Raw genomic sequence first — 71,835 nt, forward strand, 5'->3', positions numbered from 1 at the left:
TGCTGGTCCTGCATTCTCTCCCTGTGGACAAACCTCTCTCTGACACTCATTAAAAGCCGCTTTCAGAGGGAAAGAGACCCTGGCTCCTTTACAACAATCTGATTGATACCTGAGTCGTGGGTCAAGGGTCCCAAATTCCTTGCCTCACCATCATCCAGCTGGACGCTTGTACTCATAAGATCTCAGATGCGAAGTAGCCAAGTTGTATAAGCCTCACGTCCCTGTCATACAATGTCTTTGCGCAGATTACAGAGACTTTTGTACGTCAGGGACTCGGTGATGATCGCAACCTCTGGCTCCCCTGTGGGTTGTGAGGGCCTTCTTTTATCTGGGTGCTCTGCTTTTGTCTTAGATCTCTTTGTTTCTAGGGGGCAACTGCTGCTGGCTGTGTCTGCCTTTGCAATTCAGCTGGAACCTGGACAGTTGTAACATCTGTGGGTGCTGCTGCCGCACTATTAGACTTTCCCTCTTCAAGGCAGAGGGAGGGCTTCTCACCAGCTGGGGAAGTGTATTCCTTCAGCATCCGGCCCATCTCACGTATCTCCTTCACCAGACCCCCCAGCCAATCTGGGTAGTTCACATCTGGGGTGGGATGCGGGGCAGGGTCAGGCTCTGGGGCAGCAGCATCCCTAGACTCTGGTGGCGTATTAGATTCTGGGGTTGGTGTCAGGGTGGTTATCCAGGTTAGTCACCCCTTCTCTCTAAATGCTAAATAGAGCAGGCCTATCAGCAACACCAGCCACTGTATGATATCATTAATATTTAGAGTGGATCTGAACCCTTCAAAAACTGGTGGGGCGGACCCAAAAAGATGGCTAAAGGGTTGGGAGAAGATTTCACCTGGTGTCATTTCCTTATAGCAGGTGTCATTATTAAAGTAACCTCAAAAACATACTGTTAGTGTTTGATAGCTGTGAATCTGTGTGCCTGCTTTCCAGAGGAAGTTAAAAATCCATTAATTCCTCACCTTTTTCACCCATAAAACAAACCGGATAACAGACACAGTAGCCTTGGTTATAGGACCAATGTTTAGATAAGGGCCTATAAATGGGAGAAATACAGCCATGATCACGTGCCACCCAAACCAGGGCCAGCTGGACCACATGGCGTCGCATAATGAGGTTTCTATAGCTACACACAAAAATTAGATTACTCAAGAACTGTTATTCCTTTTTTGTTTCTGTGCCCTAAAGCCGCACGTTAGGCGCCAAAATCTGTCTTGGTTTGGAAAGACAGGAGCCTGCTAAGGAAGGAAAGAGCTTCCCCTGAAATGGAGAATGTAAACCCTCCCCACTACTCCGAATTGCTATCAATTTTAAATTAAGGGGCTCTCAGGCAAAAATATGGGAGCAGGAAATAACAGTTCTTTAATAGGAAAAAAAAAAAAATAAAATTAACAATGCAGTACACTAGAACAACACTGACAGAGTCAGAACCCAACCTGACGCCCTGTGGGTCAGGGTGTTGGTGGCAGTCCAATTGGAAATGTGGCTGATGCCCTCCTGAAGCGTCAGATGTGCTTCTGCTGGAGCGGGGGGGGATCTGTAGAGAAGGATGTATTCTTCCTCTGAAAACCCAGTGGGAGAAGAGACAGCTGCTGTTCCTCTGGGGAATCCCGTGGAGAAAGCCGTGCCGGTGTCTCAAAAACCTCTGGATTATATCTGGGTAGCAATGCTTGGCTCCTCCCTCTGGGCGGAACATCTCACAATGGGATGTTATAGTTCTTATCAGTCATGCAGTGACATTCAATAGTCTGTTATCAGCAGATGTCCCCTCTCCAGGGAGGTGTGAATGTGGTCACTCAAAGAGAGAGATAAAGCAAAGTGCCCACTTGACAAAGGTAATCTGCCATACAGATGGTAATGGAAAACATCTTGCATTGCAATCTTCAACACCAGTGCACACCAGATCTTGGAAGGGAATGTGCTGACACTGAGAAATTGTCAAATGTTTCTGTGCCAGCAAACTGCTGGAATTATGCTGTGCAGGCATCTGAAAAAATCCAGATCTGGGCACTGGTGGTGTCAGCAAACACAAGATTGGGCTGGTGTAGGCACCAGGTATTTGCCTGGTTTGGCTTTCATTGCCAGCAAATTGCTGCACTTGGGCTGTGGTGGCACAGGGAAATGTCCAGATCTGGGCATGGGCGGTGCCATCAAATACAAGGTCTGGGTGGTGACAGACTTGGAAATTGCTGTGTTTTGTCTTCTTTTTCCAAAAAATTGCTGCTCCCCTATTGGTGCATCCTGTGTCACCCCACCTTATCTCCAGCCCTGGCTCCCTTCTCCATTGGATCATTTGTACCCTGACCCCTCCTGCCTTCCTCCAGTTATATACCCTGGCCCCAGTCCTGCTCCTGGCTCTTCGCCTCTGGTTCCCTTCAGCAGATGTTGTGCTCCTGCTTGCTCCTGTTTCCCTCTGCACCCTCACTTCCCCTGGACCCTTGGATTTTCCCTTAATAAACCCAGCTGGATCTGCTCTGCGAGGAGTCCTCTCGTCCCTCTGCTGAGGCTTTGATTGCACCATCCGGGCTCAGGGTCTGCTGGGCTGGGGGAGTTGTCAAGGCAGCCCCAAGTGGAGACGCTTTCGGTGCTGCAGGCACCTGACAGCACCTGCCTGGGGAAGCTGCTCTGGCCACCCGCAGCAACCAATTCCTTTTTCCAAGCAGCAGCTCCCAGTGTCCTCCTCCGAAGCCCAGAGAGAGAGGGAGCAGCTGCCCTCAGCCCTGTCCTTTACTGCATCCCAATTCTCATGGAATGTCCCCCCTCGGAGAGAAACTCCCAGACAAGAGAAGTGCGACCAGATCCCCTCCTCCCCTGAGCTTGATCACTTCTTTTGTTTCTTAAGGATCCAGTCCATCAGAGCGGTGGTATTGCACTGAGAGCTGGGACACCAGCAGGGGATCACCCCACACTGCCCAGTGTGCACCAGGCTCAACAAGGTCTGCTTCCCCCTGATTCCACCAGGCCTCTTCCCTTGGATGTGGTTTGCTGGATAGTGGGTCAGGACAGTGAGAATCTCCTTCATCCATTCATTCACTATTTAGGGCCCTGCAGACACTTCCTCAATTTCTCTCCAAGGTGACCCCACCCACCAATGATGTCACAGCTCTTGTCCATCTGGTCAAGAATCCCCCATGAGGACACTCTGGTGTCTTCTCCAAGGGCACAAAGCAGCAAAACCCCCATGGAAAATCTTCCCCCTTGGGCCCTGCGCCTCCTTGGGTGAGTTCCAGAGCAAACAGTCAGGGCAGTGGCCTGAAATGTTTTCCCAGCTGAGTCATAAGACTTCTCTGATGGATCCACATTGTCCCTGGGGAAAGAGATGTGCAGAACCCTTCACTAATGCCCTGGAATGTCAAACAGGAATCACAGCCATAGACAGCTCTTCAGAACCACTTCACCCTGGCTTTTCCTTCCTGGAAGCCCAAGATGTCTGAATGTCCTCCTGGTGCCTCAGGCCCTGGGTAAACAGGGCTTGTCAGAGATGCTGGCAGGGCACCAACACCCCTCCTCCTCACAGGGCACCTCTGTTACCCCAATTAGCTCCGAGTGGCTGCCTGGGGACAGGCGCCCACTTCCCCATGTGCCTGGGATGGGCACATCCTGCTCGGGGCCAGTGCTGGCCTGGGCCCAGAGCCAGGGCCATGACCCAGGTGCTCTGAAGGGCTCCGTGGCTGCGGGTGTGACAGGATGAGGGGCAGGGCAGGGCATATTCTCCTCTGGACAGTGCTCTGGGCATGGAGCTTGGTCGGGTTTGGCATCTGCGGGGAAAGGGGTATCGGGTTGTGTGGATGTGGGAATTGTCACTGCTGAGGCATTCCCCAGCCCTCAGCCTTGTCTGCAGGTGATCAGCATTGCCCAGTGCTCCCCAGTGTCTGCAGTGCCTGAGATGCCAATCAGCCATCTGATCACATGTCCCTTGTTCCCCTTGTTCTCCCACGTGTTGGGTTTGTGGCCGGGCTCAGCTCTGGGGTGTCCCCCAGGGAAAGCTCTGGGAGGGGAGGGGCAGCAGGAGATGGGGGATCTGGCACTGGGGGCTGCTGGAGGATGGATTGTGTTGGACTGGGGGTTGTCCCCACAGGGTCCCCAGGTGCCTTTGGCTCCCTGCCTGCCCCCCTTGGCCCCCCAGGTGCCTGGGCCCTTCCAGGGGCACCTGCCCCGTGCAGGAAGCTGGAGGGATGCCGAGCAAGGGGGCTGGATCTGTGCCACAGGTGGGGTGGGATGGACTCTGTGCCAGGGCTGGGCTTGTGGCCAGGGCTGGGGGCTGTGCCAAGCCGGGCTTTGGCCTGGGGGCTGGCAGGGAGGGTGCGGGGAGGAGTCCTGGCAGGGATAAAGGTGCTCCTCACCTGCTGCAGCCTCAGGCAGCGCTGCCCAGAGCGAGAGGAAGATGAAGGTGGCTGTACTCAGCTTGGCCCTGCTCTTCTCCATCCTCCTCCATCCACAGGCCAAGGTAAGGCACCAGCCAAACGCTGTCCCCACATCCCGCCCTTTCTGGCCTCCCATCCCACCCTTTTGGTCCCTCCTCTGTGTCCCATTCAGGGTCCCCAGCTGCCCTCCCACTGACCATTCCTGAGGCCTTTCCTTTCATGTCCCCCCTCAATCCTTCGCCTTTCTTCCTGGCCACTGCAGAGGGGTCCCCTTGTACAATTCCCTGACTCACCCCCCAATCCCACACCATCTCCCAGTCCTGTTGGTTTTGTCCCCACCTGTCCTCATTCTCCTGTCCCCACCAACCCCTCCCTTGCACTCCCATGTCCCTACACCTCAATTCCTTTCTCCTCCCCTGTACCTCACACGCTGCTCCTTCCACACCCCCAGCCCTGTCTCTTGGACTCTCAATGTTTTTGGGTCTCCCCCCACCTCAAACAGATCTTTTTGGAGGCCCTGAATTCCCATCCCTCTGCCTGCACCCTGCTCCCTGCACCCGTGTGTCACCCCAGCCCCACAAGGTCCAGTCCGGACCCAGCCTTTGTTCTCCTTTCCAGGCACTCCTGGAAGGAACCCAAGATGATCTGCGGGAGGTGAGTGGGCTGCTGGCATTGGAGGACATCCCCTCAGGGAATTGGGGGGCAGTGCTGTCCCCCCATCCCTTGCTGGCACCGGGGACATCCCAGTGACCAGCGAGGTCTACTGGTCTCTCTGCAGTTGGATTTAGACAATGTCGCAGTCCTGGAGACACCTCTGGTGGGTACCACGAGTTCTGCCGGTGCCAGACCCTCCCATTGCATGGCCACCACAGCCCAGGCCATCCCAGTGTGTCCCAGCACAGCCCAGTGCACCCCTCCTGACAGCCCAGACAATGCCCTGCCCCAGGGCTCCTCCCCAGTGAAGCCTTTGCCCAGGGCCCTGCTGCATTCCACCCCTGTCACCCCAGGACCCCCTGGATGAGCCAGGACGCAGCCCCTGCCCCAGCTGTGGCTCTTGGCCAGGAGGCCAGTGCTTCTGGGCAGCAGCACAGCAGCTCCTGCACCCCATTGCTGCCACAGCCCCTTCCCCAAGGCCCCCCTGCTCTCCCCTGCCTCCCAGTGCAGCCCGGTGCCCCCATTGTGTCTCTAACGCTGCCTTTTCCCCAGCCCCCTGTGGCTGAAGAGCTGCGGGCTCTCCTGCAGCAGAAGCGCCTGGCTGCCTCTCTTGATGCCTAGGTGAGCCGTGCCTGCAGGGACAGGGCTGGAGACAAAGCCCATCCATGTCCCAGTGGGCTCCAGAGGTCACGTTCTGGGGTTTGTCTTTTAGGGTGTGAAGGACCAGTGTACTTTTTCCTCCAGTGGCATGAGGAAATGATCATCGCTGGAGGAAACCCCTGAACTCTTTGAGCCCTGGGCCATTTTCCCTGAAGAATCAATCATCAAGAATTAATAAATCCTTTGAGCAAAGCTTTGCTCTGTGTCCATGTGTGTCCATGGATCTGGATTTCCTCCTTTCCAGTGGTCCAGGGAAGTCAGGCCAGGTCTGGGCTTTGCTGCCTTTACACAGTCTGTGCCTTCCCCCAGACAAATGGTGTGTTGGGAGTTGTGCAGAGTCCAGGGGGAGTGGGTTGACGGGGGGGTGGATGTCCAAGTGGTGAGAAAGGCAGTGGTTCACTGTCAGCATGGTAGGAATGACCTGGGTTTAAAAGAAAAAGAAGTAATTTCAAAGAAACTTTCTTTTACAACTTTTTCTCCCCGTGAGAAATCACCATTTACTTCTCAATATTTTGAAAGGTCTATTAAAAACTTAATAAAACTTACAACAAAAGGACTAAATAAGGAAAAAGTTACAGCGCTGGGAGCCTCCCCCACTTGGTGGCTGGTAACCACGTGGCTGGCTCATCCACACAATGGCTGCTCTCCCTTTTATATCCTTGCTGCTGCAACAGGCAGCCCTAGCTCCTTCCAAAGGCTGTCTGTTGACTCTTGGTCACTATCCATTGGTGTAGACTGCTTTCGTGGAACTGCATTGGAGGGCAGGTGTTGCTAAGCCGTGCCTCTTAGGAACAATCTGCCCCTCCCCAAATGCCCGGACTACCAATATCAGCCCGGGATAACAATGCTGGGTGGGGAGGACACATTGCAGTAACATAACTATACATCTGTACAACTTCTCTTAACATACTTATCATGTTCACCCTTTAACTGGGAGAGCCAACCATCTCATTACTCATCTCAAACATTGTGGCATTCACATTCTCTGAAAAAATCCCTTTGCCCAGGATTTTTCTCCTGGGAAGCTGAGAAGCCTCAGAGAAAAAGGAAAACAATTCTTATCTCATTTGCTTTTCCTGTGTTGTGCTCATGTGCAGAATGTGTTTGGAGATTGTTTACCCACAGGTGATTGTTTAACTGGATTCTGGTGTGAGTTATTTTGACTCATTGGCCAATTATGGCCAAGCTGTGTCGAGACTCTGGAAAGAGTCACGAGTTTTCATCATTATCTTTTGAACATTCACTAAGAATCCTTTCTCTGTTCTTCAGTATAGTATAGTATAGTATAGTATAGTATAGTATAGTATAGTATACTTTATTATAAGATAGTATTATAAAGTAATAAATTAGCCTTCTGAGAACATGGAGTTAAATGCATCATTCCTGCCTTTGTTGGGCAACCCTGCAAATAGAATATTACACCCCCAAAATTCTTGATTTACTCAAAAGAATTTAAATGCCAAAAAAATCTTTCTATGTCAAAAGTATGTTGAAATTATTTATTGGTCTTGAAATTTGGTTTCCTGGCGGGATGGGGCTGCTGGGTCTACCTGTCTATGGGGCACTGTGGGGCTCTGGGGTTTCCTGGGTGAGGGGCCCTACACGGTCACCTGTAATGCCTGGCCACGGTGGGGTAGAGCCACCGCAGTGTCCTGGAAAAGGGTGAGTGGTTCTACCTGGCTCTTGGGTCGTTCTTGGCCGCTGGGTCCATCGGCTCCAGCAGGACTTGGGTGAATTTTAGGGTGGGCCAGGTGGATCAGTTGTCCCCGGCCATCCTGAGAGCTCACCAGTCATGTTCGCTGACTCCAGTTCCAATACTGAAGGAACCACTGGTGCCAGCATCGCCCCAAGGAAGCCTCACAGCAGAACTGGCACAGGGCATTCCCCTGGCAGAGGGGCAGGGAAAATGTCTTGGCCACGAGCAGCAGAATGACCGGAAAGCCGCTGGTGCAGGAGTTGCCCACCCCAGCAGATTGAAGGCAGGTTTGGGTTGCATTCCTGCTGTCCTGGCAGTGAAATTCTGAGCAGAGGGCACAAAGGTGTCTTCTCCTCGGGGCTCACAGGTGACACCGAGATGCTGTGGGGGAGCTGAGCCCTGCCTGAGGGCAGACTCAGCCCAGCAGGAGCCCCGGACTGACACCGCGATGGACTACAGAGCTGGCTCAGGGGTGCCGTGTGCCATGAGTGGGGAACAGCTTCCCCTGAAACAGGGAGAGCTGAACCTTGGAGCCACCTGCTCCACAGCTGGAATGGTGTCAGCGTCAGGGAGCAGACTAAAGAGGAGAGGGAGGCCTTTGGTGTGAGATTCTGAGGAAGCTTTACTCATCAGGGGGAACAGGCACCAAAGAGCTTCAAGCACCAGTGTGCTCAGGATTTTATAGAGCACTAGAACTGTGGGTGGGCATGATCGCTGAGCCAATAGGGAATCAGGGAGGGAGGAGCAAAAGGAGGGGAATACATCTCAGGGACCAATGGGATAAGGGGGTGGAGAGGGCAGGTCACATGGGCCAATGGGGCATCATCCATGAGGGGAATTCCCGAGGGGCGGAACCTGCAGGGGAGGGGTTTACAGGAGACTGACAGGGAAGGGTCCAGAACAGGGGCAGAGTTTACAGGGATGGATAGGGAAGGCACTGGAATACAAGGTGGGGATTATAATGATTGAAGGGTAAAAGGGGAGGGATATAACCTGGGAATATCCCAGCTTGGGGAAAGACAACACACAGGGGGTGAACTGGAACAGACCATCCAAAAAGCTATGAAATAAAAGGGCACTGCAACAGCGCCCGATATAGAGGGATGCAGGACACGTTTTATGGTGCAAAAAGAAAGGATCGATCCTGTGCTATTTTTATACGGTCTTTTTATAGGCCTTTTCGTAGGGTTTTTTAAGAACATCCCCTGTCTATCCCCAGTTGGTCAGCAACAAGTTGTTACCCAGTATTGATTGGTCACTCAAACCCCTGGTGTGTATGTGCAAGAAAAGTTGTTTGTGAGAGATAGTTTTCATTTTTCTGTCTAAGAGGGAAAATACAGTTTATACGGGTGGCTGGTGTTTATCACAGTCTTACAGCTCTTTTTCAGGGAAAGTAGGTTGTTTTCCACAGTCCTAGAGCTCTTTCTCAGGAAAAACAAGTTGTTTTTCACTGCTCCACAACTCGGTTCTCACAAAGAGTTGTCAGCTTTCTCATGGCTTCTTCCTCTTGCTGGGATTTATTAAAAGGCCTTCAAAGGATTCACCTTGAGCAGGACAAGAGCCCAGTTGAGGCTACACTCAAAATGGATGACTGGTCAGGAGTTTTCACACTTTTGTAAGGTTTGGTCCATTTAAATATTGGAGTTAGTTGTCCAGTTACAGCCTCAGATTATGCAGTCCCATCCTCCCAGTTTGCTTTCCTCAATTCGCTGTTATTTGCACTTTTTGTGCCTGAAGCTGCAACAGTGTCCGGTTCTGGGGCTGGAAAAGGATTGTTTTGTCTGACTACACTGTGAAGAGAACTTGCTAACACTGTGTATGAAGTCCAGAGTTACAGACTAATGCAGTAGAGAATCTGGAAATATGACAGCTAAAACTGAAGGCATCAGCCTGTTCCATGTTCCCTTGGTTCCATGGGGATCCACAGCATCACAATGGCCACTTGTTCCCACGAGATTCCCTGATGTCACCATGGTGTCCTTGGACACACCTGGTCACAACTGACCCATGGTTCCATGAGGTTCCCCTGTGTCACCATAGTCACTATCAGAGGATGGATGAGATCAATGTCCTGAGACACCCTGGGATGAGCTGTCAATCAGTCACACAGTGGGTACAGTGCTAACCCAGCCCTGATTGCCTGTGTGATCAGAAATCCCACCTGGGGGGAGGCCCACAAAGGCCTGGAGGCTTAAAAACATGGAGTGCAAGGTCAGCCCCTGGCATGGACTCTGCCTTCTCCTGGGGTTTGTGTCTCACCCACACTGGAACCCTAGGAGCTGTTAGTCATATGTGTGTCTTTCTATAGAGCTTCTGTCTTTCTGTCTCTCTCTTTCTTCTCCTTCTAATGCTCTTTCTATGGAACATTTTTGGATACCCTAACAGCTTGCGTGTTTTAATGTTTCCAGGATAAATGGGCTAAGTTAATGAAGTTACTGCTATGATAAGTGTTTTATGTGTAATTTGATGTTGCGTTAAATCCTCTTCCAAAGTTCTTGATTTTTTGCACTTTGCCAGTAGAATTTTGTGTCATTTTGACCTCTTACGAATATCTGCTTGGTGTTTTTCCTGTGCACCAAACTCGAGTAAAGGTGGCAGATGAATTGGTGAATTGGCACGCAAACCCCAAACGGAGCCTAGGGTGCGTGGAGGATCGGGGCAGTGTGAGTCGCACACAATCCCTAGAGTGCAGGGACACGGGTCCCTAGCGGGATTTAGGGTGCCCTGAGTACAGCAGCAGCACTGAGTAGAGCCAAGAGGGCCCCAGTGCCCAGGGTGGAACGGCGGTGCTGGGGATTCAGTGTGCCGCAGGTCAGGTAGAAACCATAAACCCACTGGAGGTCCCTGGGGGGATTGGGGTCGCAGGGCAGGGCAGGGCAGGGCTGGGCTTACAGGGCAGGGCAAGGCTGGACCTGCCCCTCCCCCCCCCCCCCACACAAAATGTTTAGAGCCAACAATCTCCTCCAGTCTATCACAACAGGCAATGCTGGAGGTGAAATCCCAATTGTGCCCACAGGCACCTGGCTGAGAAGGACAGTTCTTTCCATGGGAAGGAAAGCACAGAGCCCCAAGATTTGGAAGGCAGGTGAGAGCCGCAGTCGGCCAAGGCCAGCTAGACTTGTCAGTAATTGCAGAGTTTGGATTTAGGGAATTTGCAGGTGGAAACCCAATCTCGGCCATGGGCACCTGGAGAAGCAGGACAGTTCTTTCCTTAGGAAGGAGAGCATGGAGCCTTTCCCAATGTTTTGGGGACGGATGAGAGGTGACCCTTGTGAAACTACTGCCAGCCAGACTTATCCTGGCAATATGCCTATGGGAACAATCTCTGGATATAAGGAACTTTAGAGGTGAAATCCCAATTCTGGCCATGGGTGTCTGGAGCAGAAGGATAGTTCTTTTCCATTGGGAAGGAAAGCACAGAGCCCCAGTGTTTCAGCAGCAGATGAGAAGTGACCCTCAACATGCAAAGGTCACTTGGACCAGTCAGGCAGTCCATTGGAAGCCAAAGCAGCCAGACCTGTTCTGTTTTCCCTTGGTTTTATGGGGCTCCATATTGTCACAATGGTTCCTTGGATCCATGGGGCCCCGCAGTGTCATAATGGTGACCTGATTCCATGGGTTCCAGCAGTGTCACAATGGCCCCTTGATTGCAAGAAGACCTGCAGTGTCACTGGCCCCCAGGTGTCATAAGACCCCGCAGTGTCACAATGGTCCCAAGGATTCCATGAGCCCTTGCAGTGTCACAATGGTTCCAAGGATTCCATGAGCCCTTGCAGTGTCACAATGGTCTCTGTGGCTCCCCAGGCCCCACAATGTCATGTGACTCCTCTGTTCCATGAAGTCTGCAATGTCTCAATGAACTTTTGGACCCTGGGGCTTTGCTGTGTCACAATGGTCTCCTCTGGCTCCACAGTGTCACAATGGACCATTGATGACAGGAGGCCACTCTGTGTCGCCCTGGAGCTTTGGTTCCATTCAGCTCTGCAGTGTCACAATGGTCTCCTTTGGTTGCCCAGTGTCACAAAGGACCACTGATGACATGAGACCATGCAGTGTCACAATGGACCTTTGGTTTCATGCAGCCCTGCAGTGTCACAAAGGCGTCTTGGTTTCACGCGGCCCCACAATATCACAATGCTCCTCCCAGGGTCACAATGGTCTCACTGGTTCCATGAGGCTTCACAGTCTCACAATGCTTTGCTTATTCCATGGGGCCTCATAGTGTCACAATGGTCTCCATGAGTCCCCTGAGTGTCACAATGATCTCTGTGATTCCATGGGCCCCTCAGTGTCACAATAGCCCTTTGGTTCCATGAGGCTGTAAAGTGTCTTAATTGTCTTTTCATGGTTCCACGAGGCCTTGCAATGTCAAAGTGAACCTTTGGTTCCATGGAGTCCCACAGTGTCACAATGGCTGCCTGGTTCCATGACACCACAAAGTGTCATAATGGTCTCCATGGTTCCATGAGGCCCGGTGGTGTCTCAACGAACCCTTGGTCCGATGGGGCCTCTCAATGTCACGATGATCCCTACATTCCATGGAGTCACACAGCGTCAGTACAGTCCCCTTGGTTCCATGAGGCCCAGCAATGTCAAAGTGGTCTCCTTGACACCATGAGGCCTCACATTGCCAAAATGGTCCCTTGGTCTCACAGGGCCCCACAGTGTCACAATGGTCCCTTGGTCTCACAAGGCTCCACAGTGTCACAATGGTCCCTTGGTTCCATGGCCCTGTGCTGCTGCATTCCCCCCTCCCCTTCTCAGGCCGCCCTGCCAGCTGAGAAATGCTCCTTGGGGCTCAGCCTTGGCCAGCAGCCCCTGGGCTCAGCTCCTCTGCAGCTCATCACAAACACTGCTCCAGCCACTGCTGCTGCCCAACCAGCTCCTGGTTCCTTTAGCAGCAGCCCTGGGAACTGTTTTTGTTCCCTCCGTGGCACAACATCCCTGTTCTCACACTGCCAAAGAAAGCTGTTGGTGCCAAGTGCGGCCAGGATGAACCATTGCTGGGACTGAAGCCTCTCTCTTGGGGCCCTGCAAACAGCGCTCCAAAAGGAGCCCTTGGAGCTCTCCTGGGCCAGCGACTCCCTCTGAGTGGGGCCTCTCCCAGCCGGGAACTCTCCTGTTTGCTGCACTTGGGGATCCTGAACAACGACAGAGCCTGGGCCGATCCCCCAACTCCTCCAGGCTCAACCCTTTGCCCACTGGGGAGATGCCAAAGGATCCACAGGGAGCATTTCCTGCCCTCAGGGGAATTTCTCACAGGTGCCTTGCACTGACTCTTGGTGTCTGTGTGCACACACGAGTGCCTGTGCTGGGGAAATGTGGCAGAAATGCTGCTGTCTGAGGGGTTGTTGTGCCTTGGATAGCTGAGTCAGTCAGGCCTGTAGGGAAGGTTAAATCACAAGGCCAAAGTTAAATTAAATGCTGTTGAGAGTTTTTCTTTTGCTAAGTGGTTACCTTTAATATAAGTTTTATGTTAAGTTCAATATTGTTAAATGTTATTCCTCTGTTAAATTGTGAAGTCATAGGTTTAAGTTAGGTTACATGCTGTTACGCTCTGCTCTTTTGCTAAATTGTGAAGTTGAAACTATCAGTTAAGGTTAATGTATAAGTAATGTCCGGTTAAGTTTGAGCTCTGTTAAGGTTTCAGGCCGTGTTCCTTTTATCCTTGCCCTTGCTGTCCTTGTGTCACACACACACACACAGAGGGACAGTTCTGAGTTAATTTCTGGTTTGATTTCCTGGATTCTGTTTGGTTTTGTTGTTGCTTTGTTTCCCTGGTGTGCCTGAAGAGTCCAGTCAGGAGCAGAGCGACTCTTGCCAAGGAACTTTGTGCTGCTGTTGGTTAATATTAAATCTGGTTTTTGCTGATCCCTTGCTGGGGATTTTTTTAGCGCTCTCAAGCCCTCGTTCGTAACAGGGTGAAGGAGCCCTGGCCCAGGCTCTGGCCCTGGACGACACAGGGACACTGCCGGGAGGTCCCTGTCCCCCTGTGCCACCCCCAGGGCCCTGTCCCCCCATCCCCGTGTCAGGCTCGGGGGTCGATCTCGTGGAACATCCTCTGGGGGAGGCTGCGGGGCCAGGGGTGGGGGGACCCGGGAGGACAGGGGACCCCGCTGTGCACGAGCAGGGTTGGACTGCTCTGGGGGGAGCTGTGAGGGGGGCCGGGGCAGAGTGACCTTCCCAGTGACCTCACACAGCTCCCATGATGTCACACAGCCCCCGTGATGTCACACTGCCCCTGTGATGTCACAGAGCCCCTGTTATGTCACACAGCCTTCTATGTGATGTGACACTGCCCCTTTGATGTCACAGAGCCAACTCGATGTCACCTTGCGATGTCATACAGCAGTGCTGTGACATCACAGAAGACTGATGTCACAAAGTCACCCTCTGATGTCACAATCTGTTCTGTGATGTCACAGCCTGCTCTATGATGTTCCACAGCCACCAGGTGATGTCACAACCAACTCTCTGATGCCACAGAGCCACCCTCTATGATGGCAGACTGTGTTCTATGGCCTCAGACCCTACTCTGTGATGTCACAGCCAGCTCTGGGATGTCACAGAACCTTCAAGAACCCTCAAGAACTCAGTTCTATTGAAACACTGAAGTTTCTTGTACTTTGAAGAGATCCCTGTAAGGGACACGACAGGGAAAGTGTCCCCAGGCCCCAGGCAGAGCAGAGAACTGCAGGCACTGATGGCAGCTGCGGACAAAGAGAAGCCAAGTCTTGGTGCCCTGGGGCACAGCAGCAGGGTCTGTGTCACCAAGGGCTGGGAGGAGACACCTTGTCCTGAGGCACTGGGGCCTCCTGGCACAGCCCCAGCCAGGCTGGGCACTGTCACCCCCTTGTCCTGTCCTCAGCATCTCCCCCTAGCCCACATCCCAGTGGCCTCAAGGATCTGCTGGAAGGAGTCCCTGGGGAGCCTTGCTCAGCAATGGCCCTGGGGGCTCCTGAATGCTCCCTGCAGGGACTTCAGGCTTTTCAAAGGACTTGGAGTTTTGCTTTTGCTTTGGAGTCTCTGACAGCTTTGTGCAGTCATGGCCTCCAATTATGTGTTGTAGTTAGTTCTTAGAGAGGCTTTGTCAGTAACACCACTCAGTGGGGCTCATTAATGCTTCAAGGTACTTCAGTTCTTTTAAGGTACTTGGTGTTTCCCTTGGGATAGACTCTGGGAGATATTTGTCCAATCATGGCCCCAATTATCTGCGTTAATTAGTCCCTGGAGAGCTTTGTACTGACACTCAGTGGGGCTCATTAATGCTTTGAGACACTCAAGGTGCTGAAGGTGCTTTGGATTTTCCTTTCCACACTGAGTGTCTGAGAGGTTTTTGTGCCATCCTGGCCACCAATTCTCTCCTGCAAGGAGTGCATGAGGAGCCTGTGTTGGAGAGGGACCTCAGTGGGAGCCATGAATGCCTGGAGAAACTTGGGGTGTTTCCTCTGCCTTTGACTCCTGGCAAGGTTTGTGCAATCTCCTGCCAGGCCCTGATGTTCAAGGGCTCAGCTCCAAATGCACAGTGAGGCTCATGAGGATCAAGCAAGTCCTGACAAACCCTGGCTCTGCCTTGATTTCCCTCTGCTCCAGTGCAGTTCATTAGGACGGTTTCCTTTGACAGTTATGGAGAAATAGTTCAAAGAGCTTCCAGGAAATATGTAGTCCTATTTTAAAGGGTGTCTTTTATTGCTGTTCCTATTACACAAGAGGTGATTGCAGCATTCAGTGACTGATATTGATCCAGGGACTCTCCTAAGGAGCCCTGGCCTGCTCACAGAAGCTGTGTCTTGAGCTCTGAGCCAGTGTAGACAACCTTGCTCCACATTCCCCAAGCCCATTGTGTCTCTCCTCACTCACCTGGAACCTGCTTTGCTTGAAGAACTGGCTGCACACAGCCAAAGAGGGATTTTCCTTCTTTGATTTTTGAAGCAATCTAAAACTCCTGAGTTTCCCCATTGCAAACAGACATCCTCCTCAAGTGTGTGCCAAGCCCAAGCTGCCACCAGGAGCACTCCAGACCTGCCCTGGGCCAGCTGTGAGGGTGGATCATCATCCCAACATGCAGTGGTGCCATTGCAAGGGACTGTTGCCATGGACACTGCAATGACCCCACTGCTGGGTTTGGGTGCCATGGCAACCCCCATCAGTTCAGGTTTCCTTGGAAACCAGCCCAAGGAGCCATTTCTGCAGCCAGGTTCCATGGCCACTTGCCTGCAGAGCTGTTGCTGTCCTCAGCGGCCATGGCAACCCTGGGACAAAGCGGTGCCAGGGCTGTTCCAGGTACAATTGCAGTGACACTCGTTGGAGCCACCAGGTGCCATGGCAATGGCCACGGGGACCCGTTCCTTGGTTTGGTGCCATGGCAACCAATGCCGGAGCTGTTGTGATGGTTGGTGGCCATGGAAAGCTGCCCTGGGCCCTTGCTCAGGGCTGGTGTCAGTGCCCAGAGCCAGAGGGGATCCCTTGCTGGGGGCTGTGCCATGGCCACCTGCCCTGTGCCGCGCTGGCCGCTCAGGCACCAGGAACCAGCAGCCAACGGCACTGCCAGGGCCAAAGGCCAGCTCAGCCAGACAGAAAGGGGCAGGGCTGGGCACTGTTTCCATGGCAACCGGCACTGGGAGGACACCTGGGTCACCTGGCCTGGCAGTTGCCATGTAAACCCCTGGCAGGCACTGAGGGCACAGCTCCTGGCACTGAGACACTGCTGGGCCGGGTGCTGAGCACAGCGCTGAGCACACAGAGATGGTTTTGTTCTTGCTGAGCTGCAGCACAGCCAAGGCCTGTCCTGCCCCTCGTCCAGCCACGCTGGGGAGGGGCTGGGGCTGCGGAGGAGCGGGGCAGGGGACACAGCCAGGACAGGGGACCCCAACTGACCCTGGGATAGCCCAGACCAGAGCACATCATGCTCAGGGTATGAAGGGGGGAACAGGGAGGAAGGGGGGAATTTTGGAGGGAGGGCTTTTGCCTTCCCAGGGAACACTTAGGCAAGAGGGGGCCCTGTTTCTCCAGTGGGCAGGGTCACTACCAAAGACACAGACATCAACTGAAGGAATTGTGTCATTTATATCATGCACAGCTGCAAAGATTTACAAAAGGATAAGCTCAGCAAAGCACATCATCATTAGCAATGAATTACAAAAGAAGCTCAGCAATCCATCATAACCCATCATTATATTTTGATGACCAATCCCTTGGTGAAACACCAGAGGTGTTTGTGGCAGACAAAGATTCTGGCTGACTATCAAGGTACACCTTACAGACATCAGCAGTACTTTAGTGACACCATTCTTCATTCTTTTTTCTCAATCTCATTCCAATTAGGAACAAGAATTCTGTTGTGCATGGAGCTGGCACCTTTTTAATTCCAGAATAATGCCCCCAGGCCCTTTGCTGTTCAGCTTTACCATGCTGTCTGTGGCTAACAAGGCTTGGGGGCTCCTTTCCCCTCTGGCTGGAAAGGGGCTGGGTCCCAGTCCCTGAGGGGCACCCAGGCTCCTGGATGGAATTCCTGTGCAAGTCCCTCAGTGTCACAGCAGCCTTCACAGGGAGCCCCATGGATCAGAGCATTTCCCAAAGGGGCCCTTGGGGCAAACAGGGAGATCTGGTTTGGCAGGATGTGTAAAACCATATCCTGTCAGATCTCCTTGTTCTCACACAGAATCCTTGGATGCAGGGACACATTCCCATTGTTCCTGCCCAGGTTTCAGGACTCAGAGTTGTCTTTCCCAGGAGCTGCTCCTTCAGCTGCCTTGGGAGGGCCACTTGGCCTCGGGACCTACACTCTGGCTCCATTATTAGGACTGCTGCACCCAAACCCTTTATTTGCACAAACAGTGGTGATTGGAGGTGGATCTCCTTTTTTCACAATCATTCCTAAAAATGCAGTATCAATAATTGTACTACCCTGTCACAGGGTTGACTAATCCAATCCTGGTCACTATTGTTTACAGAATTACTGTAATTTCTCCTTGATATTCTGCATCATTTCCTCCTGTCATGACAGGACCACTTTGCAAGGCCAAGCTCCAAGGCAGCAGTAACCAAAGCAAAGTGTCCTGGAGGAATCTGAATTCCTGTTTCAGAATTGATAGCTCTCATTTGCTTTGAATTTCTCCTAATTAATTCCAATGCATGAAGGCCCAGCCCTGCAGCCTCTGGGCTGGCCCTGCCAGGGGCCATCACAGCCAGAACAATTTCCCAGGCAGCCCAAGTCTCACTGCCCATGGTTGGATTTGCAAATTGGGGGCAGCCGTGCACAGCCAGGGGGTTCCATTTCCCCTGTGGGCCATTGGGAAGGGCATGGAGCACATCTGGGAGATGAGTTCTCCATGGACAAAGGTTCCCATCTCCTTATTTTTCCAACTGCTCTTTTAACAACCCCTTACCCGTGCAACCAATCCTGCAGCTTGTGCATAATCTGGTACATGAAAAACCCTGCAGGCAAAATCACTGTATTTTTCACAGGAACAGACAAAGCACCCTGCACCACAGTATCAGCAACCCCTGCAAAAATAGCCAATTTTCTCCCTTTCTCCCTTTTTCATTGTATACAATCTCAAAAAGTTGACCACTGACATGAGGGTCCTAGCCAGTCCTGTTCTGTAGGGTATTTAGTGTTACATCCCTGAGCAGCCAAAGCTACCAAATTAGTATTGTCAGCACTATTTCACATTATTATATAATTTCATAGATAGATAGTGATATAGAAATATAGATAGATACAGACATAAATAAATTTATATAAATAGATATATTGAGGTCTTATTATACTATAAATACATATATAATTATTATGTATATAGACATTTCACTTGCACAAATGCATATCAGTTCAAGATTAAAACCTTCTTCTCTTGCTCCATGTGGGAGCATTCCAACAATCATTGTTCCTTCTGAAGGTGCTGTTTCCTATGTACTCTCAACAAATTCATCTTTGTCTGCCCAAACCCACAAGGTCTTTTCCTTTTCCATGTGCAATTTTTGGATGCATTTGAAGACATCCAGGGCTGCAGCTTCTTTTACCCGACTGCCCCACTGCTCCCACGGGGCTCCGACCTCAGCCCACTCCAGAGCCAGGGAACTCCAGGGAAGGGCTTCCCAGCTGGGAATTTCTGATGGGACTGATTCCTCACACTGACACTGAACAAGTGACATTTTGTTGGGATCTGAGCAGACTGTGCCAGTTTTGTTTTGCCAGTGGGCAGGGTCAGCACCAAAGCCACAGATTCCAGCTGAAGGAATCAGTGTCATTTCCTGCAGTTCAGGGCAGCAAAGAATCGCAACAGGAGCAGCTCAGCAATGCACCCAACCATCCCCACCAAAGATTGCAGCAGTGATTAGGAAAGATCCAGCAGCATTTACCCTCAGCCTTTACCATCCCCCAGACCCACACAGCAGCTGGGGAAGCTGTCACAGCCAAGGGCTGCAGAGCCACTCCTGGGCACTGGGAATTCCTGCAGGTGCCTCCAGCCCCAGGGGAGGCTCCAACCCCGCTGGGAGAGGGCCCAGCTCTGACAGTGCTGAATGAACAAACTGACAGCATTGCTAGTGTGGCAACATCTGGTTTCATCCTCCTCTTGGGTTCCTCCCAAAGCCTGGCCAGGGCTCAAGGAGGAACCAAGGGAGCTGACTTTGACCATACAGCCCCAAACAAGGCCAGATGTCAGATTTCATGGCCTTGTCTGGCTTCTAAATACACAAAGGTCAATCCGTGTTTCCCTAATGAGTGGCTACATCTATCTCAGTGCTAATGACCATGCATCTTTCATCAGGGAGCAGATACAAAGATAACCTTTGCTTGGAAGTTTCATCCAGAGGCCATCTTTGGCTCAGGGCCTGCTGTTCAGGCCGCACTCAGGGCTGGTGTCCAGACCTTGGCACTCCAGGGACGTGGTTTAGTGCTGGGCTTGGCACTGCTGGGTGCCCGGCTGCACTGGGTGAGCTCAGAGGGCTTTTCCAACAGAAAGGATTCTGTGGCTCCATGCTAATATCCACTGCATTCAGCTGGGGCTATTTTAGCAGCATTACTTTGCTCAGAAAGTCTCCTCTTGCCCAGCTCCTGTGGCCTGAGGCTTCAGCTCCTTCAGCTCCTGGTGCTGATCTGCTCATGCTGAACAAGACCAATCAGAGAGAAGAGCACAGTCCATGCAATTCCTTCTGGGACATGGAGAGGGGAGGCTGTGCAAACAGGAGCATTGTTTGCTGTGGCCTCCTCTCTGCCCTTCACGTCTTTCAGCGCTTTGAACCAGCCAAGAGCTTTCTCCAAGAATGCAATGGAGCAGCTGCTCCTGCTCCCAGGCCTGGCTCTCTCCAGTCTCTGCCCTTGCCTGGTTCTGTCCCTCGTGCTGTGCCCTCTGTTTCCCCAGGGCTCGGTGGCTGCTGCCCAGGACTGTGGCACTGGCACAGATCCAGTGCTCCAAAGCCTCCTTTCTGTGCCCTTGGAGCTGCCTGGGCACAGCCGCCTTTTCCATCTGGAAGCTCCCCATGGACAGGGAGTGCCCAGCTCCGTTCCCTGCACAGCCTCCAGGAGCCCAGGGCTGCCATCTCCAGTCCCTGCTGGCACTGGGGGCTCCCAGGTGCCTCAGGCTGCTGTGACACCGCTGCACACGGGAGGGAAGAGGGGCAGGAGCTGTGCTCAAAGTCAGCTCCAGCTGCTGCTGCTGCTGCTGCTGCTGCTGCTGCTGCTGTGGGGTCATTTGTGCAGCCCTGGCCCAGAGTCAGGGATCAGATCCTGCCAGTCTCTTCCAGCCCTGGCTGCTCAGAGTTTGGGCCTTGGAGCCTCAGGTGGCCAAAGGCAGCTGCTGCTGCTCCCTCTGTGTGCCCGTGTTCAGCAGTGCTGCTCCATCAGTCTGTGCCCAGAAACAGGGAAAAGCCTCAGCCCTGCAGGGCCAGGAGCTGCCGGGCTCTGCCTGAGCAGCTCAGCCAGCAGGGAGGGAGCTGCTCCACACGGGAACCAGGAGCAAAGGACATTTTTTCTGTAGGACATGTTTTCTATTTAGAAGGAAAAAAAGGAAAAAGGAAAAAACTAGGTAAATTGTAAAAGATAAGAATAAAATCCAAGTGTTAGTGAAAAAACATAACACAATGTTAGTGAAAAAAAACAAAACATAAATGCAAAGACACCTTCTTTGCATTAAGAGGTAAATGATCTTTTTCAAAAGAGAACTCAGTTCTTTACATTGTAAATGTGCTGATGGCATGGATCCATCTTACTGACCTCAGCAGCCTCTTAAAAGATTTTGGGCTTTGTTACCAACACTGGTATTTGAAATTGTGGTTGAAGCAAGAGGAAATTGCTTTGTGCCCTTCCAGCTCCAAGCAGGACTGGGAATGGAAACTCTGTCAAACCCCAAATCCTTTAGAAGATCACCTTCCTTCTCACCCTGCAAATGAGCTGCACATTCCTGTTGTAACTGCCAGGAGTTTCTTAGAGACACGAAGTCCCACTGACAGCTTTTTGCTCTGGTTTGGCAGTGCAGAAGGGCAATTCTCCATCCACCAGCTCCAGACTGCACTGCCTCAGGAGCACGGCCCACTCGCCAGCTTTGGCCCACTCGTGGCACTTCTAGAGGAGGAAGAAAGTGCAATTGCACAATTCCAGCCAATCAAGAAGGAAGAATGGGACAGACAAAACACTCTGTACAGATGCAGGCGTTCAGCTGGGACTGTGGAGAGTTTGGGTCCTTGCCAATTGGATGTGTGTCCCCAGCTGCAATCTCTGGGCCTGCAGCAGAGTCTCACTCACCTGCCAAAGCAGAAAGCTCAGGTGCTGTGCTCGCAACGGGCTCGTCTGATGCAGAGCTGTCAGAGCAATGTGAGGGCAGAGCCAGCCCAGCTGGGCCCAGGGCTGAGCCCAGCAGAGCCCTGGCAGAGCCCAGAGCAGCCTCAGCACCCGCAGAGCCCGGCTGCAAGGAGAGAAAGCAGAAACCGCCTGTCAGCTGAGGGCTCCTGTGCCCTTGTGCCAAGGCCTGCGATGACCAGGCCATGCTGGCTGTGCCCAGAGCTGTGCCCAGAGCTGCCCATCCCTGCTGCCTTTGGCAGCAGAGCAGGAGGGCAGCACATGTGCCCAGCCTGCAGCCAGCCACGGCACATCCAGCCCTCAGCAGCTGCCCGGAGCAGGATGCTCCTGTGCTCGCTGCCATCTCCCAAAAGCTCTGATCCCACCCTGCCAAGCACACAGGGACCCACCTCACGCCAACCACGGCTGCAAGAAAAGCTGCTCCCAAACCATGGCCTCAGCCTTCTCCAAGGACACGGCCCATCCACACCACAGCTGCTCCCAAGCACTTCCCCATCCACACTGGACCACCTGGAACGCTTCCTCTGGAATAACAAACAACACATTATTGAAAAGAGTTTAGAGACAAAATGGGAAAAAAAGAAAATTGGTAAAAAATCTTATCTCTGTCAGGGTCTTGAGGAAGGCCCAACCCCTGCATGCCAGGGAAAACCCCAGCCATGGCTGTGGGAAACCCACACTTTCTCTCTTCCCCTCTGCACTGCCCCCCAAAATCACGGTGACCCCAAAGCAAACAAGGGCAGTGGAGCAGCCCAAGCCCTTCCTTGCCTGCACAGCAAAGCAGCTGTGCACAGGTTCTGGAGTCCCACCTCTGCTCCCACCATGGGGCTTTGTTTGTGTCGGGCTGGCTGCCCCAGCCCCAGCCCCAGCCCGGGGCACGGTGGGTGCTGGGGGCTGTTGGCAGGGCCAGGAGCCCACTCCCATTTCGTACCCACCTCAGCCCAGGATCCAGCCCTGCCAAAAGCAGCCGGACAGCGACTGAAGAATTACTTGCATCTGCCCCAGCAAAGGGGGAGCCTTTGCTTCCCCGCCACGCTGGGTCATGCCCAGATCTGGCAGAATTTCCCGGGTGGGACTCATCTGCAAATTCCCTGTGGAGTTTGGCTTTGAAGAAGGTGCCAGAATCAAAGTGCACCACCTTCAGCCTCCAGTGGCCAGGCGGAGGAAGAGCTTGTCATCCTTGATGTCACCCTCGCTGTCTCCAGCAGCAGCAGCAGCAGCAGCAGCAGCAGCAGCAGCATCCCCACCCGGTACAGCTTCTCCAGGGGCTCCTTCTCCTTCCCTGGGGGCAGACCAGGCTCTCAGGGCTCTGCCCAGGGCCCCAGCTGTCAGGGAACCAGGACAAGCAAAACCAGCTGGGATGGTGGCCACCAGTGCTGAGCAGAGCAGCTCAGCCCCAGCACAAGGGCTGCGTGCTCCCATCCCATGACCCCGGTGCAGTGACACAGGCAGCACAAAAAGCTCTGGGTTCCTTTGCTTCTCATTGCCAAGGCATATCTGGAGCAGGAACTTACCAGGGCCCTGGATCAAAGTGTGCCTGTGGCTCTCTCCCTTCTTCTATGGCAGAGGAATATCCCACATCCAAGGATCACAGAACAGGTCTTCCAGTGCGGGTCTGTCCAAGGAGTTCACAGATAAACACCACCTGATCAGGTCTTTGCACTCTGGGAAGAGAAAGCAGAAACTGCCGGTCAGCCAGAGAAGGCTCCTGTCTGCTTTGCCCCACTATTCCCACACCCAGGCCATGCTGCATGTGCTCAGAGCTGGGCCTAAACTTTCCCATCAATTCCCTGTTTTGGAGGAGAGCAGGACATGTGCTACCTCCTCAGCAGCTGCCAGAGCGGGATGCCCACTAGCCCGCTGCTGGCTCCCAGCACTGGGATTCCCCCCATGCCCAGAGAAGAGGATCCACCTTGAGAGAGCCCTTGTGGCAGCGGGAGCTGGCCCCAGCTGAGGTTCTGGCCCCTTCTGAAAGGGTGCTCCCCGCAGACCATCTGGTGCAGCAGGATGCCCAGGGACCAGACTGTTGCTGCCTCGCCATGGTACCAGCCAAAGTCGTTCCATTCCGGGGGGCTGTAGGACAGTGTTCCTATGGAATACAGATGGAGTTCATCAGGGGGATGCTGCTGCTCCCAGAGCCTGGCCCCAGCATCCCTGGGTGTGCGGGGGCTGCATCAGGGGCACTCAGGGTGACCACTGCCCTCTCGCCAGCATCTGGGACTTGTGCACAAAGTTAGGGTTGGAAAAGAAGCCTCTGGTGTTGGAAGAGGGCAGCCCTGGCTAGGCCCGACCATGACATGCAAAGGAAAAACCCACTCCATGCTGGGGAAAAAACATGCCCTTATCCTCCCTGCCTGCATTTCCCCAAAAATATTTTGAAGCCAAGGGAAACAGGGCGAGTGAAGCAGCCCAAGCCCTTCCTGTCATCTGCATACCAAAGTGGCTGGGGCAAAGGTTCCGCCCTCCCTCTCTGCTTCCCCAACCCATGGGGCTTTTGGTTGGGCTGGCTGCCCCAGCCCAGCCCTAGTCCTGGGCAGAGTGGCTGGCAAAGGCTGCCAGCAGGGCTGGAAGATGGCTGCCCACCCAGCCCTGCTCTAAAGCAACTCAGCTGAAGATTTAGTGCCCTGACTGGCAGCAAAAGGGAGAATCCCCGCTGCCACAGCCAGCTTGGGCTGGGAGATGTTGGGCCATGAGATGTCAGCAGCGGGAGCACAGCCCTCTGCAGGCTCACCTGCAAAGTGAGTGTAGACTGTGTCCTGCAGGTAGGTGCCACAGCCAAAGTCAATGAGTTTGGCCTGCCCGGTGTCCAGGTCAACCAGGATGTTCTCTGGTTTGATGTCCCTGTGCAGGACCCCACAGCTGGTGCAGTGCCGCACGGCCTCCAGCACCTGGCGGAACAGCTCCCGTGCCTCCTCCTCGGGCAGGAACCGCCGTGCCCGAATGAAACGATGCAGGTCCTGACACTGCTCTGGCCGCTCCAGCACCATCACGATGCAGTTGGGGAGCTCGAGCCACTCCAGCAGCTGGACCACACCGGGGAAGCCAGTGGACACCCTGGCCAGCAGCACGATTTCCAGCGGGGCACTGGTGCCGTCGGGCTGCGGGAGGAGCACGATGCCGTCAGTGGGGCCGATGCAGTGCCAGGCCTGGGGAAGCCCTCAGCCAGGCCGGGATGCTCTGCGCCCTGCGCTGGCCCCACGCCCGCTCTCTCTCGGGGCGTCCTGGTGGCTCCCACCGTGCCGGGCGCCGGCTCATCCCCGGCCGGCAGCCCCGGCTGCTGGCCCCGCTCACTCACCAGCTCGCCCCAGTGCCGGACGCGGTTCCGTGGCACCCTTTTGATGGCCACCTGCAAGCCAAGGGCAGCAGCGGGGTGAGCTCGCCGCCCGCACTGCGAGCCCCATCCTCCGCCCTCCGCCCTCCTCCTCCTCCATCCCCTCCTCCTGCGCCCGCCGCCGGCCCCGCCGCTCACCGGGGCGCCGTCCGAAAGCCGCGTGGCCGCGAAGACTCTGCCGAAGCCGCCGCGCCCCAGCAGCGATCCCAGCCGGTACCGCTCCTGCAGGGCCTCCTGCGCCGTCCCTGCGGCCGGGACGCGGCTGTCAGCGCTCGGCCCGGGGCCAGCAATGGCCCCCGAGCGCCCCTCACCCGCCCCGGGCCGGCCATGCCCAGGCGTTCCATCTTCGGAACGCGGCACGGGAGGCTCGGGGCTGGCGGCCGCGCTGCCGAGCGGCGGAGCTCGGGCCGGGGAAGCCGCAGCGGAGGCGGCGGGAGCGGCCGCGCCGCCTGTGTCCTCCGCAGGCCACGGGAGGAGCCGGGGCCGGGGCCGGGGTCGGGGCCGGGGCCGGGGCCGGGGGCGGGGCTGGGGCTGGGGCCGGGGCTGGGGCCGGGCTCGGGACTGGACCCTGCGTCGGGTCCGGGGCCGGGCTCGGGCCAGGCGGAGGCAAAGGGCGGCGATGCCGCCCCCGCCCCAGGCACTGATGCCCGCCCAGCAGCGCCATCGCCAGTACGGCCAGAGCCGGGCGGAGGCGAGACCGCGGCGGGACGGCCGGGGCTGGGCACGGGGCAGCCCCGCCCGGGGCCGGGGGCGGGCCGGGGGCATGGCCCGGCCCAGCAGGGGAGAGGGAGGCGGGGAGAGAAGAGGGACGCTGGGCAAGGGACCCCGACAGAAGGGTGCCCGACAGCGGGAAAGGGAGAGAAAGAGAAAGAGAGAGAGAGAGAGAGAAAGACTATTCAAAACTATCAGTTTTGCTGCTCCCGCCGCTACTGCTGCCGCCGCTGCTGCTGCCGCCGCCGCTGCCGCTGCTGCAACTGAAGCACCGGGGCCGTTCGTCCCCGTGTCCGTTCCCCGCTCGCCCCACGAGCCCCACGTTCGAGCCCCGCGCGCCTCGGGGACAGCCCCTCCGTCTGCCCAAACACGGGAACTTTGCAGCGCTGAGCCCAGATGCAGAGCCCTGACTCCTGTGCACTGGCACAGCGATCCCCTCGCTTGCTGCTGAGCATTGTCCTTGCTGAGGGTCAAACACTGTCGGGCCACCTTCCCTTGGTGTAGGATTCCTACCTGACCCAAGCACTGCACTTACACCTCCAGTGTTGCTTTCCTGTGTGGAAAGGAAAACTGTGTGTAGCTCATGGTATTTTAGAGTGTCTAAAACTTGCCAAGTCACAGATTTTAGAGGTGAGGTGCATTTGGAATGAATGGGATGGAGAAGCAGTGCAACATGGAAAAGAGGAGCATAGAAATAAATAGAGGAAAACATCTTGGATTGTTTCTTTCATTTTCATTTCCCTTCTGGAAAGCTGTTTCAGTTTTCCAGGAATCATCTGCTGTCTGCTCTTCTCAAGAATCTCTCATGGAGAACAAGGTTGAGCCTCTGTCACAAGATTTGCCACCAGCTGCAGCTTCTCTTAGCTTTCCACAGTGCACAGTGTGTGCAGCAGGACTTTTGCAGCAAAGCAGGACAAATGTTAGGAGAACTTTACATGTCCATTCTTTTCCTGCTGGGCTGGGGAGTTGTGCCACTGGTGAAGTTTTCATTGTGACTGTTTGTGCTGGTTTCAGGCAAATTTTGGGAGGAAACCTCCAAAAGGGGTCAGTCTAGAAAGCAAGTTCCAGCGGCCCCTCCCCCTACTAGCTGAGGTAAAGACTTCCCTCCAGAGCGGGTTTAAACAATTCCAAGAAAAAGGAAAGTCACAGTCCGAGGAACTTCTCTGCCCCAGCTAGCTAAAACCAAATTGCTAGACCTGGGCTGTGAAGGCATCAGGAAATTTCCAAGTCTGGGCACTGGCGGTCCCAGCAAACACCAGATCTGGATGATGCTGGTGCCAGAACCTGGAAATATCCAAACTTTGGCTTTCTGTGCCAGCACCAGGAAGTTTTCAGATCTGGGTGCTGGCGCTGCCAGCAAACACCAGATCTGCGTGATGTCATTGCCAGTGACAGAAATCTGCCAGATTTGGGCTCTGCTGGCACCGGGAAATTTCCAAGTCTGGGCACTGGTGCAGCAAACGCAAGATGTGGGTGGTGCCAGACCCAGCAGCAGGAAGCTGCCACAGGTTTTAGCTTTCTGTGCCAGCAAATTGCTGGACATGGGTGGTGCTGGAACAGGGAAATTTCCAGATCGGGGCACTGGCAGTGCCAGCAAACACCAGTGAAACCTTCTGGTCCTCGTCCGGTCCGTTGACCAGTGGTTTCCCTGAGAACCAGCTCTGGCCACTTTACAAACAGAGACTGCTTTCATCTGGTTGTGTGGAAACAGAACTTTACTGAAGGCAAACACAACAAACAGGATGGCGTGCACAGTACAGAGAGTGAAGCAGAAAAAAGCCTGGGTCCAGGATCTAGCAGGGATATTTATACATTTATTTATGGGGAAGGGTTAAGGTGGGATCTGAGGGAAGGATCCAAGAGGAAGGAATGATTAGGAATATCACAATTTTGCGGCAAAAAGTAACCAATGGTAGCAAAGAGAACTCAGAACTTTCTAGTAACAATCTGCATAACTGAACAAGAGGATTATGGGTGGGAGCTCCTGCTCACCCTAAAGAGGGTTTTCCCACAGCCTTAAGCCGAGGTCTCCTTCTTTTAAACCAACCCAAACACAGCAGATCTGGGCGCTGCCAAGTTTGGGCTTTCTTTGCCAGAAAATTGCTGCCTTTGGGTTTTGCTGGCATCGGGAAATTGCCAGATGTGGGCACTGGCAGTGCCAGTGCACACCAGATCTGGGTGGGGAATGTGCTGGCACCGGGAAATTGCCAAATGCGAACCTTCGCTGCCAGCAAATTGCTGGAATTATGCTGTGCAGGCATCTGAAAAATTCCGGATCTGGGCACTGGCGGTGTCAGCAAACATGAGATTGGGTTGCTTTAAATACCTTTTAAATCCAGGTATTTGCTTGATTTAGGCTTTCATTGCCAGCAAATTGCTGGAATTGGGCTGTGCCAGCACCGGGAAATTGCCATGCCATGTTTGGACACTGGCAGTGCTGGAAAACACCAGATCTGGGTGGTGCCGGCCCCAGGTATTTGCCAGGTTTTGGATTTCTCTGCCAGCAAATTGCTGCACTTGGGCTTTGCCAGCACTGGGAAATTTCTGCATCTGGGCAATGGCAGTGCTGGGAAACTCCAGGTCTGGGCAGCAACAGAGCCAGCAGTGGAAAATTGCCAGATTTTGGGGGTTTTTGCCTGCAAATTGCTGCACTTGGGCTGCACCAGCACCAGGAAATTTCTGGATCTGGGCACTGGCAGTTCCGGGCAACACCAGTTTGTGAGAGCCGAAATGAGGGATGTGGGACGCCAGGCGGCTCTTCAAAGTGCAGTTTATTGTATCCAAGGTGATACAGCAGTCCAGAGTCATGGGTGACAGAGCTGTGCTACAGCTGTCAGCTCCAGCTGCAGGCCTGGAGACCCTTAGTTTAGGTTACAAATGCATGATATACTTTTCTTTGCTGAGCATCTTCACACAATAGAACCAATCTATACCTTAACTTTTACCTATAGCCAATCATAACTACTATCATTACCATATTCATGTTACTATTCTCCAATCACTAAAAGTTAGTACATTACAGTTTAAGCTAAAAGTTGTTTTCCAGTTTTCTTGCAGTGGAAAATTCTGAGACCTTTTTTCTACCTGCAAAATTTGCTGACTTGTTTGCCTGTGCTATCTTTCTGCTTGGTAAAATCTTCTTGTTTGAGGTGGGCTTATCCTTTGCTCTAAGTCATAAAAACCCCTTCTAACTAACATACACTTTGCCTTCTTAGCTATCCAAAAAGACTGGCTCATCAATTCTTTTCTTTTATATCAAAACTTGCTTTCATTTATATTCGTCTTCAGACATTACATTCAAAAATCTTTCAGCCAAGCATACATATCTGTTAGACTTTCTTGTCAAACTGCATCCCTGTATAGTGGTCAAGTGCTTGAGGCCAGGAGCACCTGGACAATGGGGACAGTTCTTTCCTATAGGAAGGAAATCACAGAACTCCAGGGTTTTGAAGGCACATGAGAAGCAGTCCCCAGAGGCCAAGGCAAGCCAGACCTGTCTGTCCTTGCAGCTTTTGTCTGAAAGCAAACCTTGGATATATGGGGAGTTTTGGGGTGGAATTCCATTTCAGCCATGGGCTCCTGGACAGGAATGACAGTTCTCCATAGAGGGGCAAGGGCCCCTCACAGCTGCTCATGGTCCCTCAAAGCCCCACATGGCCCCTCACAGCCCCTCACGGCCCCTCACAACCCCTTGTGAGATGCAAAGCTGTGTTTCGTGTCAGGTACAAACAGGCAACGTGTGTACTTGTGAATGAGAAATGTGTGGATACCGACAATGGGATAGTTGTGAATTCTAGTAATAACTGAGGAAAAAAAAGCATGGAAAAAGACTTTTGAACCTATCTTTTGTTTGCAAATTAACCCTAGTTGATTTAGGAGCATTTGAATTAAAGTGTTATAGATGTTGCTTTTTGCTTGCATTTAATCCATAAAGAGTTCTGCAATAATAACCTTTTGAAGTATAATTTTAGAATATTACTTGTATCCTTGAAACTGTAGCTTTGGAATATATATAAAGGAAATATGCTTATCTCAGACATTATTGAAGCAGAGAAAAACAGCTTGAAAAAGGAAGATGAACATCACTTCAAGGGTTTATGGTTTCGACCAAAGGGAAGCTGGACATCACTGTTATGAGATTTAGAGTCTCTGCAATTAAAAGGTGGACCCATATCTGGGGAGCTGGACTCCACCAGATGGAATTAATCTTTCTTCTTTTGGAAACTGGACCGTCACCATCTGGGAATTCTCCTTTGAGATAGATCCTGAGAAATTAAAATCACAATAGTTTATAGAATTGTGATGTAATAATTTGGAATAAAAATTGCTGATGAGTAAAAGATTGGAAATAGAAACTGCTGAAAAAAACTGATGGGTACCCCTGTAAATACCTGTAACCATCAATTATCGGTATGCAGTTGGAGGGAAAACTTCCCCCACTGTACCTGGCGCTGTATTGCTCATACTTTATCACATTAAATAATAAATTGATTGCTGCTTGAATATTGGACTAGTCAAGCTTCTGATTCATAACACCCTCACGGCCCCTCACAGCCCCCCACGGCCCCTTACAGGCCCAGTCCTGGGGCTCCTCCCAGAGGAGGGGTCGGGCCCTGCTTGTTCCCCTTTCATTTCAGTCCCTTCATTACAGCAACAAGCAAAGAAAGCTGAAATGGAGCGTTTCCCCAGCATTTCCCTCGGGGCTAACTGCGGGCTGAAGCTCTGTGCTGGCGCTGGCCCCAGCGCTACCATCCCTGCAGCCGCCAGGCCTTTGCTGTCCCCCCGTGTCCGTTCCCTGTCCCCGAGTCCCGCCCGGCTCTGGCAGCAGCAGCAGCCGCAGCGCAGGGGGCGCCGGCCCGGCCCAGCCGGGGCTCCCGGCCAGGAGCAGCAGCAGCGCCGGCCCCTTCCCGCCTGCTCCTGCCTCGGCTCCCAAGGGCTTTTAACAGCTCAATTCTGGAGCAGAGCAACCAGCACCCACACACAGCCCTGACTGCTCAGGGCCCGCCTGTGCTGCCCTGAGCCAGCCCTCAGAGCAAGAAAGGATCGGGCTCCAGCGCTGTTTTCAACGCTCTTTTACTCACCCTGAGCTGACAGCAGGAGGCTGCTGGTGCCCTTTGCCTTGGCAATTGGAGATCATGGCTGCTCTTGGCCCTCTTCTGCTTGCCACCTGAATTTTATCAGTACAACTGCAGTTGCCTCTTTCAATCACTGCTGCCCACTGTGCTTTTGTGATGGTGAACTCAGTGTTTTTGTCACAGGCATCATGATTAGCAGAGACTGAAATGCTCACAAGTCCTTGAGCACCAAGTCGAGGGGAATGAAAGTATCACAGACCACTTTTGCAGCACTCAAACACAGCCCTGCTGCTGGTGCTGTTGAAATAGAATCAACCTACAGAGACCATCACAGAAATTGCCTCTGGAGTGGCAAATCAAATGAAAAAATCCACCAGGAGAACGAAAATACTGAAGTTGGCTGGCTTCATTGCTTCCTCGGAGCAGCAGAAAATGGAGATGCCCAGAGGTATTTTGCACTGCTGCTGATCCCACTTGGAGCCCTGCCCTCTGCAGAGTCCCAGCGGGAACCTGAGCCCAGCCCAGGGAGCTCCCAGAGTGTCCTGGAGATTCTTTCTGCATTCGATCAGGCTTGCATTCCCCAGCAAGTCCCCAACAAAACCTCCTGTTTTCTTGGGTTAGAACAGGCACAATGAAAAACTCAGCAATGGCACAACTGCCCAGCCCACAAGGAAAAGAAAGGACAAGTTGTCAAGGAATCCAAACATTTGTCTTGCTTTGCTGCAGAAGTCGTGCTGCTCACGGTGTGGAAAGCCAAGAGAAGCTGCAGTTGGGGGCACATCTTGTGACAGAAGCTGCACCTTGTTCTCCAGGAAAGGTTCTTGAAAAGGGCAGACAGGAGTGTGGAGAAGATTCCTGGGGAAGTGAAACAGCTTTCCACAGGTGAAATGAAAATGGAAAGTGTTATGTTTGTCCAATTATCTCATCATAAAAAAACCCAATAATATCAAAAGTAGTAGCAATTTTAATTGAATAGTTAAAATAAAAAAAAAAAATTAAAATTGGATACAATATAATTTGATTAAAATAAGAGATAATTTGGTTCCAATAATAGCGCATAAGCAAACGATAACCACGGGGTACGGAGGGCAGAGTTCTGGGATGAACCCAATAATATCAAAAGTAGTAGCAATTTTAATTGAATAGTTAAAATAAAAAAAAAAATTAAAATTGGATACAATATAATTTGATTAAAATAAGAGATAATTTGGTTCCAATAATAGCGCATAAGCAAACGATAACCACGGGGTACGGAGGGCAGAGTTCTGGGATCCTTGCCACCTCACCTACAAGCTTGCCAAGTGAAAATCACCCCTTATATGTCCTGTGTCAATACCATCTCTTCTCATTTTCGGTTCATCATGTCTCTATCTCCGCCCTCATTACCACCCTTATCACGCATGCGCTACCACTTGGTTTGGTGTTCACACAAGTCTTTGGGGGTCGTTTTGGATGAAGACCTCTCCTCTTCCTCTTTGTCTTTTAATTCACCTTTGGGTTACACATGCGCATCAAGCCAGCACAATGTAAGCCAAGACTAACGTATCACTGCATCTACATATCAAGGCAATAAATCCCTTATAATTAGCATTTTCTGGTACCCAACCAGGTTCTTGGTCATTTTTAGCAACTGTATCTTCAGCTTGTTTCCTGTGGTCCTTGAGAACATCTGCTGGGGGGGGGGGGGGGTGGAGCCCCTCCTCTCCCTCTCTTCTTTGGCATTTAACTATTTTATTATTCTCAAATATTAATTACTGTATCATTATTGATTACTGTTTCAATCTTTATCAGCACAAATCATACCTATTTATCACAAATCTCTCATTTCTCTTTTTGATCATTATGATTCGTGCTGCATTTAAAAAGCTGTGCCCTGATGTTTTTTATGTTTTTCAGAATTTTGGTTTTCTTGTTGTCTCTTTTCAGCTTCAAACTTTTCTAGCATTTCTATTACTGCTTCTAGTCTTTCACACTTTCAAGTTTAGTTAGCATGTCCTGGTCTATTTCAATCTTTTAAAGTCCTTTTTGTCTTTAACAGGGGTCGATTTAGCTTTTAATACCATTATAGATCTTGGTTTTACTTTTTCTGCTGATTCTGAATCTAGAGACATTGTTGAAATTTGCATCTTTTGAATCACTGAGTGAATTAGCCTAATAAAATACAAAATCATACAAGGCAGAAACATAAGTCCTAGAATTGAGCATAACAACATGAACTCTAACATTTTCCTCCAAACACTTCTAAAGAGGTTACCCCACCAATCTGTTTTCTAGATTGAATTCCACTTTTGTACCGGCACATGAGCTTCTCTTTTAATCTTTTTTGCAAGTTCTGTGATAGCTTCTCCATAATTATCAATTTCTACATAGCACTCAGATTCATTAAATCTCCTACAAACTCCTCCTTCTTTTGCTAACAGATAGTCTGGGGTGATCCTGTTTTGGTACACAAACACCCACATTCGTGTATATTGCCTGGCCAACATTTTTAAAGCATTGGAGGTGCGATTTGACACCACCTCTACTACTGCTTGGAGCCTTATTAATCGATTCAACAGATAAACTGGGGTCCTATATCTCCATGACCCATCCTGAGCTCATGTTGCTGGGTCATAATATGCTATAATTCGTTCTGCAGGCTATTTGTCCTCCCCCAGTTTTGATTCCCTCCTGCTGTTGGAAAATTTAAATTCAAATCTCCTTTATTCCACTGCAGGGTTTCATACAGTGGAGTTCCTAGCACATTGCTCCTAGATCTCAGTAAAACAAAGAAGGAGGGTTGTATTACTCCCAAAGTACAAGTTCCTCCCCATTTTTGAGATAACTCACTGTATGCTCGTTGCCCACAAATTTAATATATCCCATCTGGGGCTTTCCATTTCTTATCAGTTTTCTCCGGTTGTTCCCAATCAGACCTCAGGCTGTCGATGGATTGGTAGGGGTTAGTTCCAGGACTTCTGTACCAGCATACATTAATCTGTTCATCTTATTCACAATTTATTTCTTTTATTGGTCCCCAATATCCAATGGGGTTTTCAGGTCGCCAAATTTTTGAACAATTATCCATATTAACCACCAACGTGGATTTACAAGGAGTATGCCCTACTATTTTATTAAATTTCCTTCCTTCTCGAGTTATACAAATGATTCCAATTACTTGATGGCTTAAAATCCATCCTTCAGGTCTCTTCAATGTTCCAGAAATTTGGGTGTGGTTCTACTTTAAAAATTGCTCTGGAGCTAAGCTCTCACCTTTCCATGGCCATTTTTTAGCCATTTTTTAGACCTCTACAAATCTCACATTTGGATAATTCCAATTCTGTAGCAATCCTTTGCATCAATCCTACAAACTGGTTCTTATTCAAGGCTGGCAAATTCCAATCTTTGTAGCACTGTTTTACCTGTTTATACAATTCAGCTAATTCTCTTGACTCTTTTCTCTTGTTCTTTCTTCTATTCCCCTTTGTTTCTTTTTTTTCTTTTTTTTTCTTTTTCAATTTTTCTTTTAGTGCCCGGCCCCCTATTCTTATACTGGGATCATCTTTATTATGATTTCTTTGAAAACAAAAAAAACCTTTCATATTGAGGGCCAATCTGATTACTATGGGGATAAGGAGCTTGTCTGTTATATCCCAAATTTTTACCTACCCAATACATCTTTCCTTCCTTAATACAAACATCTATAACACTGCTGCGATTTTAGCAGGCAGAACTAGCATATGGGTGTGTTACAAACACAGATTCCACCTTGTCTTTAATCCACACAGGTTGATTACAATAGTCACAAATGTTGAAATTGCTGGGACTTGGTTTTTGCCTTGTTTGCTTTTTCATTGCTGAAACTCTGTCCAGTGTGGCTTTCTGGCTTTGTCCAACTGCCCAGGGTACCAGAATGATCACAGTGAAAATAATCCTCAGGAAATCTACCATTTTTCCTTTCTCAAGGCCCCTTGGGTTGCAGCCAAGGGCCGAGATGCCAGTCTTCTTGGTAGCAAAGGTAATATCCCGGCATCTAGTCACCGGTGCTTTTAGTATTTTTGGTACCCATAGCCCCACAGAGTTTGCTTGTCTCTTTTTAAATGCCGTTTCCCAGTTCTAGCTGGTGAAGAAGCAATAATTAAAACAAAAAGAACAGGGAAAAGATTAGGCCGGAATACCATAAACCTGTATTTCCCAAAATTTCAGGGATGTGCCAACTACAAGAAGATTTTTCTAATTATTTTGTGCTTCAGGGGCGGGGAGTGCATTAAGTCACCATCTCCAATAGGCACACTCGCGGCGCCAATGTGCCCCTGGAATGCGCCTATGATGTGGTGTATAGACTTCTTCTCCACCACAACTATCAATTTTGAGACACTGGTCTATAATATTATGAATTGCTCGTTCTCTTTTTTGTGCTATAGCAAATATAGCAAGAACCAATTGATCTAAGTTTTCTATTAATCTAATTGCTGCTGGAAGGGTCTCATCTCCCAGTCTCAAAGGTATCCCAAAAAAAATTATTAACAATACGTTCTATAGTTAGCTGGCTAAATACATAACCATAGCAAAGCAAGCAAATAAATTGTCTCTTCTTTTCTTCTCTCTTACTTTCCACCATGAGTTAAAGCAAAGTGTGCAAACAATACATATTCAGGGATGACACTTTAAACCATGTTTACTGCACTCCCAATGTTTTACTTGTCTCTGCTCTCTTTCAACAACAGCTGTTATCAATCGCAGTTTCTGGAATTGCAGTTTTGTAATCAATTCTAATAATGTTGCTGGTGCATGACCCTGGAGGAGATCTTCAATCTTTTTAGGCCGTTCCCACTGATTCAGAAAGTCTTTTATTCTTTTTCCACCGGCGTTCTTCTGCCTCCGAGCTCAAGGGAATTGCGGTTAGCAGCCATCCAGGATGCCTAGTTCATTCTTAATAAATCAGGGTTAATATAAATCAACTTAAATCCCACCATATTATCACATTCTTGGAATTTCATGTTCCAACAATATTTTAGCTACAGTTTGAACTGTAGCCCGAGCTGCTGGAAATGCTTTAACCCACTGAGGTAATTCATCTATTATAACTAACAAATATTTCCACCGACCCACTTTAGGCAATTCTATAAAATCAACCTAGATCTTTTCAAATAGCTTGTAGGCTCTTTTGCATCCTCCGGAGGGAGGGGTTTTTAACACTTTCTTTTTTACTTTTTGACAGGTGAGACACCCCTGGGTAATTTGCTTTCCAATTTCAAATATCCTTATACACCCATAAAATTTTAAAAAGTGATCACAAAAGGCTCTTGTTCCCCAGTGTGTCCGTCTATGCAAGTTATCTAAGATCTAATGTGCCACTGGTTTTGGCATCATAATCCTGCCATCAGGAAAAACTCACTTTCCCTCCTTAAATGTTGCTCCTAATTTCTTTATAGTTGCCAGTTCTGCTAGCGGAAGGGAAAGTGTCTCCTGCTGAATTTCTATTTTTTGTAAGATCATTATTTCAGTATCTCTTTTTCTTAAGGTCACTCTTTTTGCTTCTTCATCGGCCAAATTATTTCTCTGACCCTAATATCCCTCCCTCTCTGGTGTTCCTTTACATGAACTACTGCTATTTTCTTTGAGCCTTTTAAAGCTTCAAGTATCTGAATTATCAATTCCCCGTGTACTAACCCTTTCCCTTGAGTGTTTATAAGTCCCCTTTCTTTCCAAATTTTTCTAAAAGTATGTACTACACTAAAAGCATATTTGGAGTCTGTATAAATAGTCCCTTCTTGCCCTTTTAGTATTAATAATGCACAGAGTAATGCATACAATTCACAGGCTTGTGCTGACCAGGAGGGACTAAGGGGACCAGACTCCTTTACCCTCAACTTTTTCCCACTACACCTGAATGCCAACCCGTGTCATTAATTTCTAGATTATCTTCTTCAGTTAAAGAATAAATTTTAAGTTTTCTTTCACAGGGTTTTATCTGTAAATTTAAGGCTATTATTAGATCTCTGCCTAACAAATTATTCTCGGCCTCTGATATCAACAATAAATCATTTACTCCAAATTTATCATCTGTTTTAATTTGCACTCCTTTTATTACAGGAACAGGGAAAGCTTCTCTCGTAATTCCGATTACTGAAACTCGCTCACGACTTATCTCACATCCCTGGGGTAATTTTGTCACTGTCGACTGAGAAACTCCTATATTTACTAAAAATATAACTTATCAATGGCTCTTCTGGTGGTGTTTCTGTCCCCTTCATTAAACAGAGCCCCTGACCTCCCTGAAAAGTTTCCTCATCATGCTGTTTCTTCCCGCAACTTTTTTTGTAGGTGCTCCTTTTTATAATAGTAAAAACAGGTGGGTCCTGCACCCCTCAAGGCAGGGCAAGAATTTCGTAAGTGCCCTTTCTTGTGGCGGGCAAAAACACACAGGTCCTGTGTTCTTAAAAATAGATCCTGACATCTGCAGTTTGTTTTTCCCTGTGGATTTTTTTTCTTTTTTTTCTTTTTTTCTGTATTCAAAGCTGCCTGCATTTCTCTAACTGCCACCACCAAAATTCTGGCATCTGCTTTCTGCTTTTTCTCATCTCTGTTCACACACACCCTTTGTGCTTCTCTCAGTAACTCCTGAAGTCCCCTCTCCTGCCAGTCTTCTAATTTTTCCAGCTTCTTCCTGATGCCGCCCCTCAGGACTCTAAAAGGCAGCATACTTACTCTCTTCCTGATTAACAGGGTCTTTTGAACTCACATACATATTTAGAGCCTGGCAAATCCAATCCTCAAATTATCTGAACTTGGGCCAATATAAATTATCTTTCCGGATCATTTCTTTTGTCCATTTAAACATGTAATACTTAACAATTTTCTGTTTACTTTTTCTCCTTTGGGATTCTCATTCATCCCAAAACCGTATCATCATCCCCAGTGGGCTGTCCTGAGGAATGCTCCCCTCTGAGAACCCCCCTCACGGTTCCCAGATACCTCAAACCACTGCAAATTTTTCCTACAATTCGCAGCCCCTGGGTCAAGGAACTTGTTCCCTGACCCATTTCTGGCGGCAACAAACTAAGAAATTCCCGGTACCAGGAGAGTCTTAGTTTCCCACACTCACCTCGTGGCTCAACTTCCTCACTTACTACTCTGCCACACTGCCTTTTTAATCTACCTGTTCCACTCCTATCTCTCCCTCTGCAATCTACTTGTTCCACTCCTATCTCTTCCTCTTTCTCAGTCTATTAGCCCCGTCCTCTCACCATCTAATCACATACTAAATTGCCTGCTACCAACCCATCCAAAGAAATTGAACCTCTTCATTCACTCTCTCAGTCTCCCCACTGAGTCAATCCCTCCTGCCCAAGGACCTTCCCACAGGTGCCTGGACCAGGGATCCCCTCCTTCCCCCTGGGTCAAACCCTCCCGGGGTCCCCACTCATTCACTTTTCTTTCATTTCCCTCCTTTCCCGGCTGGCCTCCTCTCGGACAGCATGAAAACGCGGTACTGGGAGGTCCCACTCGCTTCGGGGGTCCGGGACTTCCCAGCCCCCATCTCAGACACTCCACACACACTCACACATGCATACAGCCGCCCCCCGACGCAAAACCTCATGATACTCACAGCCTTCTTTTCTCACAAGGGTCTTCGTGCACAAAGCAGTTTTCTATGGGTACTCTCTCTCCTACAAGCCGGCACTCTGATGGGAGCCTCTCTTGCGCGCTCTTAAAAACTAATTTGCTTATGTATTATTGTAAAAAAGACTCTCTTTTCCCAAGGGAGAGTGGTCTAGCCTTGGGACCACTTAAAAGTCTGGTGGGGAGCTCCTTCCAGAAGCTATCCGCCTCCCCGGATTTAAAAGAGTCCCGGGTATCGGCACCAAAATTGTTATGTTTGCTCAATTATCCCATCATAAAAAAGCCAAACAATATTAAAAGTAGTAACAATTTTAATTGAATAGTTAAAATAAAAAAAAATAAAATTTGATACAATATAATTTGATAAAAATAAGAGATAATTTGGTTCCAATAATAGCGCATAAACAAACGATTACCGCGGGGTACGGAGGGCAGAGTTCTGGGACTCTTGCCACCTCACGTACAAGCTTGCCAAATGAAAATCACCCCTTATATGTCCTGTGTCAATACCATCTCTTCTCATTTTCGGTTCATCATATCTCTATCTCCGCCCTCATTACCACCCTTATCACACATGCGCCACCACTCGGTTTGGTGTTCACACAAGTCTTTGGGGGTCGTTTTGGATGAAGACCTCTCTTCTTCCTCTTTGTCTTTTAATTCACCTTTGGGTTACACATGCGCATCAAGCCAGCACAATGTAAGCCAAGACTAACGTATCACTGCATCTACATATCAAGGCAATAAATCCCTTATAATTAGCATTTTCTGGTACCCAACCAGGTTCTTGGTAATTTTTAGCAACTGTATCTTCAGCTTGTTTCCTGTGGTCCTTGAGAACATCTGCTGGGAAGGGGGGGTGTAGTAAACCCCTCAGCTTTAGCCAGGGCCCCTTGGAGAACAGAAAGCTGACACAGTGGCAAAGAAGTTTCCTGTCTCCAGGGACATCCGCCTTGTACCTTATCCCTATAGCCATGTAAGGCAATATGTTGTTAACCCTACTATTGGTCACTTATGGTCACTCTAACACCTTTGCCATTGGTCAGGATTGGATCCGGGCCAAGGGTATAAAAGTAGCATACTGTACCCCTACTAACTCGGAAGAAGAGCTGAGACCCTTCACGAACCCCTCCAATAAAGCCATACACGTGGAACAGCCGGCGTCTTCTTCTCTCTCTACCGTCTGCTGGAGCCTTAGGCCAAGGGAAAAGCTACCTAGCAAGCAATGCTGAAATCACAAGAGCTGCCTAATCACTAAGAGCTGAATATTCCCTGCTTGCTAGGGCTGTCCCGCGGCCTTGGTCTGAGAGCGAGCTGGCTTCTAGCACCCAGTCCCCTTGGAGACTGAGCTCTGGAGCTGTAATAGCTTGCCTAGGATAAGACCAAGCAAGGCTCATTTTGGGGGAGGTGGAGCCCCTCCTCTCTCTCTCCTCCTTGGCATCACAACTTTTAACTATTTTATTATTCTCAAATATTAATTACTGTATCATTATTGATTACTGTTTCAATCTTTATCAGCACAAATCATACCTATTTATCACAGTAATATATCTTGCTAATTCTGCACTTGGAGGAATTACTCAGGTCTGCAGTCTTTATTACACACCCTGTTCTAAAAGACTTTTATGCTATTTTCCCTCTCTCTGTGTTTTCACATGTGGTCAACAAGGTTTTCTTTCTAAGAATATTAATCACAATATCCCAAAGGATAAAAAAATGCTTAGGTATTTTTTCCCTAAGTATTTATTAAAGAAAACTAGTAATAAAAAAACTGTATACATCCTAGATAAAAAATACAAACAGAAATAAACTTGAGAGTTCTCCCAAAAACCTTAAGAAAAAACCCCATGTACTCTATAAAACCCAGAGCATTCATCTACAGCATACAAAAATGGGCATGTTCTAGAAGAGAAAATTTGTGCAATGGTTCCGCACAGAATTCTATGCTTTCAAGCTGTTTGCCCTTCAGGGGCAGTGCCATTCTCTGAACTGTAATGCTCCGAGCATGTTCTGCTCACCATGGCAGCTTTCTGCTCTCCCCTGGTACAGATCATCCTCCCAGCAAAGGGGGAGTGCAGCCACCACAACTCGCAGCACCTTCTCACACAGCAAGAACCTGAAGGGGAGAGATGGCTTTCACCAGCTGCTGCGGGTTCTAATAGTGCCACCTCTCAGCTGCCGAAACCCTGAATTTCTGTGTTGCACTGTGTTAGTTTATTGAGCCAAATGTTCTGTTATATAGTGGTATGTTCAAGTGCTCCCCGAGTTATTACAGTTAGCTTCTCCCCTATGTTATGCCCTCCTACCCAAGTGTCCCTCGAGGAATCCCCTCCCTCCTCATCAGATTTTTCCCTGTCAAGACAACCCGGCCCCTTTGCCCCATCAATCAGTCAAAACCCTACCCTTTGCTCCAGAACGTTCCCTGTCCCTCACCCTAAGATCCAATCCCTATGCCAATGCCCTCTCCTCCCCTTGTTCTGATTTGTTGTAGCCCTCAAAACCGCACCCCAAGAGTCACTTATTGGTTACTATATGGTGTCCACCCCCTGCTTTGAAAGATTTTAAAAATCCGGTCACAGGGATGTTGGGGGTTTTTTCAACATCTGTTCCCTTTGGGAATTCTTGCCTGCACGACCTTCCCTCCCCGCCTCTCCTGATGAATTTGCTGCACTTTATGCCGCAGAAGAGCCTCCTTTGCTTCCTTCACTCGGTCCTCCAGGGGTCTCTACGTCTCGGCATTTGGCCTAGAGGTTCTGGCTCAGGCAAAACCCTATCCTAGCCAATTCCCCCCTCTTGCCATTGTCTCTGGAGCATCACAGAGCTAGCCAGGGCTGCAGAGGGCAGTGACAGTGACCCATGCCCTGGCATGTCACAGCCCCCAGAGCCACACCTGCCAGGCCACAAGCCCCAGCCCTGGTCCCCACTGCCGGCCTCAGCGGCTCCTGGGCATCCTCACCCTGAGTGCAAAGGCAGCCTCAGGAGCACCCCAGGGCGCTCTGGATCCAGGCTGCAGACACCCTAAAGCCATCACTGAAAGAGACGTGGATGGGGACTGCAGCTGAATCTTGCAGTGCTCACCACTCCTGACTACTCTCTAAGTGAACCCAAACCTCATTGGCAGCACCTTGAGCACATTGACCCTGCTCGCCCATCCTGGAACGTGGTGTTCCCACATCCTACACCAGCCCTTTGCAGGGAGTGACCAGCTCCCAGCTGCTCTGCTACCCTGGCCTTACTTTCTGTTTGCCAGCAATGAACTTAACGGATACACTCCTGAGAAACCTAGCACAACATTTGCTTCTCAGGAGCTCTTCGGCAAAAAAACTCCACTAATCCCTAGTTTTTGCACAGAGAAGGAGGTCCTGACAAAGCATGAGGCAGAGGCAGGGCTCTGGCATACGAATTCCTGAGCTGCAGGATTCCACCCATTGTTGTTCCTAGCTACTTTGCTGATATTTTAGAGCCAGTTCTGGACAAGAGCTGCTGCTGACAGGATAGGAAAACGTGGAGAAAAAAAGGTGCAGGAGACAACAAAAAAAAAAACCAAGGGGGAAAACCCTTAGAAATACAGAGCACAACAGAAGTCCTTGGAGATGGTTCAATAGAAAATGCCAGCAGCAGTGAGCAGAGCCCGAGGTTGCTCACTGCCACCCCAGGGGCTCCTCAGTCCCCTGCTGGTTTGTGTCTGATGCAGCCCTGCCTGGAAAGGGCTCCAGGCTCTGGAGTTCCCAGCTTGCTCCAGGCTACATTCTTAGCAGCACTGAAAGAAGTGGTGAAAGAAAGAGCCATTTTCTGTCCTGCCTGCAAACTCTTCTCCTTCAGTTCCACTGCCAGAGATCATGCCTCTGTCAGCTTGGCACTGTGCCTGCTGCATCCTCGTCCCTGTCCCTTGCATCAGCTCCTGCACATCATCAGCACTCGCTGTCCCACATCATGAACAGAGAGAGCTGTGTCAGAAGAGCAAGGAGTGCATTTTCTTGGCCTTTCTAACAGACACAAGAAGCATGAGTCCAAATAACTTTGTTGTTTGTTCCTGCCCTCCTTTTCGATAACTCTTTTCTGCTTTAATGCAAAAGCCTCTTTTCCTACATGAATGGAATGATCTGGAATTGGCAGTTGCTTCAGGCTGTCAGGCACCATGGGAGTTTTCTCTTGTCTCTGATGAGGATTTGGTGAATTTTCCATTGGTCACTTGGTGGTGTCACCATGGGCTGAGCTCAGTGGCCGACTCTGCTGTCCCCAGGGGATGCATTGGGACGCCAAGCCCCTCATGGCTGGGATTCGGGGGAGGGCGGGCTCGGAGCGCCCAGGGCCTGGGCCCGTGAGGAGGTGCTGCTGGCGCTGGCTGTGCTCAGCCCGCTGTGCCAAGCAGCCGCGGCCATGGAGACACAGGCGGGAGCTGTGGCCGAGGCCGGCAGGCGGCCCGGGCCGGCTCGCAGCTGCGAGGACGCCGGCAGCCTGTGCCCTGAGGCCGAGGCCGTGGCGGGCGCTTTGCGGGCAGGGCTTTTCCGAGCCGGCCGCAATGTGCTGCCTCCCGTGTGGGCCCGGCTGCGGCAGAGGCAGGCGGGAGCGCGGTGGGGCCGGCAGCGACGGGCAGAGGCCGCAGAGAGCAGCAGCCCGGCCGGGCCCGCTGCGGAGCGGCACGGAGCTGCCGGGCAGCCCTCGGCCGTGTCTGTGCGCACAGGGCAGGAGCCGAGCCCGCAGCAGAGGCAGGAGCCGCGGCAGGAGCCGGCCACAGCGGCAGCTCCCCGTGCCCGGGGCCGCAGCCGCAGCTCTCCCCTGCCGGCCACAGCAGCAGCCGCTCGCCTCCGAGGCTCCGGCGCTTCCCGAAGACGAGGGGCCCGGCCCCCAGCACGCCCTGGAGCCCCGCAGCGAGAGGAGCTGCCGGCGCCGCAAAGGGCAGCGCAGAGGGCGCAGGGTGAGGAGGAGGACATGAGGCTCGTTCTGGGCCGGGCTGTGGTGGCTCTGCCCTGTCAGCCTTCGCCTTGAGCCCTTTGCTTCTTTTCCATGAGCCTTGATCCCCGTCCTTGGCCAAGGGCCCCCGCAGCCCTTTGCAGGGCTGCAGGAAAAGCTGCCTCAGTCACAGAATCACGGAATCCCTGGCTTGGAAGACAGACACTTGCAAGATGATCGAGTTCAATCTGTGGCCTAATACCTCAACTAAAGCACGGCACCGAGTGCCACATCCAGTCTTCTTTCAAAGGCTTGCAGGGATGGTGAGTCCACCAGCTCCCTGCAGGGGTCTGTCCCAGGAAGAACCAAGATAACACTGGGGCCTTCTACCCCCTGGCGCTTGGAGCTCTGGAAGTTTGTCTTTCTGCTTAGGCAAAGGCCATGGAAAAGGACTGGGAAAAGTAGTCACAAATCGAGTAGCCTACAGAGCTCTAAATTGATGTGCAAGGAATACAGAAAAGACAGAAAAGAAAAAAGGCAAAACCCAAATGGCATCAGCAAAGTCTTGGGCATGAACACATAGCTGCAAAGGGTCTTCTCAGCCCTCTTTCTTTGTATTTCTGGGAACCAGAGGAATCCTGCTTGAGCCTCTGGGGAGATGGGTTTGGGAGGTAAAAGTTCATGTCTTTTTTCTCCTTGGGGCAGCTCCTGTTGCTAGCATCAGCTGAGCCTCTCTCCAGGCTGATGCCTGTTCTGATTGTTGCAGCAAAACAACTGATGGCAGACAGAACACACTGACACTTGCAGAGACGTGACTTTTTCCAGTGCCAGCTGGGAGTGGGAGTCAGAAGAAAACCTCCCGAAAGCACAACTCCATTGGAAGATTGCCTTCCTTTTCATTGCGTAAAGAAGCTCTAGATCCACTTGTGAATTGTCAGTTGTTTGTTAAGGATGGGAAGTTTTCTTTCCTGATTTTTTTCATGTGGTTTGGAAGTGGATGCGGCTCGCGTTCATTCATAAACTCCAGACCAAAGTGCCTTTGGAAGATGGCCCACGTGGCAGTTTTTGCCCAGCCATGGTACTTGTGGATAGAAGAAAGCAAGGACAATGGTATTTGCAGCCAAAATCCAGCAAAGCTTGGCTCAGCCAAAACATCCTGGGAAGAGAGAGGCCTCCAGCTGTTCCTAGAAATCAGCAAGTTCCAGCCAAATGGTTGTGTAGCACTAAGTGCAATCTCTTTGCCTGGATCAGAGCTTTGCTCAGCTGAAGAAGCAGAAAGATCAGCAAGGAGCTCCCAAAGGCCCATCACATCTTTTTCATTTTGCTCATCTTGTGTAAGTTTGCAACTGAATGTGTGTTTGCAGTTGAGCTAATGAGAGAAAAAAAAAGTAAATAGAAGCTTTACGGTGGGGCCATGATATTCCACAAGAGGAATCACTGGTGTGCATTTAATTGGAGCTCTCTCAATCCTATAAAAGTATTGTAGCCCTGATTTAAAATAGGCTGATATGAACCAATTTGGAGAGACAGAGACTAAAATGGCTTATGGGTTTTTTTTTTAAGAGTGAGAAAAACTACCCAAAAGGTGTTGTTTTGTGGCATTTTAAAATATACTACCTCAAAATCACCAACTGCAATAAATCAAGAGTTTAAAATGGAGTGTTTAGGTATATGAATAATTAAAACCACAAAAATGTGAAGATATGAATGAATGTTTTCATAAAAATCATGACATTATAGACCAAAAAATACATGCCCTGAACTACAATGCAAAGGCAGGTAGAACTGTACTTGAATGATTTCTTTTTAGATTGCTGGAGTTTTTTCCTTGTGAAGAGGAGCTAGGGTATTGCTGAAGAAAAGTGGCACCAGCAGGATGGGGCAGCGTGCCGTGCTCCGTGCAGAGGCTGCCAGGGGCTGCCCGAAGAGCGCCCTGCTGCCGCCAGAGCCCTCCTGGCCTGGAGCCCGTGAGCAAAGGGCCAGGGCAGCCACCTCCTCCTCGTCCTGACCCTGCCACCGCTCCCTGCTGCTACTGCTGCTGAGGGAAAGAGAAGACTCTCCTAAGGCCCCGTGAACGAATGCACTTACACAGCCCTGGGGATGCCAGTGAAGGAAACCAGGTGTCACATAAAGCATGTGTGACCAGAGTCACAAAACACCACCTAAACATGGAATTGTTGCACCTCTCTAGGACAGGCAGAAATTTAAAGAATTAACTGGGGACTTGAGGGCAGAAGAGGCTGGAGGAGGCAAACAACTCTGAGGGGAAAAAAACGACCATATCTGGAGGGGGAAACATCTCCGCCTTCTCAGAACTGGTTGAGGGAACATGTCTCTAATTCTCTCCAGAAAGGGATACTTTAGGTGAGCTCTGCACCTCCAACTGCCTTGGACCAGAGCCAGAGCCAGGAAGATTCAGTTATGTAAATGTTACGTAGATGGATGGATGGATGGATGGATGGATGGATAGATAGACAGATAGATAGACAGACAGACAGACAGATCTCATTACTGAAATCTCTCTTTACTGTCCTCTCTGTTGCTACACACATCAGAACTTGGTATCCAGTGCCCCGCTCAACTACAATCCCGAGATTGCTCTCCTGTTGCTTCAGTAACCCACACTCTTGGGGCATCTGGAGCATGTAGGTCATTATGGAATGCAATCAGACACCGAGCATTGCTGGGAACTGCACTCTTTGTGCATCTGTGCGGCAAGTTCTTCTCTTGGACACGACCACACTAATGGTGCTAAAGTGGCTGGAATCAGAAATGCAGCCCAGCCCCTCCCAGCTCCTGTGATCTCTGAGCACCAGCTGGAATGCAATTGATTTCCTGCTCAATTCCCAAACACAACACACACTGATTCCCTGGGCTGCCAAAAGACATGGGAGCCGTTAACCGGAAAGTGATGTGTTTCTGCCAGTGCTGGAAAAGGGCAGGAAAGATGGAGAAAAAGCTCCCTGGCTCCCTGGAGAAGGAGAAATTACACAAGGCTTCTCCTTCTAGCAAACAAACAAACAAATAAACAAAAAAAAAAAAAAAAGAAAGTGTTACCCACTCCAGTGTCTAAAGCACTTGGATGCAGTGAAGGGATGTTTGGCAGGGAAACAGCCCTTGTGCTGAGCACTGGCTCTATGGATCTAAGGCAGGGATCTATGGAAGTCTGCCTGAAGGTCCCTCAGGAGCCCCCATTGTCCAGGCTAAAGCTCCCTCAGCACCTCCTCACTGGCCTTGTGCTGCACCCCCTTGCACAGCTCCCCTGTCCTTCTGTGCACACGCTGCAGCCCCTCCATGACTTTCTGCTTCCCAGGGCCCACAGCTGCACACAGCACTCCAGCTGTGGCCGCAGCGCTGCCCAGCACAGGCCACGCTCACTGCCCTGCTCCTGCTGCCCCACTGCTGCTGGCACAGCCACCGTGCCCTTGGCCTTCTTGGCCCCCTGGCCACACGCTGCCTTATCTTCAGCTGCTCAAGGCCGCCAGCCCTGCGTCCTTTGGGCCCACGCAGCTCCCCAGCCACAAAGGTGCCCATTGCACTTCAGATACTGCAGGCACCATTGCAAGATGGCCTTCCTTTTCTACCACCTCATGTTCCAAGCAGATATCATAAAGTTTGATAAGAATAGGATTCTAAGTCACTCTGTTTAAATTGAAATGATCTAATTCAACTGTACAGGAAATTGCTCTTAATTAAATTTTCCCTATCTGCTGTCTGCAAGCATCCTTCTCTTTTCAAAACTAGGTTTTTAATTCTTTAAACTCCGAGAAGGAAATATAAAAATATCTATCTCTGCCGTTATTATTTTTGTTACAGGCAGGAATATGGATTTTCTTTCAGCCTTCCTAGCTGGCCCTCTACAGTCTACTGCTACTGGCCAAGCTCACATCTTCCTCTACAATTCTTAAACACCAGGAACATGAAATGTTCCTTTCTCACTCACCTCAGGATCTTCAGCACTGCTAAATACATGCTTCAGGTGACCTGTACTGGGAAGGGAAAATAAACCAGATGCTGTCAGAAAACTGCCTGGGCTGCTGAATCCCACAGAACAAGTCAACCCCAACAGAGATGATTTCCTGTTTCACAACATCCCTGCCAGAGACACATTTCATTCACACAGCCAGCAAGAGATCAGGACAATATTCTTGGCTGTGCCCACACTGCAGCCAGTTTAGCCAGTAAATGAATTCAAATATGATCAAGAAAATGCAAAGTGTTTTTCTTTAACACTCAATGCTCCTGTTCTACCAAACACATAAGACAGCTTCTGAAATTTTCTCCTTCAGGTACTCTTTTTTTTTATCACTCAGTGTCATGCACTTCTTCTGATTTACTTGCAGGAAACAGTTGCCCAGAAAAGCTTCCCCACAGTCCCCCTGCAGATGATGCAGTTCTATTGCCGAAGAGCACAGCAGCACTTCCTTTCAAAGGGAACAACTATTTTAGCACTCAGTAAAAGGTCAAGTTAGTAAAATCGTTTCATGACAAAATTTAAAAAGAAAGAAGCTTTCTCTGAATTCTGGGAACAACTGCAGAGTTTTTGGAAGGCTTTAAAGAAGGTCTGCCAGTCTACATTTTCAAAGGTGTCTTGCTTGTCCCAGCAAACTGAGGAAATGACAGACTCTGATGCCACAGACTCTCCCGTGGAGGGAACAGAGCCCTGCAGGTTCCCTTGCAAATGCTGCCCCTGTGGCTACAGACACCCCCTTTTTAGCTGAACCTCTTGACAGGAGCTTTACCAAACCATTGGCATCCTAATGCTCTTTCTCCTACAAAATCAGAAACTCAGCCACCAAGAAAGAGCAGGAAGACATACAAAAGCCAGGTTAGGATACACCCTAACCTAAGCAGAAGGGAAGCCTCTACTTACGTGCAAAATTTGTAAAATAATAAATGGAATAGGCAATGCCATATGCAGCAAAAGCTGCAGTGGCCAGATGGTTAATTATTGGCATTTCTGCAATTTTTCGAGAAGCTTAAAAAACAAGCCTCTTGTCAGTGGGCAGCTGCCTACTGACAGATGCTTTGACCAGGAAGGTTCTCCTGATCTGAGCAAGGCCTAGGGCTGCTCTGACACTCAGGCCTTCCGTGCACCAAGGCAACCTTCTGATGCCACTATGACGACATGGCAACCATGCCCTGACATCACAAAGGGACAGCTCTGTGTTGGTCTGTGAGTTTATGCACAGCAAAACCCACCTTCCCTACAGCAAACACAAAAGAGCCTGGGAAGTTCATCTCTGTCACAAAGCAGCAAAAATTCCCCTCATGGGCCAAACCCTGTTGTTCAGCGATCCAAGAGGAACTCCAAGAGTGTCCCAAGCACCTACAGCCTGTACCCCAGGTGAGCACTCAGATGGGACACAAGCAAAGGAAACCAGACCAAGACAATGGCCCACAGCATTGCACGTGTGAGAAATGACTCTCACTTTTAAAATTTTAAAGGTTTAGTAAACCTTAACAAAGGACTAAGGAAAAGTTGCAGCATTGGGAGTCTCTGTGACTAGCAGCCACGTGCTCATCTACAAAAAGGATGTTCTGCCTTTTATACCCTTAGCCCCTCCAAAAGTTTTGTCAGTCAACTCTTTCTCTGCTGTCCATTGGTGGAGATTACTTTCTTGCATCCTGACTGGAGGTCAGGTGTTGTTACACCCTGCCTGCTGGTCACAAGCCAGCCCTCCCCAAATGCCCTGACTACCAAGGCTGTTACAAGGGGGAGGGGAAAGAGGACTATGGGAGTATATATCACAATACCATCACTACACATTTGAACATCCACATAACATCTGCTTCTTAATTGTCAGAGCCAACCATTGCATTACTCACCCAGATCACACAGAACCAGGAGAGAAGCCACTGTTGGCATCACAGCTGAAATCCTTCCTAACAAAACTCCCCACATATTTACACCTTTATTGGACATGCCCAGGGCTCTGGTGCGTGTACATCTCTGCCTTTCTTCCCCTTTGGCAGCAGTCGAACTGGCAGCATCTGCCCGCCAGCAGCAGGTGCTCCAAGCTGGGAACGCCACTGGCGGTGCTGATTTCCAGAGGCTTCTGTGTGCAGGGGAAGCCAAGGCAGGAGCGGATTGAACGGTGCTGGCGCTGCTGCTGCTCTGTGCCAGAGAGCCCCGGCTGGGCAGGGCACGGTGCCCACTGCGCTGCAGGCTCCTTCTCCTGCCACAGCTGGGCACACCTGGCAACAAGGCATGACAACTTGTGGGCAAGCCAAGGGGTTTCTTGGGCTGCACTGCTCTGCACACACCCAGCACACCTGCAGCACAGAATTTTAACCCTCAAACAGCTAAACCAAAGGGAAACAGCTGGAAAGATTTCATTTTGACCATTCTTACGTGCTCAACAGAAGTCTTCAAAATGAACGTTACCAAGCAGGGCCCAATCCATGCAGCCAGCTCAGGGTTAGAAGAGAGGCAATCCTTGATCTCAGCACTGGGTGTGTGGGGAGTCACTTCCTCAACACGTGCACACCCAGCAATCTCAGTTACTAGTTTGTATCCATGGATCTAAGACATATTCAATACTTTGCTGAAACTCACAGGCTAAATATTCCCCCAAATTATTTGATTTACTGATTGATACTTATTGACTTATTGATACTTAAATCACTTCTCTGAATTTACTGACATGAGAATAGGAGTGTCCTTTAGTCCCTGCCAGTCTTTGACACAGGTTCAGGAGGAGACCCATGCAAAAAATAACCCAGGACAAAACTGGGATTGCAAAGCAAATTCATTCTATTTGTTGCAGTAGCAAATCATACATACCAAGCTCTGGATTCCTAAAAATGTGCTGAGCAGGAGAAGGAGGTGGAGCGTGGTGCTCGGCAGCTGGGGCAGTTAGGCAGTGCACTTTCAGGACATCCCCTGGATCAAAACGCTGTGCATCATATCCTTCTCACACTTCCAGCTCAGAACCAGGCCTTGTATCTCCTGCTAAGGATGTGGAATTTTCCCAGTTACAGCACCAGCTCACACATGGCTGGCGTGTGAGATGATGGCTCAGGATGACTCCATGACTCCCTGCCACCAAGGGCTCCATTATGCACAGCTCCCTTTTCAAAGCTTGACTGCCCACCGATTGACCTATACATTGTTTCTCTTTGAAAGGTCAAGGTCCCACTTGTTAAACAAGACATTTTTCTTCATTGTCTTGTCAACCTGCTCAAACATGGATCAAATACAGCTGGGCCTGGGACACGACTCTGGTTCCTGACACAGTTGTTTGGGAAATATTCCCAATGATCAAATTCTCCTTTGGCGGTCAAGAGCCTCCTAAAAACACTTTCTTCCCTTTGAATGCATTCCAGCTACTTTCTTAGCAGGAGCACTCTCCTTATTCTCAAGGCTAAGATAGCCACTTGCACACAGTAAGCACTGCAGAGGGGGAATACATGGTTCAGCACTCCTGTTAAAGCTAAAGGAATTCACAAGACTAAGCCCTGTTTGTTACACGCCTCTCCTTCCTATTCTGGGAATCAAACACAAGCGTTTCATCAATACACCCTGCAAGTGCTCTTGCTGAGTGAAGCCACATTGCTGTGTCAATAAAGCAGCCGGGACTCAGTTTCTTCATGCAGGGAAAGCCAACTCTTTATTCACATAACTCATTTTTATACTGTTTTCACAGACCTCGTGTTCAATTGGCTGGTAGTTTTCTTTCCAAACAATTCATTGCTTAGAAGGTGTTTTGGTGTGTACATGCTAAGACTCACTCTTACTCAGGTGATTACATTTTTCCTTTATGGACGCTCATGGGAGAGATTTCTTGTTTATTACAGATGCAAACAGTTTTCTTAGCACAATAGCTTGTTGTGCTAACTGCACTTATTCTTATGACTTTTCCCATAGGAAGTTAGCTGGCTGCACGTAGAAGACGTAACAGGCCAGCTGGGAATTTAGCACAGAGCAAGGCCTGATTTTAAAAGACCTTTCTTTCCTAGTCTCCCTACCTGTGTGCAACACATTGTGATTTTCTTTCAGAAATTAATGAAGAAAACACAGATTGCCTACTGAGATTATGCTGCTCTCTTCCAAATCAGCTCACTCCTCAAGCAAAACCCTCAGACATATCCCCGACTCCCTCTCTCCCAGCAGCTCAGGCTGCTCCGGCCTCTGCCGGGGCTCTGCTGGGGCTCCAGCCCGGGCAAGGCCGGGCCCGCTCTCACCTCACAGGTGCTGACAGCTCTGCACCACAGGAGACCTTCCCGAGCACCCTCTCTGATCTTTCTGCTTTCTCACTTGAGCAAGGCTTTCCTCCAGCCAAAGAGATTATTGCATTTAGGGATACAAATCGAAGTGGCAGGAACCCCAATGCTCTCCAGTCACAGCTGAAGGCCTGCATCTGCACAAGATGTTTGGGCTGCCTCATTCTTCCTTTGGTTTTGCCTTCAAATGCCATTGCCCTTACTGCCTCAACTAGAAATACCACAGCTGTGCCATAACCAGCCAGTGGGTCATATTCCAAAGGTAGTGTGGTCTGGAGAGGATGAATGAAGAAGAGCCCTCCTCACTTATGAAACCATACAAAAGAAGCCATATGTGTGACTTAGCACCAATAAAAAACAATTGGTAATTCAGAAGGAAATGTTGAATTTTCTGAAGGGGTCAGAAGGAGGAGAATCTTCCAAATGAATTGATGTTTCAGAAACTTCAGTAATTACAACTCTAATCTATAATTCTATGCTACAAATCTCTTCAGCAACCCTACTCTACAATCCTACTTTTAATTGGTAACAGAGATAACATCTTGACATGATTGCTATGTTCTCGTCTCCTAGGGTTAGGGTTAGGCTTAGGCTTAGGCTTAGGCTTCGGTTTAGGTTTAGGCTTAGGCTTAGGGAAGGGTTAGGGATAGGGATAGGGTTAGGGATAGGGTTAGGGTTAGGGTTTGAGTTTGAGTTAGCATTTATGGTTAGGGTTAGGATTTAGGGTTAGGGTTTAGGGTTAGGGTTATTCGTCTTCTTCACTGAGTTGATGAGTTGTTCCAGGATGAATGGTGGCTTGGCTGAAGTTAGAAATGGGTGCTGTCCACCGGAAAAAAAAATACAACAAAGAATAGTGAACCATTACTTTCCAAGCTCATTGCTTCAAGGACTCAATCAGGATACATCAAGTTTCTGGAAAGACCCAGAAAGAGGAGCAATGGGACCATCTGCTCCCCTGTCATCCCCAATGTGCAAGACCTTGCCATCACAGGCAAACCTGGCTCAGAATCCCACTCATCTGTTTATTGTGATGTCTTCATCATGCTGGGATTTTTGCCCTGCCAGTGCTCTAGAAATGGCGCTTTCTGTCCCTGGGTTTTCTTCCTTTCAGGAAACTCCAGTGACTCACATAGGCCCTTGCCTTTGAAAGACAGGCACTGTGCTGATTGCCACAGACACAGAAAGCAGTGTCTACCTTTCCATGCCCTGCCCCTCGTGTGCTGGATGGCACCTTCCTTCCCAGCAGGGCCAGCCCAGAGGCACTGGGCCCTGCAGTTCCCTCTCTGCCACACAGCCTGGCAGTAACCCTGGCGCAGTTCCTGTCTGCTTGAGCGTGCCAGGCAGCAGATGGGGCTGGGACAAGTCCCTCCCAGCTGTCCCTGTTTGCATGGCAGAAACCTCTGAGGGTGGGCTGGGGGGCACAAACCAGGGCCCCTCAGAGTGAGCCCCCCACAGCCTCTCCTGCCCACAGCCAAATCTCTGACTGCTCAGCTGGGACTGGCTTCCTTGGGTTCCTCCACCACCATTTCATGTCTCTGTACCCTGCATTGCTCTACTTCAATTCTTTTGCCATTAGATAAAATCGAACACCCCACCAAATCACAAAAGAAGGCAACAGAAACAGTCAGAGGACAGAGGACCTCTCCTCTCAGGAAATGCGAAGAGAGGTGGAGTTATTCAGTTTTGTGAAGAACAGGCCCCGGGTAGACTTTATTGCCAATTTCCAAGACTTCACAGTGGCTTTGAAGAAAGTGGGGGACACCTTTTTTAACAGGACCAGTTACAATAGGATATGGACAAATATTTTTAAACACAAAGGGCATCTAATCAGAGTAGGTCTAAGGAAGAACTTGTTTACTCAGAGCATGGTGCCACCCTGGCACAGCTTGCCCCAAGAGCTTCTAGGAGCCCCATCCCTGCAACCATTCTGGCTCTGGTGGCAAAGGGCTCTGAGCAACCTGATCTCTTTAAAGATGTCCCTGCTCATTGCAGGACACTTGCACCAGAGGACATTTACAGGGCCCTGTTAGCCCAGCCCAGTCTAGGATTCCTCAGTGTTTTCATTTGAAGAGCAGCAAGAGTGGAGGTGAGGAGGAAGTGGGCTCATCTGCTGCCTTGGACTTGAGTGGAGGAGGAGCCCATCCCTCAGAGCCTGTTTCACCTGCAGCCCCTTCACATTTTACCTGCAGGAGCTCCTTGGCAGACCAGCGCTGCTCCTCGTCTGTCTGCAGGCAGCAGCTCAGGAAGTCACGCAGCAAAGCCGAGAGGAGCTTGGGCTGCCGCAGCTGTGGAGTCCCTACTGTGGCTATCAGGCCTGTAGCCTGGAGAAAAAGGAGACACCAGGCTCCATCTCCTGCTTTCACATCTCTAAGGCTCTCCCAGATCCCTTTGTTTAACCTCTGTTCTGCAGTGGCAGTTTCTGCCCTGGCACAGACCCAGAGATGACTTTCCTTTACCAACCAAAAACCCAAACCCCAATGCAGCCACAGCTTTTCCACCATCCCTCAGATCTTGCCTTGGCAGCTGATTTCATTGCCTGACCTAGTTAGTGAGAACTACATCAGCAAAAGGACATTTGCTTCTCTGAGGATTCATACCAGCTTGAGAGGGTTTTTGGAAGAGGGACTGTGCTATACTAACTAATTTCAAGGGTTAGTACATGAAAGGCATCTCTGCAGTGCTTGTTGGTCCTTTAAGCGCATGTGCCCTAGAACAAAACTCATCAAGCTTTTTGCTTTGTTCTTGAAAACAATGGGAATTGGAAAAAAAGAAAGGAAATCCATCAGTTAGTACCCAGGTAGGAAAACAAACATTTACAATCTCCTCTTCAACACAGACACATTAAGATGCCTGCACAAATGTATTGGGATGAAAATGCCTGCTTGGGCACACAGGAGGCACCTGCAGCTCTGTCTCTCAGCAGTCTGAAAATTGCAGCTTCCCAGTTTTACAGCAAAAGAAAAATTGTCTAGGTCAGAAGAAGGAGAGATGCCATCCCTACGGCCACCCTCTGCTCATTTGGCTTCTCAAGTCAATGCATGAATGGTAGGCCCATTCCAGAAAGTGCCAGGAATCACTGGGAGGTTTTGGCAGGCTCTCTCCATCACCAGGCTCTGGCTTGGTGACGGGCAGAATGTGCCTTGGGCTGGGAGAGAAACACGGTCACTGAGTGTTTCAACAGCACTGCACAAGAAGCAGAAGAGACTCTGTAGCCTTTACGCCCTCATGCCCAGGTTTGAGGCATGTTTCCCAGTGAGAAGAAACTGCACACGGGGTTAGGTTCCTCTCCTAAGACCACAGTTCTAGAAACTTTTTTGGGTTTGGGTTTCCTTCCTTCATTTCTGGAAAGATAACAGTTTTAAGATGCTTTTTTCCTGTTATTAAGGCCATCTACACTGACAAAAGAACTGGAACCACTAACCCAAAGGAAGGTGTTGCCTGAGAATGGAGTTTGTTTAGAGTTTTTTTGCATGTGGTAAGGCTTGAGTTCCCCCACTGATGCATCAAAACTACAGCAGATGCTGATGTGTTGCAGGGACATTTGGTGGAAGGTAGGAGGGGACCTTGGTGGAAGTAGTTCCAGCAGATGGCAATGGGATTTTGTCCAATGGCACACAGAACATGGGACAGGTGAGAAAGACAGTGGGATCAGTGATTATTTGCTCCTTATTGTGCCAGAACCTTCACTCAAGTAAGGAGGTTCTTGTTCTATCATTTCAATTCCCACAATTCCCAAAGACCATATGTCCACTTTGGGGCCATATGGTTGACCTGTCACCACTTCAGGTGCCATCCACCAAGGAGTCCCAGTTCGTGAGCACCGTTTGCTCTGCTCAGGGGTGAGCTGAGTAGAGAGGCCAAAATCAGCTGAGGAGAAAGCAAAATACTGCTTTTATTTGAATTCTATGCAATTAGGAAAGCAAGCAAAAGAATTCCCCAGTAGAAGTTTGAAATTGTGCTGTTGAATCTCCTGGCATTGGTGACTTTAAAAATCCCCCCATTTTTTACACTGCCTGCAGTAGTGGCTTTTGTTCTTTGGAAACTTTACATTTGTAACTCCCTCCCTCTGGAAGGGACACACACAGAGCAAGGCCACTCTTGACTGCTTGTGGCTCCTTATACCTCTGTGCACGTTCCAACTGTGCCCCCAGCTCGCAGCAGGGGTCCCTGCACTGCCACCAGCACCATTTTTGGGGAGCTGGCAGTCACTCCAAGCAGCCCCATACCCACATCCCTAGAATGCTGCACCTGACCAAGAATATACTGACCCAGCTTGACAGAACCGTTGGTTCTGAGAAGGATGTTTTCACTCTTCACGTCTCGGATCACATTGTTTGAATGAAGAAAATCCAGTCCTTGCAGGCACTGAGGGAGAAAACAGAAACAGCAGGGCAAAAATGAGTGATGTGATTTCATCACACAAGAAAGGAAACAAAGAATCGAAAAGATTCCCTCTCCAGGGGAATGGGGAGTAATGGCAGAACAGTAATGGCCACTGAGAGGAAGAGCTTGCTGCTCCAACACCTGCAGAGCAGGACCTTTCTGAGGAAAGGCACGTCAGCTTTTGAAAGAGCAACAGCACCTGCTGTTGTAGGCTGTCCCCTGCCAACCAGCCAGGATGACTCCTGCTGCAGGGCATGTGCTCAGAAGCAAAGAGCATTCTGGCTGCACTCCTGTCCTTTTTAGCTGAGGACTGAGAGAAACGAGTCTCTCTCTTTTTTCTTTGCTGTTTGTTTCAAATCCTGCCACCAGCACCTTTGCTTTTACAGGCAAGGAATGCAGTGAAGACAGACTCCAGGCAAACATTTAGAGAGGCAAAGTGGAGAACAGCAAATACAAATACAAGAGACAGAGCGAGAATACAACAGCAGGAGATAAGAGTACTGGCACTGAGTACAGGGAGTGCAGGGGCACTGGCAGGCCTTTCACTTGAGATGCTTTTACTTGCCCATAGAATAGCAGCAACACAGAAACAAAGCTTGGCACAGGAAACCTCTCCTGTTCTGAGCCCCTGTTTCCCAGACAATCCTGCCCAAGCCCTTGGAAACACAGCTGGGATTGCTGACCTCCCGACTGATGGCTGCTGTCTCATCTTCAGACAGGCAGGTCTGGCTGACGATATCGCTCAGGACACCTCCATCCATGTACTCTATAACCAGCAAGAGTTCCTCGCCCAGAAGGTAGCTGAAAGAAGGAAACAAGGGGGTAGAGATGAACATGCATGGCTACATTGATTTTTTGCTTCCAGGTTTCTTATTTCCAGATGCCTTTGTGACAAGGACAGAATCAAAGGAATAGATATTCCCTCTTGGCTGTGCATTGTTTGCAATCTGTGCAGTCTCAAAGAAAAAGACACATCTGTGAAAAAGGAGATGTCTTAGATGGGCAGCAAATGAAAAGTGCAGTTTAGAAACAGCCCAGATAAAAAAACCTGTCAGGCATGGTGTTTCTGGAAATAAGCACCTAGTCTTCCTGGCATACATAGCAATGGCAGGGAGGGGCAACAATCCAAGGGTAATCCACTTTAGGATGGTTCATCTGCACTTACGAAACTTTAAAAAATCAATCCCAAATAAATGTGGAGGCAGTGAACTTTGAGGCTATTGAGTTAAGAAAATACAGCTGATCCAGGTATTGAATAATTTTGGAGTAATTATCAAACTAGGTGTGCCAGGGAAGACTGATGCAGACAAGATGCACTCTCTTCTCATCCATTGGAGATGAGTAGAGAAATATGAATAAATAAAAATTAACAGCTTTACTTGCTGCCACTGACCAAAGTGGGTTTTTAACCTCTCATGTTTGCTTTATGTAAACACACATCCATGGGATAAGACCATGACCTCTCACCTGTCTAAATAATTCACAACATTGGGACTCCTATACCTCTTCATGATCATTATTTCATTAAAGGTTAGCTCCTTCCTCCTCACTCCTTGAAGATTTATGTTTTTAATTGCCACCTAAAATGACATTGAAAATCAGTAACTTGGGAGGTCGGTGGCACGAGACCACAAGGCACGTGGAGCGAGTGATTTTGCAATGACACAGCTGAGCTGTGCCAAACTGCCTTGAGATTAGGCACTGCAGTAATTAGGAACTGACATTCCAACAGCCCATTTCTCTCCTCCCTTGGGAGCCAGTTACAGGACATGTGGGGCCACTGACATTTTGCCTTGACCACTTGGTAACAGAGGTGTCTCAGTTATCACCCACAAACCTCTGACCACACTCTCTGCTGCTTTGTTTGGGACTCAGAAGAAGTAATCCATGCCTTAATACTCTGTGGATACATCTTGGGATATGGGCAAGGCTTAGGGCTTTCAGGGACGCCTTGCAGATCTCTCCCTATGTGCAGTTTCCAAGTGCAGCACTGCAGGTGGCCAAGGAACTACCAGTAACTTTTAGATGGATTTGCTGGCAGCCAGAAATGAGAATTCAGGACTCTGAAGCTGTAGCCCCAAAGAGCAGTGAGGTGCTCAAAGGCACCACCTTTGTTTTAGCAATGGAGAGTGAGTGAGCGCGTCCTTCTCTGAAAGGAACCGCTGCCCTCCGTGCCTTCATTCCAGCAGCTGAGGGGGACAAAGTCCCAGATGTGTTCTGTGGGCTGGCACCAGTCTGTGCTTCTTGTGCCTTTTCAGCACAGCTCTGCCCAAAGCTCCAGCCACAGCTCACACCAGAGGGCAAAGCCCTCGAGTGCAGCAGAGCCTGCAGGGGCTGTTGACATTTACCTCTCCTCCAGTGGCAGTGTCGAGTGCTCTGTAAACATCTCCATACCCCCTAGAAACAAAACAGAAGCAGAGAAAGGAGAAGCTGTTTAGATCTTGCAGTGAAAGCCAGCCCACACAGGAAATCTCTGCTGGAAGTGTCAAAACCTGCAGGATGCAGGAGGGCTCTGCCAGAAGGCAGATGATGCATTTTCCTCTCAAGTGCATGGGCACTGGGCCTGTTCCAGAAGCACTGGGGTTCAATTTCTAAAGGGAGGTTAGTATTTCCTCTTGGGTGTCACTGTCTAAATGGTGTGGTTCCTATCCTGACCACAGAGTGTTTCCTTCTTCAAACCAGGGGAAAGAATTGTTCCTGGGAACTGTTACCTCACAGCTTTGATAGGGCATAGGTTGCTCTTTCAGGCAAGCAAGTTTCTTCTCTTTTCATTAGTGTGCCAGTATGATTTTGAGACATACAAAAAATGCTGAAGAAATTAACACAGAGCTGTCCCACACTTGAGAGACAAGGAGACCTTCCAGGTCCTGTTCCTTGATGCAGGCAAGACCTCGGTAGCAAGGCATCTCTGACAATGCCTTCTGAGCCCACTCACAAATTCTGAGCAGCATTGAGAGATGGGACAATCTATCCCCAGTCTGTGAACATCTTTGCAACTGGCCTGACTTCACGCTGGATAGACATTCCACCCCAAAAACACCTGGCCCATGGTTGTACAGGAGTAACTGCTGTTGGACTCACCCGCTGCCAATATAATTCAGATGTGTGTATTTCATCAGGGGATTTTCAGTGGGGTTCACCATTCTCCCTGAGGGAAACAAAATGCAAGATGCTGACTTTAAAGCAGAGATCCCAGCTTCCAGGAGATACAAAAGGCAGCCCCAGCGCCTGGAGCTCTGAGCCCTTTGTGGTCGACGAGGTAACAAGGACCACAATCAGACAGACAGCTCTGCAGCACAAGTGGCCAGCACAGAGACTGATTTGTACAGTCTTTTGAAGAGTTCTCTTGACAGGAAACAAAGCACAGGGACCTGCAATCCCAGGAGAGGAGGACATCTTCCCCACCTTTCAGCAATTTGCCAAAGGAATGCCTTCCCATTTGTAAACCAGAGCACCTCAAGCTGTTACTGATTCTGACGGGGCTTTCAGCATCAGGACCCTGACCTGTTTATGAGCAGGCTGAGCTCCAAGATGCCCCTCTCCCAGCTAAGGAAGGCTCCAGCCTCTGCAGTCCCTCCAGTCCTCAGGGACAGGGCAGCGACCACAACAAGGCTGGCAAAGCCCAAGCATGAGCACTGACAGGCATTGATGGGAAGAAGCCAGAGTGAGCCTGAGCCCCGGACAAGCTGTTGCCCCCATTCAGGACACACCAGGATGGGCTTTGAGATCAGCCACACCGAGGGGTGGATCAGTGCCCTTTTTGTCCCAGCAGGTGATGGCAGACACAGAATTCACTGGGCTCTGGTCTCAGCCCCACCAGGTCTTATCTGAGAGCACAGCACTGGCAGCTGTTACGGGCAAGAAGCAGATTCATTGGGTTGTGCTGCAGAATCACAAAGGGCTTGATGTGTTTTCCTAGAGCAGGGCCTGGGCCAATGGGTAGGATTCTAAGAGTCATGGGAAAGAGTGGGAATCGGGTATGGAAAAGTGCCATGAATCTGAGGAATATACCATGGCTGAGCTGGAGGCTCTCTCCTGAGAAATGCCTGCAGTACAGTTTTATCTGACCACGCCACTTGGGAGTGTCTCCTGGACACATCTTGATAAGCATAAAACTAGAAGATTAAATAAAGGTTGCTATCAAAGTCTCTGTTTTTTCTTTGGGAGCACATGGAAAATACCTTGTGCTCTCTATTTGTCCTGTAACCTGATGTTCTTTCAAAGTAGTTCTTATTGACAAAAAGATAGCATTCTCTTATTGACAAAAATAGAGCATTCTCCTGAAAATAAACTGCAGATGTAGTAGTGGTAACAGTAACAGTCGTAAAAATGACATCAGTAAGACGTGGGGTAGAAGGGCTCCTTCAGGATGGAGAAAAACACAACAAAAACCCCCACCAAAAATGAACAACACAAAAGCAATCCCACACCCCCTCCCCCCAAAAAAGAATCCCCAACCAAAAAGAGAAAACTCCAAAGCCAGTCCATTTCTGTGAAGTGTTTTTGCTCTGATGACTGGTTGGAAGTCAGGAGTCTAAGGAGAATTTAGGAAGCTAAAAATTCTGTTCAGTTTGGCCACTAGCACACAGGACTTGCCTAGATCATTTGCTAGGTCACAGCCTTCTGCTGATCCAAGAACAATCCCTGCTTCAGCCTTTAGCAGAGAGAGAAGCTCAGGCAAACCCAAGCCAGTCCCAGGTGCCCTCAGAGGCAGCAGGAACACCCAGAGCTCTCTCGCTGCCTCGGAGCACAGCACTGCCTCTGGGGAGTCCTAAATGGCCCTGTGACACCAAGCTCAGGAGGAGCATTTGGTACAGCTCTGCTGACACCGCACACAACACACTGTCCCTCAGATAAGAAACACCCCCAGACGTACCCAGCAGCTCCAGGTACTCCTCCTCAATCTCCTGTTCCCAGGATCTGCCCGAGCTTGAGTTCCCGGGTTTCACAGAAGGGTTTCCTCAAGGTGATGCTGCTGCAGCAGCAGGTTCAGAGCCCAGGATGTGCTGGACCTGGAGCATTTCTGGTGGGCACTGTTCCTGTGCCTCACTCCTAACTTGGGGTCCTTCATTGCCACACATTCCCTGCAAGTCTTCGCAGGCTGCCCGGTGAGATGTCGACACTTGCACCTCAAGTCAAACAGAACAAAGCAGTCAGACACTACAGCTTGTCCCTGTCAGCCAGGAGTCATCGACTGTGAGGAAAGGCAAAGAACAGATTGACAGCAGATACAACAGCTTGTTTCAATCCTCCATCTGGGCCACCAAGTTCTACTGTAAAAACACCTCAAGAAAAAAGGAGAGCAGGAACAGGCCAGCAGGAATCAATTTGGATGACTGCTGGCCAAAAGGCCAAAGGACAAGTTTCACTGTCCAGGGCAGCAGCTGAGATTCAGCACACCAGGAAATGTCCTTCAGAGTGACTGTGATACACACACTACAGCAGCATGGCACTCAGAGGCATGGCCCCACTCCCTGCTGCTCTGCACTGGAAAGGCAAGAAGGGCAGAAACCACCAGATTGGTGACTGCAGTGGCTGCATCCCTCTTTCACTCACTAGGTTTTGCAGAGACTGATGGAAGCGATTAAGTTTCTCTCTGATGATTTTCATTTCTTCCTCCAGCTGCTTATGCCTTGCCTTGGTCATACTGTGAGCTATCTGAAGCTCTGCATCCAACTGTTCCTTCATGTTCTCTAACAAACAAAAGAGAGGACATTTCATGAGTGGAGTGGCTGCCACTCTTTCATTCACCTGGTTTTGTTGATCGCCCCTCTGCTGATGGAGATTCTCCTCTTGAATTCTTCCCATGTCTTCCTTGTTCTTTCTCTTCACTGCCATGATGTCACTCTGAGCTTCGGGCAGCTCTGCTTGTGGCTCTGCCTTGATGTCCTGTACACACAAAAGCAGAGCAAGGGACTGAGAGCTGCCATCAGGCTCAGCTTTTTTTCCTCTTTTAGCCTAAAAATCACATTTATTCAGCCATTTCTTTCTGCTTCCCTCTCCACATCAGCCTCCATTGCAAACCTCCTGTCCCAGGGCTGACCTCTGCAGATTGCAAGGCTCTGTCCTTCCAGTGCCTGTGGGACTCCTGGCCTCCTCAGTCCCAAGAGCTCTGGTTTATGCCCCTCTTCCTGCCCTTCCCTCTGTCCCCTGGCCAGTCAGGCTTACCTGGCCATTCTCCTGTGGCTCTTCCACCTGCTGCCTGAGCTGCTCTTCCTGCTCTCGGGCAGGGAACAGCTCTCCCTGAGTCTGGCATGGCATCTCAGATAAGGCAGTGTGCTCCTGCTCTTTCTCTAGAAGCACCTGCACAGAAAGCAAGACAAGATGGGTTTCAACTTCCCATACGCCCTTTGTGGGCCAAGACTCACAGACTGCTGGGCTCACACGTTCCCAAAGCACTGTGCTGCTGCTCTCCTGGGTCGTTCTCTGCCCATGGGGAGGCACAGATTCCAAAGTGACCCTGGCCCTACAATCAGGGGCCATCTGGGACTGAAGCTCCAACAGCCTCTCAGGCAGCTGACAGGGAAGGGGTGGCATTTCTCAAGGGTCTGGTGAGAGCCTCCCTCTGCTTCTGCCATGTCCTGTTTGTCTTTCAGTAGTGACTGACACCCCGCCCTGTCCCACAGCTCCATCCTGGCTCTGCAGGGGCTTCCTGGGTGAGCTCACTCCTTGTCAGAGACACTTCTGGGGTTCACCTTCTCTTCAGGCCTGCACCAGCATTCCTCCTTCCTGACATCTACACTCTTGTTAGAAAACTGGGTCATTCAGGAGATGAGGATGCATGCAAAGATCTCTGATGGAAGTCAGAGAACCTCTATGGCCACCTCAGTATATGGAGGAGGACCAAGGTGTTTCTTCTCCCTTTTTTGTCAACTGAGAATTCTGACCAGCAGTAACAGAGTTTCTCATAAGGCCCCATTAACGAATACACTTACACAGCCCTGGGGATGCCAGTGAAGGAAACCATGTGTCATGTAATGCATGTATGAGGAAAGTCACCAGACCCCAGCTACAGCATGGGATAGTTCCACTCCCTTAGGACATGCAAAAATTTAAAGGATAAAAAGAAGGCTTCAGGGCACAAGAAGCTGGAGGAGGAAAACAGCACTGAGGGGAAAAAACAACCATCTCTGGAGGGGGAAACATCTCTGCCTGCTCAGGATCAGTCAATGGAACTTGTCTCTACGCCTCTCCTGAAGGGATGCCTTTAGGTGAGCTTTGCAGGTTCCACTGCTTTGGAGCAGAACCAGGAAGATTCAAATAGATAGATAGATCTCACTTTTATAATCTCTTTACTGTACTGTGGTATTTATATTCTTTGAATGGAGAGAGATATAATTCTCTCTCCTAGGTTTTTTTAAGGGAAGGTAGTGAGAAAATCATAGAAGGAGAGAAAACAATTATTATCTCTACTTGCTGTTCTTGTTTTTAGTACATGAAGAATGTGTTATAGTGATTGTTTACTGAAAGTGATTTGTTAATTGAATTTTAGTGATAGTTGTTTAGCTTGATTAGCTAATTAGATAAAAGCTGTGTCGTGACTCTCTGGAGACAGTCATGAGTTTTTCTTTAGTAGCTTTTTAGTACAGTATCTGTTTAGTATAGTTTTAATATAGCACTAGTGTAATATAACATAGCTTAAGAAAGCATTTGTTTAAACTTCTAAATCATAGAGTCAAAGCACATTATTTGCCATGTGGGGGTCACCCTGAATCAACACTGTCCTTTCTGTCTCTACACACATCAGCACTCGGTAGCAGTGCCCTGATCAGCAGCCATCCTGAACTTGCTCTCCTGTTGCTTCAGTAACCCACACTCTTGCGGAATCTGGAGCATGTGGGTTCTTATGGAATGCAATCAGACCCAGAGCATTGCACTGGGAACTGCTCTCTTTGTGCATCTGTGCTCGGGCAAGTTCTTCTCTTGGACTTGGCCACACTGATGGTGCTGAAGTGGCTGGAATCAGAAATGCAGCCCAGCCCCTCCCAGCTCCTCTAGTCTCTGAGCACCAGCTGGAATGCCAGGGCATTGATTTCCTGCTCAGTTTGCAAACACAACACACACTGACTCCCTGGGCTGCAGAAACTCACAGGCATCGTTAAGCTCAAAATGATCTGTAAGGCCATAGGGGCTGGCCTAGAACCACAAAAGCTCCTTCTGCATCAATGTCGATGCACCAAATGATGAGTTCTCATGCAAAAATACTGCATTCCCCAGAAGTGCACCTTGGAATACTGCATTCCCCAGAATGCACCTTGGAATAGAAACTTCGAGCAGAACCAGTCCCAGTGCTGTATAAGGGCAGGAAATAATTGCAAAAAGAACCTTAGTTGGGAGAAAAAGAAAATTGATAAGCCTCCTCCTCCAAGTAAAGCAAAAAATAACAATTAAAAAAAGAGAGGGAAAGTCAAGTCTAAAAGTGGCTAAATATTTGAATACACTGAGGAGATTCTCAAGATCCCTCAGGAGACTCCCAATGTTCAGGCTAAAGCTCCCTCAGCACCTCCTCCCTGGCCTTGTGCTGCCCCCCCTTGCCCAGCTCCCCTGTCCTTCTGTGCACACACTGCAGCCCCTCCATGACTTTCTGCTTCCCAGGGCCCACAGCTGCACACAGCACTCCAGCTGTGGCCGCAGCGCTGCCCAGCACAGGGCCACGCTCCCTGCCCTGCTCCTGCTGCCCCACTGCTGCTGGCACAGCCACCGTGCCCTTGGCCTTCTTGGCCCCCTGGCCCCACGCTGCCTCATCTGCAGCTGCTCACGGCCGCCAGCCCTGCGTCCTTTGGGCCCACGCAGCTCCCCAGCCACAAAGGTGCCCATTGCACTTCAGATACTGCAGGCACCATTGCAAGATGGCCTTCCTTTTCTACCACCTCATGTTCCAAGCAGATATCATAAAGTTTGATAAGAATAGGATTCTAAGTCACTCTGTTTAAATTGAAATGATCTAATTCAACTGTACAGGAAATTGCTCTTAATTAAATTTTCCCTATCTGCTGTCTGCAAGCATCCTTCTCTTTTCAAAACTAGGTTTTTAATTCTTTAAACTCCGAGAAGGAAATATAAAAATATCTATCTCTGCCGTTATTATTTTTGTTACAGGCAGGAATATGGATTTTCTTTCAGCCTTCCTAGCTGGCCCTCTACAGTCTACTGCTACTGGCCAAGCTCACATCTTCCTCTACAATTCTTAAACACCAGGAACATGAAATGTTCCTTTCTCACTCACCTCAGGATCTTCAGCACTGCTAAATACATGCTTCAGTTGTCCTGTAGTGGGAAGGGAAAATTAACCAGATGCTGTCAGAAAACTGCCTGGGCTGCTGAATCCCACAGAACAAGTCAACCCCAACAGAGATGATTTCCTGTTTCACAACATCCCTCCCGGAGACACATTTCATTCACACAGCCAGCAAGAGATCAGGACAATATTCTTGGCTGTGCCCACACTGCAGCCAGTTTAGCCAGTAAATGAATTCAAATATGATCAAGAAAATGCAAAGTGTTTTTCTTTAACACTCAATGCTCCTGTTCTACCAAACACATAAGACAGCTTCTGAAATTTTCTCCGTCAGGTACTCTTTTTTTTTATCACTCAGTGTCATGCACTTGTTCTGATTAACTTGCAGGCAACAGTTGCCCAGAAAAGCTTCCCCACAGTCCCCCTGCAGGTGGTGCACTTCTATTGCCGAAGAGCACAGCAGCACTTCCATTCAAAGGGAAAACCTATTTTAGCACTCAGTAAAAGGTCAAGTTAGTAAAATCGTTTCATGACAAAATTTAAAAAGAAATAAGCTTTCTCTGAATTCTGGGAACAACTGCAGAGTTTTTGGAAGGCTTTCAAGAAGGTCTGCCAGTCTACATTTTCAAAGGTGTCTTGCTTGTCCCAGCAAACTGAGGAAATGACAGACTCTGATGCCACAGACTCTCCCGTGGAGGGAACGGAAGCCCTGCAGGTTCCCCTGCTAATGCTGCCCCTGTGGCTACAGACACCCCCTTTTTAGCTGAACCTCTTGACAGGAGCTTTACCAAACCACTGGCATCTTTATGCTCTTTCTCCTACAAAATCAGAAACTCAGCCACCAAGAAAGAGCAGGAAGACATACAAAAGCCAGGTTAGGATACACCCTAACCTAAGCAGAAGGGAAGCCTCTACTTAGGTGCGAAATTTGTAAAATAATAAATGGAATAGGCAATGCCATATGCAGCAAAAGCTGCAGTGGCCAGATGGTTAATTATTGGCATTTCTGCAATTTTTCTAAAAGCTTAAAAAACAAGCCACTTGTCAGTGGGCAGCTGCCTACTGACAGATGCTTTGACCAGGAAGGTTCTCCTGATCTGATCAAGGCCTAGGGCTGCTCTGACACTCAGGCCTTCCGTGCACCAAGGCAACCTTATGACGACGTGGCAACCATGCCCTGACATCACAAAGGGACAGCTCTGTGTTGGTCTGTGACTTTATGCACAGGAAAACCCACCTTCCCTACAGCAAACACAAAAGAGCTTGGGAAATTGTCATCTGTCACAAAGCAGCAAAAATTCCCCTCATGGGCCAAACCCTGTTGTTCAGGGGATCCAAGTGGAACTTCAGGAGTGCCCCAAGCACCTACAGACTGCACCCCAGGTGAGCACTCAGATGGGACACAAGCAAAGGAAAGTAGGCCAAGAAAATGGTCCACAGCATTGCACGTGTGAGAAATGACTCTCACTTTTAAAGGTTTAGTAAACCGTTACAAAGAACTGACTAAGGAAAAGTTGCAGCATTGGGAGTCTCTGTGACTAGCAGCCACGTGCTCATCTACAAAAAGGATGTTCTGCCTTTTATACCCTTAGCCCCTCCAAAAGTTTTGTCAGTCAACTCTTTCTCTGCTGTCCATTGGTGGAGATTACTTTCTTGCATCCTGACTGGAGGTCAGGTGTTGTTACACCCTGCCTGCTGGTCACGAGCCAGCCCTCCCCAAACGCCCTGACTACCAAGGCTGTTACAAGGGGGACGGGAAAGAGGACTATGGGAGGATATATTACAATACAATCACTACACATTTGAACATCCACATAACATCTACTTCTTAATTGTCAGAGCCAACCATTGCATTACTCGTCTAGAACACACAGAACCAGGAGAGAAGCCACTGTTGGCATCACAGCTGAAATCCTTCCTAACAAAACTCCCCACATATTTACACCTTTATTGGACATGCCCAGGGCTCTGGTGCGTGTACATCTCTGCCTTTCTTCCCCTTTGGCAGCAGTCGAACTGGCAGCATCTGCCCGCCAGCAGCAGGTGCTCCAAGCTGGGAACGCCACTGGCGGTGCTGATTTCCAGAGGCTTCTGTGTGCAGGGGAAGCCAAGGCAGGAGCGGATTGAACGGTGCTGGCGCTGCTGCTGCTCTGTGCCAGAGAGCCCCGGCTGGGCAGGGCACGGTGCCCACTGCGCTGCAGGCTCCTTCTCCTGCCACAGCTGGGCACACCTGGCAACAAGGCATGACAACTTGTGGGCAAGCCAAGGGGTTTCTGGGGCTGCACTGCTCTGCACACACCCAGCACATCTGCAGCACAGAATTTTAACCCTCAAACAGGTAAACCAAAGGGAAACAGCTGGAAAAGATTTCATTTCAACCATTCTTACGTGCTCAACAGAAGTCTTCACAATGAACGTTACCAAGCAGGGCCCAATCCCTGCTGCCAGGTCAGGGTTAGAAATGAGGCAATCCTTGATCTCAGCACTGGGTGTGTGGGGAGTCACTTCCCCAACACGTGCACACCCAGCAATCTCAGTTACTAGTTTGTATCCATGGATCTAAGACATATTCAATACTTTGCTGAAACTCACAGGCTAAATATTCCCCCAAATTATTTGATTTACTGATTGATACTTATTGACTTATTGATACTTAAATCACTTCTCCGAATTTACTGACATGAGAAGAGGAGTGTCCTTTAGTCCCTGCCAGTCTTTGACACAGGTTCAGGAGGAGACCCATTCACAAAATAACCCAGGACAAAACTGGGATTGCAAAGCAAATTCATTCTATTTGTTGCAGTAGCAAATCATACATACCAAGCCCTGGATTCCTAAAAATCTGCTGAGCAGGAGAAGGAGGTGGAGCGTGGTGCTCGGCAGCAGGGGCAGGTAGGTAGTGCACTTTCAGGACATCCCCTGGATCAAAACGCTGTGCATCTCATCCTTCTCACCCTTCCAGCTCAGAACCAGGCCTTGTATCTCCTGCTCAGGAGTGGAATTTCCCAGTCACAGCATCGGCTCACACATGGCTGGCATGTGAGATGAGGCCAATGAATCCAGGATTTAAAAGAACCGGAAGAGTTAAAATTTTAGCAAGATTTAGTTAGTCAGAAAGAGTATAGCAAGAAGAGTAGAAATAATAAGGGATAGTTAATTTTTAGCAGATAAGGTAGTTAAGGCTAGGGTAATATATCACTTGCCTGTCTTTACTATGTTTAAAGAAGCAGGATGGGATGCGGATTTCTTTGTGACAAAGAAGAAGACCGTAGCCTGCACCTGGGCCCCGAAATTTCAGCTTTAGCCAAGGGGTGCGAAAGCCTGCCAACAGGTCATAAGGAAAGAGGTCAAATTGAGGAAGACGTCTTGGCTTCATCAGAAGGAGACCATTCCCTGCTTTAAAACCCACCAACCCATGTGGTGTGAAAGAATCTGCAAAGATGAGGGAACTTTGGACTCAATTATAATACATTTTAATACAAAGGGGGTAGGTGGGGTTACCTAATGAATATGTATTGGGAATTATATTAATATGTAGGACTTTTTTAGATAAGTAGAGCGGCAGTGATTCTTCACACATGTCTTTAAGAGACAACTCCTCGTGTGCCTGGCGCTGTAATAAACACACCACCTTCTACCTTTAACTGTGGTGAGTTCTATTCCACACATCATTTGGTGACCGTGGCAGGCACGCTTCACTGCTCCAGCAACAACAACCGGGCTCTGGACGTCTCTGGGCACTGCCAGGACATTCCTTTCCTGGAGGCACCTCTGCTCTCGGCTGTTCCTCGAGGGGGACAGACAAGACTGCTGGGACTGTGGAGAAAGGGAACGTTTAACTCTGTATAAAGTAACCCGTAAGGTGTATGCAGGGGAAGGGCTGTTCACAAGTCACACAGAGATGTCCTGTGCACAACGTACGCCTGTACAGTTTGGGTTTGGGTCTGGCTGCTGGCAGAAAGGATTTGCTGTGTTAATCAGGACCTGCTAGCAATTCTGGGGGTGAATTGAGCAAATCCTGTTTCATTGCTGCTATTTTTCCTGTGTGTTGTAATTGTGGTTGTGTTTTCAGTGTGTGAATGTTTGAGGAAGATGATGTGGGTGGATGCTGATGTGGTGGATGGTGTGTGTTGTGTTGAGAAAAGTGAGCACTCTGTCCCCTCATAAAGATATACTCCTTTCCCAGTGAGCCTGTGTATGTGGACTTTCTAATTGGTTGGTGCTCCCTGTGACACCTGGTGCTTGGGTATACAGGGGGGTTGGGTGGTTTTTCTCCCACATTGTGGTCATTTGGGACTGCATGGTTGTGTTTGGGGAGATTTTAGGATTTTGTTTGCAACAAGTGCAGCAATTTCTGCAGAAAACTTCAGTGTGGTGATTTATTATGTTGAATTATGGTAGTTCCTTTCTACCCACCCTCCTCCCCCAGGGTTTAAAATCCCCTGCCATGAGGTGGACACTCTCTATCCTCCTCTGGACATCTTCTTTCCTCTCCTGGTCACTCCCTTTCTCTCCTGGAACTGTTCTCCATTAAAGCTGTGGGACTTTGGTCCCGGGAAGAGAGAGCGCCTCTCGTCTTTTGCTTTTGCCCTTGTCAGTGTCACTGGGCCCAGAGCTCGCCAAACTGATCCCCCACGAGATGAAAACTGAAAAATGGCCCCACATACACAGCTCAAAAATTGGCCACATACACAGCTCAAAAATTGGCCACATTTTTGATGGACTGGGGTGTTCGCCACATTTTGGAATTCCCTATTCTCACACAGGTCAGGCAATTGTTGAAAGGATGCACCACACTCTAAACTCCTTCTAGATCAACAAAAGGGGGAGTGGCCCAAGCAACAACCCAGATGAGGTTAAGCAAAGCTTTATATGTCGTTATGTTTTGAATAGTTCATTTGCAGGACCTAATCCTCCCACTTTTAGGCACTTTTCAAACAGCACACAGGCAAAATTGAAAGAAAATCCTTCGATTTTGATCAGAAACCTTGAGTAAGGACAAATTGAAGGTCCATTTCCACTAATCACTTGGGGCAAAGGGTATGTTGCATTTGCACAGGTGCCAGACCTAAGATGGTCCCTGCAAAGGACGTGAAACCGTCTCATACACAAGAGCGCAGCGACAATTCCACCAGCAGGGAAATGAGCACGCAGACGTGAGCCGCATGGAGAACCTACGGTGCATGCCACCTGTTCCCTGTTCAACCTGTGAAAGCTACAAATCTTGAGTTTGATGTTGCTTTTTGGACTGTGAAAATGGTTTGTATCATCGAGCTCTTTCAGCAAAAGCGTGGTGTCCATTGTGTTCAAAAGAATTCTAAGATATGCAAATTTGTAAAAATTGAAGGTTAGAGGGACAGTTTAGTGCCCTATAGTTGGCCAGTCCCTGAACAAGTGCTAAAAGATTTGCTTGAGAACTGAAATAGATGGGGAAGCTTTTGCCAAAAAACAGCTGAGCAGGAACATGGAGCTTGATCAAATGATATACAGGCGCTTGTTGGTTTTGCTTGCTTGCTTTTGCATGCATACATACCTGTAGATCAACCAAAAAATGAATGTTTGCCTTGCTTTAGCTAAGTCAGCAGGCTCAGACACCATGTGTTTGACCATTTTGAGACCAGACAAATCCTTTGCAACCCTTTTGGTCGGTGTGCCTGTGCCAGCCAAGGAGTAGCCAATACCCAATCGTGACAAATATTGGTGTGAGGCTGCCAACGAGACCAATCCCATAACCAGCTGGCATCACAGGGCCCCTGATCCTCTTAAAGCACCTTCTGAACCTCAAGAATTGGAATTCCTGGTTCATTGGTGATGGAATTTTGTGCTGAGTTTCAGTACCAGGGCGATCCACAGTTAAATGTTACTCCCCATCATCCTGAGGACAGATACTCAAGTTTGTGGTGCAATTGTACTACCCCAGTGCCCCCTAAGGGTGAAACTGCTGACGAGTAGATGACCTAGATGAGTCCCCATGACAATAAGCAACAGAATATTGGCTTATTTGTGGAGATAGAGCCTGGCAGGACATGCCCTCAAAAATTAAAGGTGGCCCATGTAGCATCAGACAACTCACTGTGATAGCACCTAGTGTTAAGTAAGCCATCAAGAGAAAACACAGAGAAAAAAGATGTGCCCATCATTAAAAAGAAAACTGTAATAGCAATTTCAGACCCTAGGGCCCTGCAAAATGAGGTACATCAACTTTATTTCTCCATCAACTTGCCTCGGGCGAGGCATGAAACCACTATACCGATTGGGGTGTTGTCTGAAGAAAGAAGACAGTGCTACTTCCATTGCAATTAGTGACATGATGACTGATGTTAGTGCTGTCAGACATGCAACTTTACAGAACAGAGCAGCAATTGATTTTCTTTTACAGGCACATGGACATGGTTGTGAGGAATTTGAAGGATTGTGTTGCATGAACCTTTCTGATCAATCTGAATCCATCCACAAAAGCATACAAAAGATGAAAGATTTGACAGCTCTAATTAAGGAAGATGGTGGGTCATGGTTAGATGATTTGTTCCAAGGACAGAGCTTTGCACCTTGGCTAAGGGAACTTTGTAGAATAGGTCTCTGTAGCAGAATGAGGCCTCTGTCGGGGATGAGGCATTTGTCGGTAAGGGAAAACTCGGACACTCAATATGAGTGATAAGCAAGTTCCGTTTATTGAAGAGAGCATCAGACACTTATACAGCAAGTAATAAGCTTATGAATATTCTGTAAGCCAAGCAAACTATTGGTTAAACTATACCATCAACTCTTCCTCATTCGTTTGGGCCTACATTCCCTATTTCCCACGTCTCTCTGTCTACTTGTTATCATACCCAGCTAGGCCCAAGGACACGCTATCTTGCAGGTGCAGAACTCAAACTAGCTGTGTTCGGTACTTTCCCAGCTCCTGGTTGGCTAACAAGCAAATGTCTACGTGACCTCTGTCATGTAGCCATTTCTCCAAAATTCCCCTGTTTTCTTGTTGCACAGGCAAGGTTTGATGGGTTAACTGCGTCATACTCTTTGCAATACAAGAATAGGCAATTCTAACAACTATTACATTACAAGCAGTGTTCTCCACTAGCAAGGTTTCTCTCTTACAAGGGATCTAAGCCAGGGAGACAAACCGAAAAGGCTATCACTATTTATAGGATATGCCATAAGACAGATACAAAAAGGATTCTATGCTGCTACAA

This window comes from Melozone crissalis, unplaced genomic scaffold (genome assembly GCF_028551555.1).
Source record: "Melozone crissalis strain CALT ecotype California unplaced genomic scaffold, PUWL_Pcris_2 ptg000003l_1, whole genome shotgun sequence".
NCBI lineage: Eukaryota > Metazoa > Chordata > Aves > Passeriformes > Passerellidae > Melozone > Melozone crissalis.